Source organism: Crinia signifera, chromosome 1 (assembly GCF_055691185.1).
Source record: "Crinia signifera chromosome 1, ASM5569118v1, whole genome shotgun sequence".
NCBI lineage: Eukaryota > Metazoa > Chordata > Amphibia > Anura > Myobatrachidae > Crinia > Crinia signifera.
This window is the reverse complement of record NC_139217.1, coordinates 385,964,199-386,025,146: the sequence shown is the minus strand read 5'-3', so window position 1 is coordinate 386,025,146 and position 60,948 is coordinate 385,964,199. Positions and strand designations below refer to the sequence as shown.

At 42.5% G+C, this 60,948-nt stretch overlaps 1 protein-coding gene across 1 annotated transcript; it reads left to right on the top strand.

The window, feature by feature from the left end:
- The first annotated feature begins 6,308 nt into the window (after positions 1-6,308).
- On the top strand, positions 6,309-29,543 carry ISOC1 (isochorismatase domain containing 1). The gene is made up of 5 exons (XM_083151550.1): positions 6,309-6,838; positions 19,244-19,363; positions 20,714-20,917; positions 22,846-22,962; positions 24,863-29,543. The coding sequence occupies exons 1-5, from the start codon at positions 6,497-6,499 to the stop codon at positions 25,007-25,009; spliced, it is 930 nt and encodes a 309-aa protein (XP_083007676.1). The 5' UTR covers positions 6,309-6,496; the 3' UTR covers positions 25,010-29,543.
- The last annotated feature ends 31,405 nt before the right edge of the window (positions 29,544-60,948 follow it).

The window sequence follows — 60,948 nt, the reverse complement described above, 5'->3', positions numbered from 1 at the left end:
AAAGCTAGCAGCTGCCAAAGGATCCAGTCCAGGGACTAGAGACAGACACCAGAACCAGGGACCGGGTGAAGCCTGCAGAAAGCTATAACCGGCGCCATATTGCCTGCAGCCATCCCTTAACAGCTGAGCGGCTGCAGGGGAATGCCGAGGGTTCCTGTCAGCGTCTCCTCGTCGATCGGAAGCAGCATCACTCCGCCGTGCGGAAGTGACGTGCAAACGCTCGGAGGTGCCGGGCAGAAGTGCTGTGTGCAGCCCTCCGGCACCAGCCCCCCGGCGCCGAGCATCCGCGGCCCTGACAGTAAAGGAATATTTTGTCCTGGTCCAATATTTCTCTTTATGTAACTGGTGACACAACCTTTTCACCACTCACCGAAGTGTCCAGATTGAACGTGATATGCAGTCAGCATGAAATTAGCATGTTCTAACAATCAATCCTTGTTTGATAGAAATTTGTTCTTTATGCCTTAATACTCTCACATGCTGAGGATCAGCTTCTTCCATCTGAGCTTTATTTAATCGGATATCATTTTTATAAAGGTGCATCAATTCCTGCAATACGGATCTTTCTTTTTGTTATTTGTACCAATTGATTCCCAAAATTTCTTGGTCGAAATTGTTGACCGTAGACCTTGAGGTAGGAGCTGTAGTTTCAAACGTAATAACATGCGGTTTGATAGTAGAATGACTAAAAGGTGGAGTTTCTATATCTTCTGACTCATCTTCTTTTCAGTTATATCTTCTGTAGGTAAACAAGGCAGCACATTGGCAGCACCATTTGTCTTGCCACTCCTATATTGAATGGTTTAGTTGAAGTTAGACAGTCGTGACATCCATCTTTGATCTAGAGCATTCAGGCGAGCCATTAGAAGATGTGCCAAATGATTATTATCGGTGGTGATGATAAATTTCTCGGTAATGGACCAAACTAATGCCAGGAATTCCAGTTTAAATATACTATAATTTTCACTGTTTTTTGGGGGGTTTTCCGCAAACCTCTACTAGCATAAGAGATTATTTCCATTTTGTTTTTGATTCAGTACAGGTCCCAACCCAGTTATTGATTCTTCAATCCTAGATAATGGGTAAGCATCCTTATATGTTACCGCATTGAGCTTTCTATGGTCCATGCAAAACCTGAGGCTTCCATCTTTCTTTTTCACTATTACTAAGGGTGCCCATGGACTATAGCTGTCTCATATTACTCTTGGGGTGACATTTAATAGAAGCTGCCAAAGGATCCAGTCCAGGGACTAGAGACAGACACCAGAACCAGGGACCGGGTGAAGCTTGCAGAAAGCTATAACTGGTGCCATATTGCCTGCAGCCATCCCTTAACAGCTGAGCGGCTGCAGGGGAACGCCAAGGGTTCCTGTCAGCGTCTCCTCATCGGTCGGAAGCAGCGTCACTCCGCCGTGCGGAAGTGACGTGCAAACGCTCTGAGGTGCCGGGCAGAAGTGCTGTGTGCAGCACTCCGGCACCAGCCCCCCGGCGCCGAGCGTCCGCGGCCCTGACAGTAAAGGAATATTTTGTCCCGGTCCAATATTTCTCTTTATGTAACTGGTGACACAACCTTTTCACCACTCACCGAAGTGTCCAGATTGATCGTGATATGCAGTCAGCATGAATTTAGCATGTTCTAACAATCAATCCTTGTTTGATAGAAATTTGTTCTTTATGCCTTAATACTCTCACATGCTGAGGATCAGCTTCTTCCATCTGAGCTTTATTTAATCGGATATCATTTTTATAAAGGTGCATCAATTCCTGCAATACAGATCTTTCTTTTTGTTATTTGTACCATATTGATTCCCAAAATTTCTTGGTCGAAATTGTTGACCGTAGACCTTGAGGTAGGAGCTGTAGTCTCAAACGTAATAACATGCGGTTTGATAGTAGAATGACTAAAAGGTGGAGTTTCTATATCTTCTGACTCATCTTCTTTTCAGTTATATCTTCTGTAGGTAAACAAGGCAGCACATTGGCAGCACCATTTGTCTTGCCACTCCTATATTGAATGGTTTAGTTGAAGTTAGACAGTCGTGACATCCCTCTTTGATCTAGAGCATTCAGGCGAGCCATTGGAAGATGTGACAAATGATTATTATCGGTGGTGATGATAAATTTCTCGGTAATGGACCAAACTAATGCCAGGAATTCCAGTTTAAATATACTATAATTTTCACTGTTTTTTGGGGGGGTTTTCTGCAAACCTCTACTAGCATAAGAGATTATTTCCATTTTGTTTTTGATTCAGTACAGGTCCCAACCCAGTTATTTATTCTTCAATTCTAGATAATGGGTAAGCATCCTTATATGTTACCGCATTGAGCTTTCTATGGTCCATGCAAAACCTGAGGCTTTCCATCTTTCTTTTTCACTATTACTAAGGGTGCCCATGGACTATAGCTGTCTCATATTACTCATGGGGTGACATTTAATAGAATGCAAATTTTTCACACTTTCAAATTCGCCCATATCACAATTTTTAAAATCGCATTTTTTTGCAGCGAATTTGCATATTTAATGAGGTGCGTATTCTGGGAAAAAAGTGTAATAATGTGCGAATTTTAGGCATGAAAATGTGCGATTTTTTAGGCATGAAAATGTGCGAATTTTTAGGCATGAAAATGTGCGAATTTGAGGTAATGTGCGAATTTGTGTTTATTAAAAAAAAATGGCGTGAGGTCCCCCCTCCTGAGCATAACCAGCCCCGGGCTCATTGAGCCGGACCTGGTTCCAAAAATACAGGGGGACAAAAAGCATAGGGGTCCCCCGTATTTCATACACGTTCTCCAAGTTGTAATGGGACGGCTTGAGCATCCAAGTTATAATTTCATTCTTGCCATTGGTGTGTAATAACAATCCTTTGTTCTACTGCTTCTCCTGCAACTTTGATCCGTTGTTGATGTTCTTAATCCCAATCGGTTTTGGGTATTAAAGAGTCATCTAGTATGGGAAGTAATTCTAAGTCTCTAGGTAAATTCCCTTTTCTACCAATAATAAGAAAAGATGGAGTAAAGCCAGTTGAGCAATGCTCAGTGTTGTTATAAAGATAGGTAAGTGCTGGTAAAATATTAGGCCACTGAAACCTTTTCTGAAATAAAAAACTTCTGATCATTTTGATCAAGGTTTGATTGATACAATACATTATTTTGGGGATGGCAAGTGGTCGTCCATAGTTTCTTACAGTTGTACATGGCACAGAGTTCAGAAAATTGGGTGAGTGTGTTCCGGTCGCCTTTGTCCCATGTATGGCCCATTTTCCAACTTCAATGTTTTACCATTTTATTGTTCCGTTTTTTAAATAAATTGAGTTTGTGGAATATTTGGGAGCATCTCTCCATTTTTTGAGTGCAAAGGACCAGGAAAGAAACTGTGATATGAGGATTCGCAGAGATTGCAAGTAAGCTTAAACATAAGCATTTATCTTGACCTATGTGTTGAAAATATACAAAAGATACCATTATGTGTATGGTGGCGTTTTGTTTAATGTAAGCACAGTGTAAGCAGACCTGGCTCATATGACACAAGGGTGATCCTTAAAAATTATATTTTCACACCCCATAATAACGATAGTAAGGCCAGGTGTGGAGAACTACCTCCTTTTGAGATATTATACTCTGACACTATCCCTCCCCATTTGTATTTTACTATCCTTACTTGAGAGGAAAAGCAAAAAAGAGGAGACCATAAGAGAGAGAAGATAGTGAAAGATACCTTTATATGCATGGTGGCATCTTCCTTTATGTAAGCAAGTGTAAGCTGAAAATTAAATAACTTGACACTACGGTGACCCCATAAGGATTTATGACTTCACGCCCTGTAGTGGAACCTATGGGAACTTTGCCCTGAAATCAGTTGTCAAGACTTGCTATACTATTGTGTTCTCTTTTTTCTTATATGGTATCCATGTGGGAAGGAACCCCGAAAAGAACAGAGAACTAAGAACTTTGAACTTTAAACCCTCCCCATTTTTTTGGATAGAGGTGGTAAGAGCGCTGTTTTGAGAGAAATACCTATTTGTTTTTGTATATTTGTTCTAGTGGGTTTGGCGACCCTCTTTTTTGGTATTTCTATTTGATAGCTGTTTTATGCGCAGTCTAGATTGTCATCTATTGTATTATTGACTTCAGAAAATTGTTGAGACTCAACAATGCAGCCCCCTGATCTGTTAAGATTTGCTCTGGGTAAACATAGGGGCAGACAAAGTGATACTTGTGTAGTTTCACGGCGCCAGCATGGCGCCGTGCGTCTGAGTCCCCATGCGGGGCTCGCTTCGCTCGCCCACTCTGTTTTTTTGGGGGGTTTTCCGCAAACCTCTCCTAGCATAAGAGATTATTTCCATTTTGTTTTTGATTCAGTACAGGTCCCAACCCAGTTATTGATTCTTCAATCCTAGATAATGGGTAAGCATCCTTATATGTTACCGCATTGAGCTTTCTATGGTCCATGCAAAACCTGAGGCTTTCCATCTTTCTTTTTCACTATTACTAAGGGTGCCCATGGACTATAGCTGTCTCATATTACTCTTGGGGTGACATTTAATAGAATGCAAATTTTTCGCACTTTCAAATTCGCCCATTATCACAATTTTTAAAATCGCATTTTTTGCAGCGAATTTGCATATTTAATGAGGTGCGTATTCTGGGAAAAAAAGTGTAATAATGTGCGAATTTTAGGCATGAAAATGTGCGATTTTTTAGGCATAAAAATGTGCGAATTTGAGGTAATGTGCGAATTTGTGTTTATAAAAAAAAAATGGCGTGAGGTCCCCCCTCCTGAGCATAACCAGCCCCGGGCTCATTGAGCCGGACCTGGTTCCAAAAATACAGGGGGACAAAAAGCATAGGGGTCCCCCGTATTTCTGAAACCAGGAACCTAGGACCTCCGATCTGTGCACATGCTATTTGGCCAAATAAATCTCATGTAATTTATTGGACCAAGGGGGTTATTATGGTTGCTTTGCAATGCTGCGTGTCCACCAAACACCCGGTGGATGTCCGGCCATCCCCCCCCTCGCAGCATGGGTTCGCCCGCATAGGCTGCGAATGGATGTTTAGCATAAACATCCATTTGCATGCTGCGGGGAACACCCACATCTTTCGATGATCGCCGACCATCGAAAGATGTGGAAGGTACAGCATATAAAAGTGACTTTCAAGTCATTTCCATATGCGTGCACGCTGGGACGGATATGGGCGGGAAGCTGACATCCGGTGATGTCAGCTGCCTTCCCCTCGACCTGATGTCAGCTGCCCTCCCCTCGCACCTGCGTCACGGCCTTATTACCATGAGAATGCCTAGCGAGAACGCCCATGAAACACTAGGATTTCCCATATGGTAATGGGGCTGCCCGGCGCCCCCAGCCCTTCTCCGCCCCCCACGTGCCGTGTAGGGTGCGTGCCGTGCACCCAACCGAAAGTTCGCTGTGGGTGAATGCACCCTACGTCTGCACATGCGCAGACCACAACATCGGTGGCACGGAGGACCAAAGGAATATGAATAAGCAGGGCCGGCGCCACCACTAGGCAGCTCTAGGCATTTGCCTAGGGCGCCGGCACCTGGAGGGCGGCAGTTCGCCCCTCACCCCCTGCACTGTGGTACCTGCGTAAAAAAAACTTCTGTCCCCGGCGTCCCTGCTGAGTGCTGGTGTAGGGGTGTCCGTGCCGCCGGGGGAGCCTGCGGCGCTGTTATCGTGTATACGCTTGTCGCGCCCGGCGGGGTCCCTACAGAGCATAGAAAATAACGCCGCGCGCATAGCGCTAGTTATTTTCTATGCACTGTAGGGACCCCGCCGGGCGCGACAAGCGTATACACGATAACAGCGCCGCAGGCTCCCCCGGCGGCACGGACACCCCTACACCAGCACTCAGCACTCAGCAGGGACGCCGGGGACAGAAGTTTTTTTTACGCAGGTACCAACCAAGACCCCCCCAGACCCCCGACCCCCCCCCCCCCCGCCCGGCACCGGGGCGCCCCCACCCCGACTCGCCTGGGGCGCTCCGGTGCCTTGCACCGGCCCTGTGAATAAGGTCCCAATTTGCACGTAAAATATGGCACATCAAGTAACAAATCTCATGTAGCACTCCAGGGAAGCTGCTGGTGAAGTTCAGTCAATCAGGTCCAAATTGTCCCTCAGACAAGATGAACTAGTGTACGGGAGTCACAACAAGTAGTTACTTTCTGCGAAGGAGGAGGAGGGACAGTGACACAATCATTGCGGGCAGCAACGAGGAGGCGGACGTACACTTTACACACTCCTAACCAGCCACATGCATGGCCGGGCGCGCCGCCTCCACCAGTGTGAGCCGCAGCAGCAGCAGTGGAGGGGGCGGGACTCGGAGCTGCTGGCTGTGTGACAGTCACACACATCTCCTGCCGCCACCGGGTTATAATGTCACCCGAGCTCCTCCCCGCACTGGGAAGGGGTAGGGCATAGCGGGCGTAGGGAACACCCATCCCCCCTGTCTTCAGCCCAACAGCGGTGACGGGGAAGATGGCAGAGAAGCCAGTGTGCACCGCCCAGGTGAGCAGCTGCCCCGGCAGTCAGAGCAGTAGCAGCAGCGGGGTCCTGAGCAACAGTACCGGCTGTAACAGCAGCGCCGTGCCCGTCCTTTTCTGCTTTTCGGTGTTTGCCCGGCCCTCCTCCGTGCCCGGCGGCTCCGGCTATGAAGTCCTGATCCAGAAGTTCCTCAGCCTGTACGGGGACCAGATAGACATGCATCGGAAGTTCGTGGTGCAGCTCTTCGCCGAGGAATGGGGACAGTACATAGATCTCCCGAAAGGCTTCGTGGTCAGCGACAGGTGTAAGGTGCGCCTGGTGCCCCTGCAGATCCAGGTCAGTGCCAACATGCGTGCCCCAGGTGCCACTCACACAGTGTCCACCACATACTGTAGTCTCTGCAAATCAGATGCTCAGTGACTATCAATATAGTGCACCACTATTCCAGGCTATTGACTATCAAGGAGCATACAGAGGTACAATATTGAAATGTAATCAATTCAGAGAAGCCTGTTCATACCTAAGAATAGCTATAATATATATATATATATATATATATATATATATATATATATATATATATATATATATATATATATATATATATATATATAATTGAGAGGTGTTGTGACAGTATCTAAATGGAGGTTTCACTATACAACAGTGTTATGTGGAGGTAGCCTGTTTCCTTGGTAGCTAAGGCACAGCTGATTAATGCTCTTTCAGCTGTTGACTGCTTAAAAAAAGGTCTTGATGCTGCTGCCCTGAATAATCCTCAGTGGGTGTCTGCAGATGATGATGAGACAGAACAGGAGCAGTAGAAGCAATTGTCAGGAGAGAAGAGGCTCAAATCATCTTACACTGCCTCCAAATTGTGTTCTTTGTATTGCACTAAATGAACTTCTATCCGGACACCATAATCTACACAATGCTAATGTGATTACATATTTAAAGATTGAAGTATACGCTAAACTCTGTAGCACAATTAATTATAGAACGAATCCTGCTGGAGAACAAATTGGTTAATTCCTATCCTACTGTCATTTTGTGGTGTTCCACGGTATTGACGGTTTTCAAGGACTGATCAAGTTTCATTGATTAGATGTTGTAGTTCAGGGTAAATATCTACCTATGCAAGACCGCACTTAAAAGTAGCTAAATGTTGATCACTAGGGGTTATTTATCAAAGCTCAGAGAGAGATAAATTACCAAACATTAACCCCCCCCCATCATTTTTTAAACCCATCCTGTAAAATATAAGGCAAACGCATAATTGTATCTCCTTCTGCGCATTGATGACTACCCCGCTAAAAGTTACACATTGATAGACCTATTCTCATTTCAGTAGTTTGTTATATCAGTTTAATATACACAATCATTCCAAGTATAAGTGATATTTTGGTTATAACGATGTGAAGATACTACATGGGCACTACCTTATGTTCATTAGGCTTGTTTATTTTGTTCCATACTGTATAGTGATAGACTAACTAATGGCTATAATATTATATGCAAAAATAGTCTTTACAAATACAATTACTATACAATATATTCCCCCATCTGTAAAAGGTTACTGCATTATTCTCCAAATCCTATTATTTGTAGTACAGGCACCTTATCTTCTTTTAATCACCTCCTTGGCTTCTCTATTACTAAACAAAAACAGCACATTAAAGGATTTTTGTATTTTATAGAAATAATTGCCCATAAATTGGCAAATTATCTGTACCCAGGATAATAAAATAACCATTTATTAGGAGAATCAAATTCTTTATTTCAGTGCAAAAGTCTACCTTTATAACAACATAAAGTACCATAATAAATAAAGTGTTTACTAACTGTGAATATATATCTTGACGACAAATAAACCACATCATCATTGAAAACTCGAATTTAACTAATTTAGCATCAGAAAAAATATAAAGAGTAGTTATTAGAACCTATAAAAGTTCTAGAATCTAGATCATTTAAACACGGTATTAGTCAGAACTCCATGAACAATTAAGAGGCATCAGCCACCAATGTTAATAATAAATGTCCCAAGAGCACACAATGTTAATGAACACTAAGTATTTATATTCTATACACACTTACCGTAGTTGGTCTCTTTGTTTATCTGAATATGCAATGGAACACCTATGCACCGAATGGCATGAAACCAACGCAAGGTGGTCCAGGTTTTAGCGGGGGGGGGGGGGGGGGGGATGGGTAGTGTCCCGGTTGAACTTCTAGTCCATGTATATTGGGCAGAATTTTGACCGTCGAGCCTGCCTCTGGATGGATTTGGATGAAAACTTCACAGAGTGGTAACATTGGATCCAAGAAGACATACTAGGGGGTTGAAGTCCTGCTTGGACTTCCCGTTGGTGTACATTGGGCAGAACTTTGACACAGAGATCGTGTTCAGCCTTTCACTGGATAAATTGGATGAAAACGTTGATGAACTGTAATAACTGACAAAAAATAGGCGTTGGAAGAGCTGCACAGCCGTTTTTAAAATGTTGGCAGTTGCATCCAACTCACTAATAACTAGAATATTTAGGGGGGTTATGCAATCTGGGATTCAGACTTTCGGAACTTCCCGATCGGAATTACAGGCCATTTTCATTCCACACGTGAACTTGACAACCAGAATTCAATATTCCAAGTGTCGGAAAATCTGAGATTTGGCAAGAATGGCTGCAGATTGTCTACAAAGTGCAGATAATTTGATAATCTGTGGTCATTTGTGACAAAACAGATCAGACTAGTTCTAAAGTCGTACAGGGGTGGGGTCCTGGGGTGCACACCAATTGAGAGGTGCGACCCTGCGGAGACCTTTCAGTAGAACTGCATACAAAGTCGAAGGTGCAGGTACACAAATTAAACTCCCAATTTAAAAATTTTGCAATACAATTTTGCATTTTTAGCGAGGTTCTTCGCTTATTTATGGCCATAAGTAACGGCTTGCCCACCGCGTCCAGGTGACCCCATTAGTCGGGCAAGTCCCTAACATTTTGGGGGGTACAAATCTAGGGCACAGGGCACCCCAAAATGGTGCAGCCGAGTGACCCCAGGGCAACACAAGACTGAAAGAAATATATAGTGAAACAAAGTGAGGATAGGTTAGTGAGAGAGGCTGCTAAAGATAGCAGGGCTAAGTAAGTGAGAGGTAAAAAAAACGAGAGATAAAGTAGTGAGAGGTGAAGTAGTGAGAGGTAAAGGTGAGAAATGAATTACATTGAAATAAAACACACAATAGGGATGAAAGTGAAAATAAAAATAAGTGTTAATTTGTGTTGCTCCTGAGGCCAAACAGCCACACCAGTCCAGGGGGGCCCACAACCCAGAAATGCACCCCCCCATCTGATAATCCATTAAACATTTGTGCAGGTCTCACCTTGCTCTGCATGCAGTCTAAGAAATGTCGTATCTGATCTGTCAAAAACTGCCTTCATTGCTGTCAGAAACGGCAGCATTGAATAGGCAGGGGCCGCTATTTCCCCAGTCATAAATTGCGGCTGGATTTGAATACCCTCCATAAACCCTTTCAATGCCGGGCACTTCATATAGTTATATATGTCAGAAAACCTGCATTGAAATGCACAGCTCCAGCATGAGGTCAACTTTTTCATTGCTCCAAAACTTGATTAGCAATGTTTTTATGTAATTATCCCAGCACATACGGTGTTTGTTGCTCTCTGTGGTTCCTGCTGCGTGTCACACATGCTAACCCTTTTTTGATGCTTCAGCTGAGAAGGAAGGAGTGGGAGAGTGTTAGAGTATTCTGATAGCAATGAGCAGTTGTTCAGCCTGCGCTTCCAACAATTATTTCTGTAATCTATTTTCCTCAGCGGCTGGATGAAAGTGTCCTTGTTTTTTCTCTTTTTTTTTTTTGTCAGCTCCTCTCCTCAGACATGCAGCAAATTCTGCACTGTGCCAAATCAAATATGTAAAATAATTGTAAACTACCTGCATATTGTGGTCAGCATAATATTTTAACATAATTAACAAAATTGTGAGTATAAAAAAATGCTATATGATTTCCACTGCAATCTTTTTAGGTTCCATTAAATCTAAATATGGGTTAAACTTGACAATTGCTCATGTGGGAACCCTCTTACAGAAAATTTGTGTTCCCCCATTTTTCCTCTTACATTCTTAATGGAAAATACTCAGGGATCACTAGTCCCTATAGCACAGGGCTCGACAAATTTCTTTAAAATCTAGGAGCCAGGATAAAAATGTAGGAACGAGAAAAAATAGGGACAGTGCGTGCCGAAGCGCTCCCCCCCCCAAAAAAAAATGTACACAAGCCATAATGCCCATTACATATACCACATGCCATAATGCCCATTACATATACCACATGCCATAATGTCCATTACACATTATACCAAACATTGTAATGCTCATTACTTATAAAGCCACATGCCGTAATTACATATTATGCCACATAAGTTCCGCTTACCTACATGCTTGATGCCAGGGGTTAATATGCTCTGCCAGGGGTAAATGCTTGTCGCTATGGGGTTACCATGGTGTGCCAGGGATGAAGATGCTCTGCCAGGGGTTAACGTGCTTTGCCTCTATGGGGTTACATGCTCTGCCTCTATGGGGCTACCATGGTCTGCCAGGGGTTAACATGCTCTTCCAGGGGTAAATGCTTGTTTCTATGGTGTTATCATGGTCTGCCAGGGGTTAATCTGCTCGTTGCCAAGGAATTATCCTGCTCTGCCAGGAGCTAACTTGCTTGTTGCCAGGGGTTACATTCTTTGCCAGGGGCTAACTTGCTCGTTGCCAGGGGTTGCATTCTCTGCCAGGGGCCAGTTGCCAAGGGGTAAATGGTAGCCTTCGGCTCCATAGTGCCAAGCTACCACTGCTGCTCCTGATTGGCTCCCGAACCGCAAACTCCTTTTGGCTTGCGATGCCAGCTAGAATTTAGTTATAGCCGTGCTGCTCACAATGGACCGGCTGCTTGTGCCTCGCTCTAGCTACTAGACAACTGGGGGGAGGTTGAGGACAGCACCGTAAACCACCTAACCCCCACCCGGCAAAGACCAGATTCTGCTTCCTTCCCCCCCAAAATCTAGTCGCCCAGGGTTTGTCGAGCCCTGCTATAGCAACACACCTTTTCTGTTGATATGTAAAGCTGGGTACTTACTGGTATTTTGAATGATTTGGGCAATTCACTGGTCATATTGTCTGTCGACATAACAAGCAAGTGCCATGCTGCAGATTGCAGCAGGGTCACCGCTCCATCGCTGCCGGCATTGGCAAGTGTGTATGCACTTTTCAATGCTGTGTCCCGAAGGATTCAATGTCTCTTGTACACACATTATGTAGTGTACCCAGCTTAAGTCAGTAGATGGGCTTACACAGAAACTTCAAAGTAAAAATTGTCAACAGTGAACTAAAGCTATATAGGTACGAAGAAAAATATATCACTATAAAAATGGGCGCTTGTTAATAAGAGACTATGGTAGTTATGTAATATCTGGGCGCCCGATTCTTTTTCATCGCAACACATCACATGCAATACAGTGGCATACAACTCATGCGATGCGATTTTTCATTGTAAAGACCCGATTTTTAATTGTATAGTCACCCATGGGTGATTTCACACCCCCACTATCCAACTACACATGGAGTCGATTTTATATAGCGCAGTGAGCCACCGAGCCCGAAGCGTGGCGAGCGCACGCAGAATACATGTAAAGTAATCCGCATCCCCTCGCGGGGCTCGCTGCGCTCGCGACGCTTCTGGCTCGCTGCGCTCGCCACACTATATAAAATCAACTCCATGCGTAGTTGGATAGTGGGGGTATGAAATCACCCATGGTTGACTATACAATTAAAAATTGGGTCTTTACAATGAAAAATCGCATCGCATCACATGCCTTAAGTAGTGGCATGCAATGAAAAAAGTACCGAGACTATTACTCCCTTGGTTATCTGGTTGATGTCTCCTTCAGAAGTCACTTGTCCCGTCTCGATATATAAAACAATCAGAGGGAGAGATGGAGGGTAGATCCCCCAGTGTAATACTGTTTCAGTATATAATGTTCTACAATATGTGGCTTTTCAAATTTTATATCAAAACTTGAATGGAATATGGGGTACCATCCCCCTTCTGAAAACACTCACAAGATTTGAGTAACTATCACACCTTTCCAGGTGTGTCTCGAACATCCAAATATATTCAGGAAAGTATGATGGGGTTAACATCCCTAAACAAATTACTCACGTAGAGAAGTAGTATCAGGTGGGTCTTTCTCCTCCTGTCCCTTCTTCCCTTTCAATGGATTATGCTGCCCATCAGGGAAAACAACAAATGATACAAAAGGATACTGTGATATTCTAAAAATATCATTTATTATGATGCCATTTAAAATTAAAGTGGAGTCGCTTAACTGGAGGCGATCAAGGCTAGACTGGCTGATGTTCTTAGCAAGGTGCAAAGAAATGGGCCCCCCGTTTCATCGCACTTATCCAGCCCCTTCTCAGTCCTCCTGATGGTGAATCCCCACTGGTAGACAAGTTCTGTAGATAGAGTCCCCACTATACAGGTGTTTTGGCATTCCCCAAAGTAAAGGGGTTTAGGCAGTGGGGGTAGGGAGGGGATGAGGGGCAGGAGGAAGGTAAATACACTTCCCTGGGTTGGGATTCCATCCTTCGTGATGCCGGTGTCGATATTTTCACCGCTGGTCATCCGTATGTATCCCACTCACATAGCTGTTGTAACCTATACAACAAAATCAGCTTTATACTCCAATATGTATCAGCCCATTGGAGTATGGGTATGACCTCTGACCCCACCTGCCAATATCAGAGATGTGCAGGAGAGAAGAATGGAAGATTTATTGAATCTGGGAAACAGATACGGTGGAGAATTAGCCCATAGCCACCAATCAGTATCTGTCATTCTGCTGGCTGCTGTGTAGAAAATGACACAAGCAACTTCTCTACTTTATCTCTGTTGAGGCGAGAAGTAATAAGCTTTGTTTAGAGATAAAGGGGTAGATGTATTAAGCCTGGTAAAAGGATAAAGAAGAAAGTGATAACGCACCAGCCAATCAGCTATGTTTGATGACAGGTGTTTATTAGCTTGTGCATTATCACCTTCCACTTTATCACAGCTTTACCACTGTACCAGGCTTAATACATCTGCCCCAAAGCACCAACCAATCAGCTCATAATTGATATGTTCCCGGCTGTGTTGGAAAATGACAGGAGCTGATTGGTTGGTTGTTTATCTTTTCCACTTTATTAATTTGCAAGGCTTAAGCCCCATACACACTAGGTGATATCGCTCAGAAAGTGCAAGTGTGTACAATCCGTGTCATTAATAATGCATGCTCCCATGCGTCGTTAACGACTCCCCCTCCCTCACCGAGGGAGTCCTCGTTAACAACGGTGTTGCTGCAGCTGCATAATGACTGACACTCATTCTGCTGTCGCCCCCCTCGAGTCCAGCATAGGCAAGTTTGTATGTCTACTAAATGAAGAGAGGTGTAATCCAGAATAGCAGTATGTGACATTAGTACATGTACAGATGACTGAGGGGGTCGTTAACGACCTACTGTAGCAAGCATTTGCCATCGGTCAGAGCATACACACTGGGCGATATCGATCAGGGTCAAAATGAGCTATAATGCTCATTATGTCACCCAGTGTGTACAGGGCTTAATACGCAGCTGTGGTAGGCCAATAAACTGATTAAGCAATTTCCTTTCTGTAGCTGGAGGATATGCTGATCCTTGTAGTGCCATATTAAATTATTCTAGGGTGTTTTATAGCGAGTCAACACCTAGGAAACGATCCGGGGGTGGGTGGGGGGAGTTTAATTGTCTTTTTTATCAACAGTGAGAGAGATCAGGTTAGTAGCTACTTATGGAAATATAATAAATTCTGTTTTGGAAATATTTGAGTTTGAGGGGCGAGATAACCACATGATGACTAGCCACCAGCTGCCCACACGGTAAGCCATATATAATAAGTATTAAAACTGTATTTCAAGTTACATCAAACAAATCACCAATTTTTATACTTTTACAAATTTAGGGATATAGGGGGACATTTACCAATATGAAAAACCTAGTTTTTCGTATTGGTTTTTCCCCTACGGCTGCATACGACTGTTTTAGTCGTATGCAAAGTCGTGTTCCGGAGAGGAAATTACAAAGCAGTCATATACGACTGCTTTGTAACCCTCCGATGGTGTAACAATTCGTATTACCAGCACATATATATGGCTGCTAATACGAATGTTTCTGGCAGTCTGCACGGATCAGTCAGATCCGTGCAGGCTGCAAGGTGTAAAAAAAAAAATAGAAAAATAAATAAATTTAAAAAAAAAATCGTCGCGGGGTCCCCCCCACAGACGAAACCAGCACCAGGCTGACGGAGCCTGGAGCCGGTAATTAAAAATCAGGGAACCCGACAAATAGGGGATTCCCCGATTTTTAACAACCAGCCCCAGGCTCCTGCTCTGGGGCTGGTTCCCAAAATACGGGGGACAAAATGACTAGGGGTCCCCCGTATTTTAAGAACCAGCCCCAGGCAAAACCAGCCAGCAGGGTAATGCCACAGCCGGGGGGGAGACTTTTTATACAAGTCCCCCCGGCCAAAGCATTCATCCCTACCGACCAGTCAGCCTGGCCAGGGGCCCTGGGGGAGTGGGGACCCCCCCAATGAAGGGGTCCCCCCCCCTCCAGGACTTACCTGACCAGGCTGAAGCCTGGTACTGTCCCCGATGCCCCTGGGCGGTGGGCATCGGGCTGATTCAAGTGTAAAAAAAAAAGATGAAACTAGTCCCAGCAAGCCTCCCCAGCAAGCTGGGACTTGGAGAACCACAAGTCCCAGCCTGCTGGGCATTAAAGGGCCCGCTGGCACTTGTAGTTCCACAGTTAAAAAAATAGTACAGTAAACACACACTGACACAATGAAAATAAAAGTTTAATACATACATTACATACATACTGATACTTACCTTTCTTGATCCCGTAGGTAGCCCTGGTCCTGATGTCCTGTGTCGTCCTCCAGGTCCATGTCAGCGGTCCGTGTCGTCCTCCAGGTCCATGTCGGCGGCCCGTGTCGTCCTCCAGGTCCATGGCGGTGTCCGGGTCCGAAGAAATCCATGTTGGAGCTGTGGAAGGAAATCCTACTCACCTGGTCCTGTGCTGAAGATGTCTTGTCTTGGTCCGCCGTAATCCAGGTAATCTTCATGCTGTCGCCAGTCTCCGCATCGCACTGAGGAGAGATGCTGAGATATTTCATACTCGGCGCCTCTCCTCAGAATGAATTCTATTGGCCGACTAGCGGCCAATCAGGAGCCAAGAAAGTCGGCTCCTGATTGGCCGCTAGTCGGCCAATAGAATTCATTCTGAGGAGAGGCGCCGAGTATGAAATATCTCAGCATCTCTCCTCAGTGCGATGCAGAGACAGCGGGGAGCGCCGGCAGCTTGAACATTACCTGGATTACGGCGGACCAAGAGAAGACTTCTTCAGCACAGGACCAGGTGAGTAGGATTTCCTTCCACAACTCCAACATGGATTTCTTCGGACCCGGACACCGCCATGGACCTGGAGGACGACACGGACCGCCGACATGGACCTGGAGGACGACACGGACCGCCGACATGGACCTGGAGGACGACACAGGACATCAGGACCAGGGCTACCTACGGGATCAAGAAAGGTAAGTATCAGTATGTATGTAATGTATGTATTAAACTTTTATTTTCATTGTGTCAGTGTGTGTTTATTGTACTATTTTTTTAACTGTGGAACTACAAGTGCCAGCGGGCCCTTTAATGCCCAGCAGGCTGGGACTTGTGGTTCTCCAAGTCCCAGCTTGCTGGCACTTGTAGTGCCACAGTAAAAAACAATAGTTTCATCTTTTTTTTTTTACACTTAAATCAGCCCGATGCCCACCGCCCAGGGGCATCGGGGACAGTACCAGGCTTCAGCCTGGTCAGGTAAGTCCTGGAGGGGGGGGGGGGCCTTCATTGGGGGGGTCCCCACTCCCCCAGGGCCCCTGGCCAGGCTGACTGGTCGGTAGGGATGAATGCTTTGGCCGGGGGGACTTGTATAAAAAGTCTCCCCCGGCTGTGGCATTACCCTGCTGGCTGGTTTTGCCTGGGGCTGGTTCTTAAAATACGGGGGACCCCTAGTCATTTTGTCCCCCCGTATTTTGGGAACCAGCCCCAGAGCAGGAGCCTGGGGCTGGTTGTTAAAAATCGGGGAACCCCTATTTGTCGGGTTCCCTGATTTTTAATTAACGGCTCCAGGCTCCGTCAGCCTGGTGCTGGTTTCGGCTGTGGGGGGGACCCCACGCCGATTTTTTTTTTTTTATTTTTTTATTTTTTTTTTTTATTTAATTTTTCTATTTTTTTTACACTGAAGCCTGCACGGATCTGACTGATCCGTGCAGACTTAAAGCAAATACGACAGGTAAAGCAAGGTGTATTTTCCTGTCGTATTTGCGTGGGTGTTTTACACCACTTAGCAGCCGTATTATCAGTACGGCTGCTTAGTACATCAGGAACCACCATTCTTTTGAATGGTGATTTCTGTCGTATTCTATCGATGGTGTAGACATTCGTATTTGTAAATACAAATACGAATGTTCCATCTTTAGGAATACGAATTGTATTTTCGGGATTGTAAATCCCGAAAATACAAACTCGTAAAAAAAAAAGGTGTATTTCTGCCTACGAATACACCTTTTTTCTACGAATCCATTTTGGTAAATTTCCCCCATATTGGAGTGTATATGTCCGAATGGTAGGGCCGGCAACAGGGGCCCTGTACACTGATATGCCCCCCGCTGAGCGCCCAATATTTTTTTTTTACAGTTTTTTCCTAGCTATGAGTCAGTGCTAGTCCTCAGTGCTCACCTTCCTACAGGCTCCATACCCAGCACAGCAGCTCCAGATCCAGGACTTCTGCTGCGGCTGCCTGTTGCACAAAAGACCGCCGAGCTGCCAGGACCTGAAAAAGCCGGGGCACCACACAGTGGTACCGGCAACTGAGTGCCGCAGCTGTCGGCGGTACAGACACTACATTAGATGGCCGAGCGTACAGCTGTGGCAGGCACAGAGATGGGACAGGTGGACAGTGGCAGCACATACAGTACAGTTGTCTGACTCCGCTGCGGCGCAATAGTATCTGCTTCTGGGGCCCCTCAAACCGTCAAGGCAGTCGCAGTTGTCCCTTTGACCCCCCCCCCCCAGTCACCATGCCTGCTTAATGGCACTGGCTATACACACACACACACACACACACACACACTGCACTGGGCACAGCTCCTCTTCTTCCCACAACAGCCCCAGGCCAACGAGGCCCTGAATCCAGTCGCAGCAAAAGGAGGCACGTAAATAGATAATTATATGATATGTGAGACAATAAAGAATATATTGTATGATGACTTCTATATGATCCAGTCTTGAAATTGGCAAATCTATTATATAAAAATATCTTTCCTAAAACTGATAAAATGATATATGCTGTAACCAGTGTGTAGTTCATCACATCCGTAGTGAGCATGATATCTGAGTCTGTAACATGCTGCTTACGGATTGATAGCAGTGCGGTTCTAGTGACATCTAATTAATAATAAGCTAATGATCTCCTTGCTATAAAAATGACCCGTGTCCCTTTTACTGCTGGATCAGAAATAATATATATAATCGTACAATTTTTTTTTATTTTTTTTTACATTCTGCCAGGAGTGGTTACATTTCTAGTTCTTCCCTACGTGATCTATCTTGTCAATGGCCTTTGGTGTCCGCATCCACGTGAACTAGTTGTAGATGACAGATACATCAGCCATTCCTCATCTGTAATGTTAGCTCTTTATTGAGCAGGTTCTCTCCTTCTGTAGCCTCTATGTAGTTCTATAATACACTCAGGGCAGCAGATATCAGCTTGCACCTCATTAAGCGGAAAATGGAAAAACAGCAATATGTGTGCTGGATATGCTCTAGGGCAACAGATCAGCCATCGTGCCAACCTGTTTAACAATTGGTAATTGCATACTGTATCTAATTATAATCATTGGCCCAATGTGTTGTGCCTGGTGTCACAACGGGGTGGGTATTTATATATGCCTACCCAGTTGCGATGTCAGTCAGTGGTGCTCTTACACACAGCACAATGCGTAGATATATCAGCAGATGTATTGGCCAACGGCTGTGCTGCACAGCTGACACAATGTGTCTGGTCGACATCGGTCACACATTTCACTAGTACACACCTGCCAATGTGTCAATGATATATTGGCCATTCGATGGAATAGCAATATTTTGGATAGTGTTAAATCTGTCTATGTCTCTAAATCACAGTGTTTACTGTCTATAATCCTATAAATATGTACTTAAAATGAACTATAGGAGATGTCTAGATAACTGATATCCTTTGAATGAGAATATTGTGGTGTCGATCAGTCCACAACGTAATCTAAATGGCTTATAATTATATTGTCTCCCACTGATTGAATCTGTCATTGAAATCCTGTAAGGAAACAGTGTGTCAGCAAATGTTTAATTATTCCCAGAATGATAGATGGATGTAGATTTTCCATGTAAAAGATGTTTTTATGGGCAGGTTGGCACAGATGTACACAGATGTTTTCGCTTTTTCCTCACAATTAAGACATTTGTAATTTATGTGTTCTACAAGCACTGTATAAAAATGGATCATTTTCTAGTCCTTTACAAGCATTTCACTGATAAAATGTTCTTGTTTGTTTTGTTGCAGCTGACCACACTTGGAAACCTTACCCCTGCCAGTACTGTGTTTTTCTGTTGTGACATGCAAGAGCGGTTTAGACCTGCAATCAAGTATTTTGGCGATATTATTAGTGTAGGCCAGAGATTGGTAAGTGTGGTTCATGGTCAATCCCATTCACATACCTCCCAACTTTGGGGAAGGGGGCTGTGGCATAGTACAGGTTGATTATCCCTTATCCAAAATGCTCGGGACCAGAAGGATTTTGGATAATGGATTATTACGTATTTCAGAATATTTTTATATTTCAATGATGTATCCTTTAGGTATCTTGCATTTATGTTGTACAAACACATGAAATACACACAAATATATTTCATGCATAAAGCAAGGTTTGAAAACATGAAACAACGTTTGTGTACTATCACAGGCACTGAATTTGAATGCCAAGCAATCATTGTCTTGCACATATATAGTGCCAGTTACATATCTTGTCCCCAGTAGTGCCAGTTACATATCTTGTCCTCAGTAGTGCCAGTTACATATCATGTCCTCAGTAGTGCTGTTACATATCATGTCCTCAGTAGTGCTGTTACATATCATGTCCTCAGTAGTGCTGTTACATATCATGTCCTCAGTAGTGCCAGTTACATATCATGTCCTCAGTAGTGCCAGTTACATATCATGTCCTCAGTAGTGCCAGTTACATATCATGTCCTCAGTAGTGCTGTTACATATCTTGTCCTCAGTAGTGCTGTTACATATCATGTCCTCAGTAGTGCTGTTACATATCATGTCCTCAGTAGTGCTGTTACATATCATGTCCTCAGTAGTGCTGTTACATATCATGTCCTCAGTAGTGCTTTTAGAGAACATTTTTTTTCCTTCACTTTCTGCAATGTATAGTTTTTGGAATAATTTGGATAAGGGATACTCAACCTGTACACATATTTGGACATATCTCTTTCCTAGTAGGGACTACCTCCACTATGAGATGGCAAGGGGTATTGTAACCACTGGAACAGGTTTACTGTCTGAGTGGACGTGATATGGAAACCTCTTTGGATCCAATTGTAAATGTCCACATAATTGTTGAAAGTAGTGAAAGAAATGTATTTAATTTAAAATATATCTATGTAAATACATATGCATATCTTACCAGTACTAATCCAAAATGCCAGTTCCCTCACCTAAATCTCTCATACCTTTATACTAGATATGACAGGAACATCTCACACTATCCGATACATAATGCCAGATATTGAAGGAATAGAACAGTGAAATCATGTCCTTGGGTCAGCTACATTCCCGGGACATTCTGTATGCATGCTAAATCTTGCAAGCAGTACAACTTGGGGGGCCATAATGATGTGCAGGAGTGTACACAGGAGTACCTAAACCTGAAGTGTACTTGGTAGTCTTTATTTGGCTCGTTTTGTACTATTTACAAAGCTGTATACAAAAATTTTAACCAGATGTTCCATTTTCTTCTTGTTTCAGCTACAAGGTGCACGTATATTGGGAATACCAATTATTGTGACCGAGCAGTATCCTAAAGGGCTTGGAAGCACAGTGCATGAACTAGACCTATCTGGTGTGAAACTTGTGGTACCGAAAACAAAGTTCTCCATGGTTTTACCAGAGGTTGAAGCTGCATTATCTGAAATTGCTGGAGTTCGTAGTGTTGTGCTATTCGGAGTTGAGGTAACTGTGGCTCTTTATGTTGCGGGTATTCTTTTTCCTTTCTTGCAGTGTAAAATGTGCCCAGCGTATGTATTGACGTGAAGGTATATAGTGGTCAAACCTCACAATTTGTACTTGGTGTCAGAATTATATTTGACAGATAGGTAAATTCTAAAATAATCTTTAAGGCCTAAATGACCCTGTTTTTAGATTGTGTTCCCAAAAAATACAAGTGAATAATTGACTCCTACAAAGGGAATACTACCTTCACGGCAAGGGGACTGCCGCTCTGAGCATTAAGCGTTGGGCTGTCCCTAGTGCACATTGTGTGCATAGTTCATACATGTAAAAAAAACTTAACCTCCCCCAGTTAACAAGTGTTAAGTGAAGCATATGCACTTAACACTGGTTAATACCCCCCCCCCCCCCCCATTGTCTCTTATACTGTCTACACAATAGGCCATCTATTGGTCGGTTGAGCTAACGGCATATATATCGCTAGCAAGTCAGCTGTTATAGGCAATTGATCTGTGAATAATGTCATTCAGAGACATTGGGCCAAATGTAATAGGGTGAGAGTTTCAGAAAGTGAGATTTTGGGAGAGTTTTCCCATGTTTTTTAAAGCAGCAATCAATCAACCTGGTTTTGCAGTGTAAATGATTGCTCCTTTAAAAAAAAAGGGGAAAACTCTGGTACTTGTGACTTATCTGGCCGCCCGATTTTCTTCATCGCACCTAAAAATCGCGTCAAATCGCATCGCATACAATCAGATTTTAATATGTGAAGGCACCCAGATGCCTGTTTCATATGTGAAATGGCCCCCCAGACCCCATTTTTAATTGTATTCCCACCCTGATGGCTAAATGCCCCCCATTGTTAACGCCACCCCACTATCAACGCCAATTCGAAGCGTGGCGAGCGCAGCGGTACGCGTCCTCCGACCTTTTCATACCCCCACTATCCACGTCGGCGTGGAGTTGATTTAATATAGTGATTTTATATAGTGTGGCGAGCGCAGCGAGCCACCGAGCCCGAAGCGTGGCGAGCGCACGCGGATACCTGTGAAGCCCGCGAGGGGACGCGTATAGCTGTGAAGGTATCCACGTCCCCTCGCGGGGCTCGCCACGCTTCGGGCTCGGTGGCTCGCTGCGCTCGCCACACTATATAAAATCCACTCCACGCCGACGTGGATTGTGGGGGTATGAAAAGGTCGGAGGACGCGTACCGCAGCCCCTCGCGGGCTCGCTGCGCTCGTCACGCTTCGGGTTGGCGTTGATAGTGGGGTGGCTTTAACAATGGGGGTCATTTAGCCATCAGGGTGGGTATACAATTAAAAATGGGGTCTGGGGGGCCATTTCACATATGAAAAAGGCATCTGGGTGCCTGTACATATTAAAATCGCATCAAATTGCATCGCATGCAATACAATAGCATACAATGCAACAGCGATTTTCTCTTCAAGAGAATTTCAAGGGAAATCGCATCAAATCGCATGCTTAGGGTACTGGCATACAATTTCAACATCGGGCGCCCAGATAAGTCACAAGTACAAAAACTCTCCCAAAATCTCTCACTTTCTGAAACTCTCACCCTCTTACATTTGGCCCATAGCATTGGTTTGCCAGCGCTGACCATGGCTGATTTATCTTCAGATATAATAGCAAATCTGGTTGACTGTGTACGTATGCTTGCTGTGGTGATGTCACAGCTGGGTGGGCATAATCCCTGATAAGTGCTGGTTATCTGAGCTAATTGGACCGCTCCTGGTAAACCTATTAGCAGTGGTAAATTATCACTGCTAATAGGATACTCCCAAAAGTGATTTTTGTTTATTTCCAAGAGACAACGGTAGAAATTTTTGTTTGAGGCCCCATTATTTCTTGTACTTCTACTAATTTGTGTTCTATCGTCAGTCACAATAAGCTTACTTTAGTGTGTCTTCCTTCAGACTCATGTGTGTATTCAACAAACTGCCTTGGATCTGATTGGGCGAGGGGTGGAAGTTCACATTGTGGCAGATGCATCCTCTTCCAGAAGCATGATGGATAGAATGTTTGCCTTAGAGGTAAGATAAACTATGTCTTTAGAAAAGATCATCAGGGATTTGTAATAGGTCGCAAGTTAGGGATTTCAGCCAAGATCATTTACAAGTTACACTTTTCTGTGTAGCCTGAAAAAAATATATATTTAAAAAAAAAAAAAAATCAGCAAAAATACATAGGCTTTTCTGAATCCTATATATTTATATTTAATTTATTAACTTAAGAATCTTTCATTGATACCCCTTTTCACCAAAATGCTGGGTCCAACCTGGGTTTTCAAACACTGTTCCAAATTGTGTAGCAGCCTGATCAGACCCCACTCACACGGCAGGCTAAATCTAACATATTGATGGGTGGACTTCCTTCAGACTGCACCCCCATGCAGTCTGCCTATCCCATATCTCCAAATGCCGATGATCCAGCTTTCTGTATACTTTTAGCTTAACCAAGATGACATGGGTCGCATCATTCACACAGCATTGTTACTCAGGTTGGTGCCAGGTTTGACCCTCGTAGCTACCAGGCTCAGGTTCCCACCAATCATCTACCCAGGACTGCCCTCTGGCAATAATCCTGGTCAAATGTTGGGTGAAAAAGGGCATTATCTGCCACACAATACCTCTTGCTTCCCCAGAAAAAGTGAAGAAATGTATGCAGATTTTTGGCTTTATATGATGGTAAAAACATGTTTACATACTGTTGGTGGACTCTATTTTCCAAATCCAATATAAAGATAACAGAAGGGAATGTAGGGGTGAATGTGTAGTTAGGGGAAGAAGACATTTCAACAGTCAAAATATGAGTGTATGAGTTAAGGTTCTTTAGGAGTCTGGTCTGAGACGTGCATGGTCTATAAATGCTTCTTCAAATCAGGATTTGATAAGAGAGTACTGTATAGCACTGAATCAATGATGTCATTTAGACGGTGAGCTAGAGTGGGTGTACAATCAGTGATATCAGCTAGGTAAGTTCTGTTGACTAGTTGGAATATTCTAAGATCAGTTTTTGAAAATGGAGTGAGCTGGCGAGAGGACATCCAAGGTGAAATGGCAGGAACACATTCAGTAACTGGGGCCAGCACAGATGGCAAGAGATCCGGAGAGGATATCTGTGCGCTTTACACCTGGCTGATTTTGTTTGTTTCATAATGAAGATGAAGTGTTTCCTTGGCTTTTCATGGTTACTTTCGGATCCTATTCTCCTGTAAACTGAAATTCTATTTCTAAGACATTCTATGTCTTTCAGATGTTTGACCCGGTGATGAATGGTTGGCTGAATCTGATTGTTTAGTGAATGTAAGGCAGCTCAGAAAGGTCAGAACTGGGTAGAGACCTCTGCGCATTGAATAACCCAGCTAAATTGCAGTTTGTGCCCCCAGCGACTATCTGCACTGAGCCACTATATAATTGTGTCATGAAGGCAAATTGGATTCTCCAAATAAATACACTGTGCTGACATGTTACTGCAGGCAAAATCCACGCATCATCTGTTGTGCACTGAAATCATTGTACTAGACTTCATCAGCCTGACATATTAAACAGCAGTGATTTGCAGATGATCATGGTGGAATTTTCTGCTTTGCCAAAAAGGTTTTATTCTGCTTAAATGCTCTTGTTGCATTGGGCAGTATATGCGGGCTGAAAATGAACTCTCATTGTCATGTTGGTTTATAACTAGATTTACCCACTGAGCTAGCACTGTGCAGGCGATCATACGCCTAGCAACTCCCATCGCCTTATGCTGAATTTAGTATCTGCACATGCCACTGTTGTGACATGTAATTCCAGGCATAGTGCATCAAATCTGCTGATTTTTAGAACAACATTTTTGCCACTCGTATGGAAAGAAATAAAAGTTTTTATTGTAAGTGTTTTCTGATTTGATTTTTTTCTTTAATGGTTTCTTACTCTCTTTATTTGGCAGCGCCTAGCAAGAAATGGGATTATAATTACCACAAGTGAGGCTGTACTCCTACAGTTGGTTGCAGATAAGGACCATCCAAAATTCAAAGAAATTCAAAACCTTATCAAAGCAAGTGCCCCGGAGTCAGGACTCCTTTCCAAAGTGTAACTGCAAAAGCCGACGTCCTAGATTGGATTCCATTTACTTGGTGGTCTCTTCAGTGCATAATATTTGCAATTCTGCATGAGTGTATTTTGCAGTAAGCCAGTTCTTACTCCACTATCTTCATGGACACAAGTGTAAACGAAATGATTGTCTGCCTGTTTGTAAAATCAAGTGAATAATTTGTACATGTTCATTTCTATGGAAAATGTTTTAGTTTTTTCATTAAAAAAAAAAAAGGGATTGGGTGTACTAGTGTAGGACTTTGCAATGTTTTTTCGCTTTATTTTTGGATGAACTATTAAACAACAGAATCTACGGTACTGAAGGTTTGTACTGTCTCTAGGACAGTTGTACAGGCGCTACCTCTGCGCTCTTTTCTCAAACAAAGCAGCAGCTTAGTGATGGGGGTTGTCAGTCCCCTATAAAAACATATGTAGAAAAGAAAAAGAAGCTGCGCTTGGAGGAAATTAACAATTTATCAGGCAGCGTGCTGGAATTAATATGCTTATATAGAAATATTAGAAATTTTAATACAACACTGTATACAATAAAATAAAAAAACTTAAAATCAATTAATATGATCGGATACTGGGACAGACACCACTAAATGTTCCTCTTATTAGGATCCTGTTCCAAAAGTATGGGCTACTTGCACCGTTGTATTGGACAGTTCATAGAACCACTCACGATTGTGGGGAGAAGTCCTGCGCTGAATTGCAGATGGAGAGATTTCCCCTTGGAGTGGTGCCTGCGGTTCTGTGTCCTGTTTGTAAGCAGTATCCGATCATCCCAGTATCCGATCATATTAATTGATTTTAAGTTTTTTATTTTATTGTATACAGTGTTGTATTAAAATTTCTAATATTTCTATATAAACATATTAATTCCAGCACGCTGTGTGATTGTTTATTTCCTCCAAGCACAGCTTCTTTTTTATTTTCTACATAAGAATCTACTGTACTGTACTTTCTTCAAGCATCCTTAACAATAGAGGCAGTTTCAATTAGCCACAGATTGATCTATACTGTCTCTTCCCCTGGGTAAAGTCTCCATAGCTATTCCGTTCACAGAACCACAATCGGAAACAAGCTGCAGTTATCACTTCCTTACCTCCGGATTGTGCAAGCAGAAATGTGCTGTAATTAAATGGCTCCTGCACTTTACTTCATGAAAAAAACATACCTGCGGATAATTGACTCTCTCCCTGCAGTGCTAAAATCTGTGGTTTCCTGCAAAAGTCTATTTTGCATATGAGGATGAAGCACAATTCTATAATCCTTACAACACTTATTGGGCAATTCGATGGGCAATTTATTATAATCTAATAAAGTCCTGTTTCATCTGACAGATATGAAATTTAGGGGTAAAATTTAGTAGTTTGACTGTCGGATCATCCCGATAGTCTGAAACCCAGGCCATTTTCAGTCAGCCTGACTGTAACTCAGCAGTCGGAATTCAACGTTCCGGCTATTGAGTTTCGGGAAATGGGCGTTTGGCGAAAACGACCGCGGATTGTCGAAAAACGGCTGTGAATTCAACAATCCTTGTTTTAAAATCAGATTTGTTTTGTCGAAATCTGCTTTTACTGCTGGCTGAAATGGCAGCATTTAATAGGCCTCTGACACTTTTTTTCCCCTGTCTGAAATAGCCGGGATTGAATACCACTCATAGTCTTGTGCTCTAAAAATACTGTATCCTAAATGAGACCACCTATTTCCCATCCTGCCTGGAAGTAAGCGTGGTAGATATTCCCACACTATATGCATATGCCGAGGTGACTGGAGACTCTTTTCCCATTTCTGGGGAACCTTCCTTTTTCTTAGGTCCTCTTAATTAAAAAGATATTTTACATAGAGACAAATGTTCGGCATGCTATTTGTAACACATAAACACACATGAAAGCTTCCAGTGATATCCTAACAAGTATATTATATATAATGTTGTGTTTATTAAATGACTTGTTCAGTATGAGATTCTATGTTGTTCTGTACTAAGGAGGACACTTATCAAAGCTTGGAGAGAGATATAAATTGCTGACTAAGCAGTTTCTGACATTTTTCAAATATAGCCCTTAACATTACAGTTGGCGCTGATTGGTTGGTACTTTATCTCTCTGCAAAGTTTTCTAAACCCAGCCCTAAGTGCTGTAAGTTATAGAGTTCGCTCCAATGGAGGAAGAAGTAAATATTCAGCTTACAGTATCTTCTACTTCTCAATTAAGCTATAGTTGTAATTTTGCATACTTCACATACATTGTGTTGGAAAATGGTTAGAGATGGTTTTGAAACCTGTTGGCTGGTTAGAGGCATTGGCATTACATATTGTTATTATTATTATTACTACTACTAAATTCCCATATGTATTTCCACATGGTGCCAGATCAGAGAGAGTGGGCTTTGTGTGTTTTGTATAAATTTATGTGCAAAAATAAATAGTTTTTTTTTTTTCAATTTAACAATATGCAAAGTGATTGGACAGGAGAGGAATCTAAATCAAATCAATATTTGCTGTGACCACCCTTTGCCTTCAAGACAGCATAAATTCTTCTAGGTAGCCTTGCACACAATTTTTGAAGGAACTTGGCAGGGAAACTAACCACAGATCCTCTGTGGATGTAGGCTTGCTCATATCCTATGATCTCCTCATGTAATCCCAGACAGACTCGATGGTGTTGATATTAGGGCTATGTGGGGGCCATAGCATCACTTCCAGGACTCAATGTTGTCCTTTACGCTGAACATAGTTCTTACAAACATTGGCGGTATGTTTGGGGTTGTAGACCTGCTGCAGAATATATTTGAAGACAATCAGACCAACTATTTATTTGATTTAGGTTTCTTTTCTGTTCATTCACTTTATTTTTTAAAGCATTTTTAGAATACAACCTTTTTTTCATAATATATATGTATACTCGCTCTCCAGTATGACACTCACCGGACTAATTAAAGACTTTAAAAGGTTTTGGGTTTAATTCCAACCTGTTATTAGGATCAATGTATTTATCCTTATAATGGTTTGTAATTAATTTTTGAATCAGTTCTTGCCATACTGGGGAGTGAGTATTTGTATTATTGGCAGGCATCAGGGCAATAATTTTACTCAAGGTAGTGCCGACTGATGGAGATATAGAACATTTATTTTTATTTTTTTCAAAACATTATTACCACTTGCTAGTCAAGTTACTTTTTGTGAAATTCAACTGCTCCTAAAGTGTGGGGATTATGCAGTCAAAATAAAGACAGCAGGAGTCTGACAGATGCTGCCAGGAAGTACAGTGTGTGTGTGTGTGTGTGTGTGTGTGTGTGTGTGTGTGTGTGTGTGTGTAATCACGGCACCCAGGAGTATCAGAATTTTTCCACGGCACCCCTAGGCCCCAAAAAATATATATCAAATTAAGTAGATTGTGTTTCTTAGGTTCAGTAATGTGGTAAAGGGCATGATTTGCTTCTGACTGCACACATATTTTGATTGGCAGCCACCAGAACTGGTTTTGTCCAGAAATAATTGATCATAAATAATTTGAATTGATCCTGGACGACCAACCCGAGGCACCCCTGCAAGTGTCCTGAGGTACCCAAAGGAGCCTAGGCGCACAGTTTGGGAACCACTGGGTTAGGCTGCAGGAGTGATGGGTTAGGTGGTGTTGGCAATCCATCTGGATTTTGACTGTCTGGGTGCCACTCTCTGCATTTTGACCATCTGGATCATGAGCGTCATGATTTTGTACCCAACCTATGGGGGTTGCAGCAAAGACTACTACCAAGTAGACTAGTGTACATACCCGATACAAGTATACTGTCTGTGTAACAGCAGTTATGTCTATGCATCAAGAAATATTTTCTCATCACCTTTTTAAAAATCTGTTATGTTAAATTATTGTTTAATACTTTAGCCCCGAACTCATAAATTGTATTCACATAAAGTGTAAAGGCCGGTTTATGATATTTAGTGTACTGGAAGACAGTGTATAACTCATGACCCATATTCAGGATAAAGTTGATTACTGTGTAAGGAAGGAGGGTGGTGAGGGGAAACCCAATAATCTCTTAGCTAATAGTCTAACATTTGGAACTTTTTAATTTGTTACATGTATATTGCAAAAGTACAGATATATACAGGTATAATGTTAAAACATAAAAACTATGCTTAATGCCTTTCTGGATTTTTGATTCCACAAATACAATTTTACACAAGACTACTTTGTGATTTACCTGTTGTAGAGGCAAGGGTGTGTCACCAGACGGTATTCAATGTCTTCCCCAATAGCAAAGACTTTGTAGTCACTGGCACTGCTACACGTGGGTTTGAGGTGGTTACATTTGAACTATCAATGCTAAAATATTTTCTATGGTTCATGTTTTATCACTTCAACACAGTGACTTCAAAGAAAATGCCTGTGTGATCTATACAGTACCTCCATTGGCATAAATCTTCTAAAAAGTGCAGTTTTTCTTGTGTGGAAAAGTTCTAGATTGTACTCCTTGTATTTCTGTTTCCATTTTGGTCAATCCTTGGTAAATAAAATGTGACTATTTTCCATTTGTATATTATCATTGTTCTAGGGGGGGGGGGTTGGTGTGAATTGAGCTTGCTTGTATCTTAATGCTCAGAAGCCTTGTGCAGCTTAGATTAATTTGGGATTTTGTGCTGCAGAAAATCGGTTACATCCTGGTCTAATCTCATTCTTTTCTATAACGGTCCATCTGTAAGACATCAATCTGGGGCGGGGTCTGTTTTGTTAATGAAATGTTAGATTAACGCCAGAAATTCTCCTTTACTGCTTACAAATGTCAAACTGTGTATGCTGAAGAGGAATTGTATTGAAGCAGATGCGAAAACTAAAGAATTCTTGATGATGATTATTACTTTCTTTCATTCTTCAATTATTTGAGTAATTCTGTAGATCTACTGTATATAGCAAAATCTGTGACCTTCATACCACTATATTCTCAAGCACCACCTCCTCCCAGTCACCTTCAGATAGACCACGCTGGGATCACCCACCATCGGTACCCATGATCACCAGGTGTTCCTCCTCTGTGCCTGTGGTATTGGTACTCCAAGTCCTGTATAGAGTATAGACTTTACCTGCCGGTGTCTTCCAGGATACTTACCTCTTCTTCCTCAATCGATGGTCATCATTCTAGATAGACCGCAATAAATCAGCTGATACAAACAATAGCAGATATCGATAAAATTGATGCTAGTGCACAAGGTTAGGCTGCGACGCTAGGGAGTGAAGTCTGTGAAGCTGGTGGTCGCTGGTATGGACTGATGTTTGCAATCGATTATTAGAGCAATGAGGTGATGACAATCGATGAAGACAGTCGATGATAATCGATAATGACAACTATCGCTGGTGGTTTAATGATGATAGTCAATGTTGACTGTCAATGGTGAAGAAATGGACAGACAACTTGGAAGCAAATGCAGACCTCAGCTGGAATTGAGAGAAGCCTCCAGGAACACTGGAGGAAGCTAGACTGTGCAACAGTGCAATGGTGAATGCACACAGAGACAGCACAATCTTACTGGAGCTGTAGAGACATGCAGCTTACTCTGGAAACATTATAGTACTGGCGATTTCCCAGGCTTTGTGTGCTAAAAGATGTCATAAGTGAAAGCAATTTTTTACAGGGACACTGATCTGTTGCAAAGTTAAATACGTCTGTATAATGACCGTCAGTAAATTGACTGCATCCCATTTATTTGCTAAGATGGGAGTTCTATTTCACATGGAATGTTGTTATGGGCAGCTAATCAGATCCTGTCTATTACTGTATCTTCTAGAAGGTGCTAAATAAATAAGTAGGTTCTGATTCGTTGCCCATAGGAAAATCCCATGTGAAATAGAACTCCCATGTTACTCATACCCCTTTTATACCAAAAACGCTTGATTGCACCCTGGTTTTTGGACCCAGCTTCGGGCCGGGTGCGACCCAGCGTTTGCTACCATTTACACCGGAGACCCCCAATCCGGCACAGGCGGTTCCTGAGCTGCCACTTGGAGATCTCCGAGCGCCGATCATTGCTGCTGGGACCCGGACCGCTGCGCTTGGGGCAAGGCCAGCACTAAGGCAATCTGCAGGGCAGCCCCTGTGCACCCCCAGCCCCTGTCCGGAAGGTGAATGGATGCCGCATGCAGGCATCCATTCACCTCCTCCATTGCCACCGCTGCTGTCTGCAGAGTATAGCAGATAGCAGCGGAGACTCTGTGTGTCTCCCCGTCCAACCTGTGGACGCTGCGATCAGAAGAGTAATTTTCTCTTCTGTTAGTGGTGTCTAGGTGTTTAGAAATCTTCTCTCCTCTAGTCTGAGCGCATACCCAAGTGTACTAGCCTCAAACCTCCAAGTAAAAAAGAAATATATTTGCACGTTAGGCATGTCTCCCCTTAAACATCTTTTTTCCAGTGTAAACTTTCTTAATTGAGCTAATCTGTCCCCATAGCTTAAAGATTCCATCACTTTTACTAACTTGCCCTTCTCTGGGCTTTTTTCAGTTTTTTTATGTCATTTTTGTAGTGTGGAGCCCAGAATTGCACTCCAAATTCTAGATGAGGTCTAACTAGTGCCTTGAATAGTGGCATAATTACACTGACGTCCTTAGCGTTAATGCCCCTTTTTATACATGCTAGTATCTTGTTGGCCTTAGTGGCTGCACCATGACACTGAGCACTGTACCCCAGTTTGTTATCAATTTGGGCTTCAATTTTGATTTTCCCAATTATATCCTGATTAGATTATAACTAGCACAATGGTTATGTCTCCCAAGATGCAGAACCTTAAATTTGTCTACATTGAACCTTTTCCATTTATCCAACCACTCGTCCTTGTCCGTTCCAATAACCCTGCACAGTTACAGATGGAGCCGGGCTCATCTGTTGCCGGCGCCCACCAGATCCCTTTCACTGGCGAGCGCCGGCGATAGGGACTGGGATGCACGTGCGTCTCATGCGCACGCGCGTCCCAGTAGCAGCGTCTCCCTACCTGTCTCCGCTTCAGGGAGACGCTGGCCAGTTCGGGGGGGGGGGGGGTCAGGCAGCAAGAGAGACCGGCGGGGGAGTCAGCGGGGACCGGCGTCAGGCTCCGTTGCCACGCCTCGTGCGCCAGCCCCTGCAAAGATTAGCCCGGCTACATCTTTATGTGTCATCTGCAAAGATGGATTCTTTGACTAGTATTCCCTCCTCTCTTTCAATAGTTAATATGTTAAATAGAAGAGGCCTGGCTAAAGCTGGAGAGTGCTCCCTTTTTTTAACCCTTTGAGTGCCAACATCTCTGAGATGTGAGAGATGGTCAAAAAAATTAGATTCAATGTAAAAAATGCCAGTGTCGCTCACTTTTGATATATAAATTCAATTTAAAATGTTGTATAAAAAAGATTAGATTTCCTTTTACATTACAGGTCATTAATACATTACTACAGGTCATTATGATGAATAAAAATGTTTGCTTGGCAATTTTAAGACCAATTTTTACAAATTTACTTGGCACTCAAAGGGTTAAAGCAACAATCATTTTAGACTGCAAAAAAAACAGGTTGATTTTGCAATTGATTGCCACTTTTAATTCTCCCCAAATATCTCACTTTCTGACGCTCGCATCCTATTACATTTGTCCCATTGTATCCAGGGTACACATACTGGCTGAAATTTTGTATCCTGGGTACACTTTAGAAATATGTAATAAAGGACGGAAAGATTAGAGTTCCATCCTGCATTAGCATACACCAAGTTCCATGCAATATCAACCTGGTTGGCCGTGCAGAACAGCCGACTGGGCATTGTCACATGCGATCACTGGAACCTACATATCAGGATAGTTATTGAGTGATATACCCGATATGTTATGATATTGCCGGAAACAACCTACAGGCATATAACCATTAATAATAATAATTAAGTCCCCTGTGCTCATGCATGGATTTCATTCCTTGCACTGTGAGCGAGCCAGGAGAACTGGATCTGGGAAATGCTGTTCCGGTGTAAGATATCATCTCTTAGCAACTCACTTTCACATTCATTTAATACATGGACATCGCTCCCTTGGTGAAAAGAAAAAAATATAAAAATAAACGCTGTCACCTGCAGTCATTGATACTCATTTGAGAGATCACCATCATTTTATCCTCAAATATATTTATAACATTCTATAATTGGGTCACCTATAAAGCATTTTTATCCAGTGTAAACAAGTCATACAGCCTGTATTTATAATGTAGCACACCTAACTATGTCTAGTCTATATTTATAATGTAGCCCACATTGCTAGCTATCTCTTATGGCATACAGCAGCGTAATGTACATACATTATGTGCTGAGGACGAATAAAAACAATACACTGTTATCTAGTGGTCCAGGTCAGTAATAAACTACAAGTAAGTGTGCAATAAGGACCTTCTTCAGGTCCGTTTGCACAGGGCCACTGTCTGCGATTTGCGTATTTCTGTACATGTGCACCCATCTTTGCAGGGGGGGGGGGGGCGTTCTCATGCTAATGCGCCCGTGACGGACATGCAGGGGGTGGGAAGCTGACATCACCGGATGTCAGCTGCCCGCCCACTTCCCCCCGAGCATACATGCATATGTAAGGTTGCTCAGAGCCACCTTACATATGCGTGCATGTTACATCAGCCCCAACTGTAGTGCACATGGTTTTGTCCATTAGAGAGTGAATTTACCTTTGTGTGTGAACCAGAATAACCCCCACAGTACTATGGATTGATGGCGGGTATCCGGTATCCTACCTATAGCCCTATAAGGCTAAATCCGCCTCTCAGCCAGACTGAGTGGCACACCAGTAAGGAACTTCATGACCTGATCATTTTACTATTAGCTATAGTGTGCAGACTAAGCTTATTTCACACTGTATTCCTGTAGATCTGTCATTTAATTTTTATGTATTTATAACTTTTATTTTAGTTTTTCTCTGTATCAAGAAGGAACATTTTCCTATGGACTTTTACCAATATTGGTCTCTTGATCATGTATCTGGTCATTACACGTGAGAAATGAGCTCTACTGCAGTAAACTATATTTTTAAAATAATAGTAAGTTTACGGCACTTTCTCATCTTTGCGGCCACAGCTTATGCTACAGAACTTGCGTAGCATAACCCACACCACCCTGGGACCACGCCACCCTCCTGTTTCCACGCCACCATCTTTCACCTTTAGTAAAGTTGTGGCGAGCCACCGAGCTCGAAGAGTGGCGAGCAAAGCGTGCCAGGGAGGGAACGATGATGCTATTCTCAAAGCGACTAACGTAACTTGTGTAAGCTGTGGCCGCAAAGTTGAGGAAGTGCCAAGTTTAGTTATCATACAAAGGCTCGGTGCTTTTTATATTCCCATAAAACAGAATTATGGAAATGGAACTATAATTCTGATGAGCTCGTACTGTGCACCACCAATCTTACTGTATTGATACAAATGTATTACAGCAAAGCCATTCAAAAATAAATGTGTCAGAAAAAAATGTAACTTAGACTAAAAGACTTCAATGTTCATGCATTTTATCATGTTCCAAAGTGCAAGTTCTAAAGGGGACATTTATACATGATGATTTTAAGTCTATTAAATTGGCTTTAGATTAGATCAGAGCGCTTGTATCATTTTATGATTCTAGGTTTTATGATTTGTACAATATTTTAATCCATTAAAAGGATGGACCAGTCCATTCAATCAAATAAATGAAAACCTGACATAGTTATTAAGTAAAAAGCATAATCTGATATTGCCAAGTGATCATATGTAATTATGTGCTATGTCTGCACAGGAAATCATTGCTGCTTTATCTCATGACTTTATATACACACAAATGTCCTTGTGCACACATCGCTTTAAGCTTTTTTTTTTACTCATTTAAAATAACATCAAATCTAAAAAGTAAACAAAAAAAACTTTTAAAAATACAGGTTGATTAACCCTTTGAGTGCCAACAACCAGCATCGCTCACATTTGTTATATAAATTCAAATAAAAAAAGTTTTGTAAAAAAAAGATTATTTCCTATATAAGATAAACATTACAGGTCATTACGATGAATAAAAATATTTGCTTGGCAATTTTCACACCTATTTTGACAAATTCCCTTGGCACTCAAAGGTTTAATATAGAAGATCCAGGAACATTTTCTCTTTATTTATTTAATATTTTCAGCAGCATATCATAAAAATCTGAGGGAAAGATTTTAGACCTCGCACAGTCATTCACATTGTAATGCCTATGTGTAGTTAGCAGAAAAAGAATTCAGCCAAATCTACAGGGCTGCGTGTTTTTTTTTTATCATATGATCTGACGGTTTTAGTTTTTGTAAGTTGGACCCCAGGCTGTTCATTCACCCAGTGTTAGTGGCAATTACCTGCGATCACTGATCGTGGGTAATTGTCTCGCCAAGGACTATTTACTGTAATTAAATATCAGAGATTTTGGGTGACATTTAATATGATGCAAATTTTTTTGGGAGATATTTTAGCAAAAAATGGACGTTTTTGTACTTTTTCCGAAATCGCATAGTTAATGAAAGGCAAAATGCAGCGAAAAAAATGTGCATTTTTGCCATGAAATCGCACATTCTGAAGTGGTGATTTTAGCAATGCTGGAACTCACATCCAGATGTTTTCCCATTATAAAGTATACAAATCGCATATTTAGCCAGTACACGGAGGCAGCAACTGCAGGGGACAGGACAGAGTCAGCACTGGAGCCTGGTGTTGTAAGTATAGGTGTAAAATGAATGTGTGTTTAATAAACTTTAACTTTTCTCTGTGTGTGTTTTTTTAACATACACAGGGGGGACGACGACCCATTTATTGGAACCAGGTCCGGCTCAATGAGACCAGGACTGGTTATGCTCAGGAGGGGGGACCCCACATAATTTTTTTAAATAATTTTTAACACAAATTTTATGATCACATTTTGATGACTAAAAATTGCACTTTATCACACTTTTTTTGCCCGGAATTTGCATCTCATTAAATTTGCGAATTCCGGGCAAAAATTGCTATTTAAAAAGTGCGATAATGTGTGATTTCTGAAAATGCAATAAAATTGCATCCTATCAAATGTCATCCTTTGAATCCAAGTTTCCAGGAAAGCTCCCTGAAATTCAGGAGTCTCTGATTGGCAGAGTAAGTAATTACTACCCCAACTGTGTCAATCCTGTCTGCCTGCCCCTCCCCTCTAGAGTGTAAGGTCTCACGAGCAGAACCCTCTTCACTCATGTGTGTTTCCTTCTCTTAATTAAACCGTCTTTGATGGCACCAAATCCTGCGGTATCAGTCACACTGATACTTATGTCAGTGTCCTCTGCTATGTTTATGTACCCTGTACTTGTCCTCTAATGTATTAAACTTTGTCACTGTTATGTAGCCTGTAATTGGGCGCTGTGATACACTCGTGGCACCATATAAATAAAGTATAATAATAATAATGCTGGCCCTAGGTTAATGTAACATCTGGCAAGCAGTGATGTGCTATTGTGGTGTACATACCTTCTCAGTAAGCTGGCACTAGTATTTTATAGCGGGTGTGGATCGTATTGTCGACCCGACTTAGGTCAACAGTCATTAGGTCGACACCGATGGGTGGATAGGCAGCAAGGTTGACAGGGTTCTAGGTTGACATGGGTGAAGGTCGACAGGTGTCTAGGTCGGCATGGGACAATGTCGACATGGGTTTAGGTCGACAAATGCGTTAGTTCGACACGGGTTAGGTCAACAGGTCGTGAGGTCAACATGGGTTTTTTCACTGTTTTTGACAGTCTACAGCAGCCCCTCGCATCGCTCGCTTGGCTCGCCATGCTTCGGGCACGGTGCCTCGCTGCGCTCGGCACACTACTTTATTCTACCACCACGCCCTAGTGGATGGTAGAGCATGAAATACCGCCTGTCGGCACATGACAGCTCAAAAAACTGTGAAAAAACCCATGTCGACCTAACCCATGTCGACGTCACGCATTTGTCGAACTAAAACCATGTCGACCTAGACACCTGTCCATCTTCATCCATGTCGACCTAGAACCCTGTTGACCTTGTTGCCTTTCGACCCGATGGTGTCGACCTAATGACTGTCGACCTAAGTCTGGTCGACAATACGACCGTAGCCCTTTATAGCTGCACAGATACTTTCTCACCCTTTCCTCTATAGAACTAATAATAACTGGTACCTGTGCTGTCCATCATGATAATTGATGCCTAGCTGCTCTGTTTTAGGTTTTATATGATGTATTTTTTTATCTGCATTCGAAGTAATTAAAATTATTCATGCCACTCTTCTTCATTAATCATGTATGGCAGAATGAATTTCTGCTAATTTCCATTCACTGTAGATATGATTCACTAGTCATAACCAAACACAGTGTTCTTTTTTTTTTTTCATTTACAATAATTAATTCTGCATCTCTGGTCATTTACGAATGGATGGTTTGCTCTGCAGCAATAATAATTGTCCTGGACTCATGGTAGCAGTTCAGGCGGGTGTTAGAGAGTGTGGAGCATATTCACATATGCTTGTAGTGTTGCTACATAGGCTTGCACTAGTGCCCCCCCCCCCCCCCCCCCCCCCACACACACACACACACACACACACACACACACACACACACAACTCCCAGCTCACCCTGAGGCATAGGCCTGTGAACAGTCCTGGTGTTCTTATAGATATGGGTGAATGGCCTGGTCCAGGTGTTCTGATGGTAAAGGTGAGGAGAGGCAACAGGTGAGGAGAGGTTTATTGTTTTCCTTCTGTTTTCTTTCAGTTAAATGCTGTTATAATGCTGTAATTGATTTTAATCTGACACTTTATAACTAGACACTTCATATACTAGCGTCCTAAAGGCCTGGCGTCCAAACCTATACATTATGACTGGTAGAGTTGTTAAAACACATTATACTATTTAGACCCGCTTGAATGCATTAAACCAGATAGAGCCGCTTACACACATTATGCCAGGTATAGCCCCTTATACACATTATAAAGAAAAGGAAAAAACTGCTGCTTTTTAAGCGAAGCCCTAAGTAGCACCTGTAAATTGTCCTAGTGACAATTACACACATTACACACATTATGTGTGGTAGAGCGCCTCTTCCTCTTTCCTCTGCACCCTACCCATTTACCCCGGCCAGCAGTTATACTGCTGCATACCTCTGTAACCTCTCACTGGCCCTTATTCTGATCGGATCGGTACGGCCCGCGTGCGGCCGTACCGCCAATGTTTTTGTTCTGCACATGCGCAGAGGTCATTCTGCGCATGTGCAGCCCCCTTCGCCGCAGACGTCTTTCGTCCGCCGCAAAGGGGGCGTATAGGGGCGTGAGAGGCATCATGCCCTCATTTCCCTATGTGTACGCCCCGCGTTTCATGGGCGTTCCCATGCAAACGCGGGGCGTACGCATGGTAATGAGGCCATGACGCAACTCATGGGGGCGGAAAGCTGACGTCGCCGGATGTCAGCTTTCAGCCCCCATACAAGCTACCACACGGACGATTGTCCGTGTGGTCTCAGCTTGCGGGAGCTGTCGCGGCGTGCGGACCTGCCTTCGATGGTCGACGACCATCGAATGCAGGGGGCAGCTCCCACCATGGTGGAGGCGTAGCCTCCACCATTTTTATGCGGATCGCCAGCCGTCCGTGTACGGACGGCCGTGGCGATCCGTAGGGTGGGCGGGGATTCGTCTGGTGCGGTCGCAGCCGCATATGCGGCTCGACCGCACCAACCAGAATAAGGGCCACTGTCTGCACGTCTCTGCAGAGCTCAGACTCTGCAGGAGATGAGGTGGGGGAAGGACATATGGGGCAGACAGCTTTAACGCTGCCCACTCGAATGTAATGACACCGCCACCATACATTACACAGCGGCAGCCCTGCAGCTTGTGGCGGGGTGATAACAGGCACAAGCAGGCGATTCGGGTCCAAACCACCCACCACTCCTCTGAGTCCTTCCTTCAGTTTGGCCCCCCCCCCATATTCAGACACCTCTGCAAGGCTAAACAATGAGGGAGGCAATAACATTGCATTCACCTAATAGTTTCTACCGGAGGAAATGTGCAGATGCACCTATCAGCGTCACAGGCAGTGTGGATCAGGATGTATTGCCAGTCCGCCATTAGCTCTGGTAGTTTTCAGTTAAAGGCAATTTCATAAAAGATTCCCATATACTGTACTAGGTTACCTGGCGTACTCAATAAAAAAGAATGCATTTTTAGGAATAATGAGGTGCATCTCCTAATGGTTTTACCCCCTCTTGCAACATAAACACACACACATCTAGATTGTGGCAATTTCCCCATTGTGGTGCCCCTTGTAAATCAAGGTGTTCTATATTATATGTCAAGTTGCCCTCGTGAATAGTCTCCCATTGGTAATATTTTCTGATATTTGGGTGGGCAGTTCAATTATTTTTGTTCTGTTATGGGCAAGAATAGCCACAGGGGACACATTTCAGCTGGCCGCCTCCTGTGGTGGAAAGCTGAAATGTTCCAAAAGTAGTATGTTTGGGTATCCAAACAGCACTTTGTGAATTGTACTCTTTTAGATGGGTTTAGCCACCTCACGCAGCTAGACCTGGTCTGTTTGGGCACAATAAACATTTGAATATTGCTCTGCAAATCCGTCACTTTAGACAAGAGATCGGCACAAAGGCAAACAAACAACTTAGTCTCTCCCTACGTGTGTAGGTCCTCTGTAGCATTCTCAGTTTTCTCTGTTGAGATGTTTAACGTATGAGATCGGCTGCTCTATGACATTTCAAATAGACTGCGAAACATATTAATAGATCGATGTCAGGTCAAAACCAGGACAAATGTCAGTACCAATATAATGATCAATGTATATGTGATGAACTGAACCACTGACCTTGTACTTTGTCATGGTGCATTACATTCTGCTTTGAACAAATCCAATGCGTCCTTGTTACATAACTAGTCTGAAATAGAACTGGAATTGATCTCTACTTACGGCTTGTAAAATTCATAAACACAATACAGACTCTTACAGCTGAATATAATGTTTATCTACATCGAAATATAGTATAGGATATAAATACTCTGCTGTTTTATTAAAGTAAAAACTGAAGTTTAAAGGCCGCACTATCACCACACTCTCAGGAACTGGAGAAGGCCCACTCAATGGCCAATTGAACATCACATTCATACTGCATGTATTTATGGAATAGCTCATCCCAAAGGCTGTATTAAAAGCATTATATGTACTAAGCTTGAAAAGTTATAAAATGCAGAGTAATAAACCACCAACCAATCAGCTCCTATCTGCCATGTTACAGGCTGTGGTCCGTGATATAGGAGTAATTATTAGTAATATAATGTGTCATAGGATGTTTTTATGAATTTATTGTTAGCTAATTGTGTAATAAACAGATATCTATTTGAAAGAAACTGTTTTTGGATAATTATATTTTTTGTTAAATATATTGGTACAGCCAGCGCTGATTCAGTATCTTCTCTATTCTTTAGGGGGGTTGTGGCCATCTGCCAGAGTATTATTGTTATTATTATAATAATAATAATAATAACAACAGTTTCTTTACCCTTTTCAGTCCAATTTTTTTTTTCATTTCAAATTCAGTTTGTTTTAAATTCAATTTCATTTTTTTTTTAAAACCAACAATGGTGTACACTGAATGTTGAACGTTGTTAATGTTCTTATTTTAAAGTGACTCACCACTGGATGTGCTACTAGCGCTTGGGCTGTTGAGCCTGACTAGACGTTGGACTTGAAAGGGTCAAATAGAACAGCAAATTCTATTGTGCTTACTCTTCCTAGGGCACTTAATAAAAATGTATAGTAAATACTGTTAATGCTAAGATTCCAAAAACAGCAATGCAATGTAGAAAGTACTTTAAATTATAAGGTACCTGATCCTTAGAGGAGGGATTAGTAGATTATAATTAGTATTATTACTTTTAACATATATCTATGACAATATTTTAATAATAATATAACAGTACAAAAGATCATATATAAGTAAAGATGACAGGGCATAACACTGTTCGTACATCAAGCTGGCATTACAAGAAATTTGGTGTGTATGAGAATTTACCAACCAATGTGCCGCACATTGGGAAAATATCCAGTAATCCACCCATGTGTGAGTGAGGCCCCTATGCAGCAGTGTGTTAACCCTCAGTAGATCTTTAGACTGTGAGACCAGTTATCTAAATTGTTGTTTGAGAACACATTGTTGTATTTGGCTTAAGTGGGATCTGAGCACAGCTACCTGTGTTTCAACTCTTGTAGAAAAAATACAGTGTTTCAAATAGACACAAACAAATGGTTACATTTGTCTACTTGTATTCAAAACTTCACTGGCTTTTAGTCTGAGAATGCAATGCTGTAGCCCAATCTGCATGCAATATCATTTTTGATTCAAGGGCACTGAGATTGATGTGACAACCACTGTAGAATTGTACATATGTAAATTATGTGTATATACTTTTTTTGTCTTGGCACGATTTTTTGAATTTATTTTGACCTATGATTAGAGCCTTACCATCACTCAATTGAGTGAAACACCCACAAAATCTATGATGCATTGTGGATAGGGTGATATGATGGTCATCTTTGCATTTTTGCAATTTTTCAATTGATATTGCCAGTGACTTTTGACTCCTCCCCTTTTTGGAATTTTGAAAGTGGATATACACTAATTACAACACCGGTGTCTGAATTAAATTCTTATATTATCGCTGGGAATTTATTGACAATCTTTCACACAACAATATTAGTGTGACAATATTATTATTAGATAATAATTTTTAAAAATAATTTAAACAATATAAAAATAATAAAATAATAAAAATGACAAAAAATTAAATGCACAGCAGAGAAAAAACATATTTAAAAAATGGTAAATTTTATTTAACAGAACAATTTCAGCTAGGGGATTTAGAGTGCACCCCACCCGAGTTTCTTTCTTCTTTTTTTGTTAAATATTACAAGAAACAACAAAGGCATTCAATCTGTGCCGATATTTCCGATGTGCTAATATTTCCGACGGCGAAAATGGCGGCACTTGCAAATTCAATGCTGCCGTTACCGACAGCATTGAAGGCAGTCCGATCTGATTTTTTTTTCAAATCAGATCTGTTTTGGCAGAAACAGCTGCGGGTTGTCGAATTCACCTCCATTTTTCAACAATCCTTGGCCATTTTCACTGATCCACAGTAACTGTCGGATTGGACAAAAGATTCCAACTGTTGGGATGTCAGATTGAAAACCCGCCATAGAATTAAATAGTATATACTGTAGGAATCTTTAACATGCGTGTGTACAATTAGAAATCTATTTCAAATAAAAGTATGCATAAAACACTATGTAGCCTGTAGGCTTACAACACTGAGAAGATCCTATTAATAATATGTTAGCATAGCGTATACAAAAAATAAAGCAACTGCTTCAGGATAAATGTCAATTGGCCAGAACCATCTGCTAAAAATAAGGGAGAAAAGAGGTCATTAAAGGATTTAAAATTGAATGCCACTAGTAAGCTCTTCCATATAATACCAGGAGGAAGTTAATTGGGAAAATTTCCTATGTGAATTTTTGACCAAAACCAATCAGAGTTCTACGTACCCGCTACAGGTCATATTTGTGCCCTATGACAGCTTGGATTAGAGGGATGTTCTCACATGCAATATGTTAAATAATCACATACTGTACCTCCCGTGGGTCTTAAATTAAGACATTTTAGACTAAGTCTTCCAATCGCCAGTCTGCCCTGACACATATTAAATAACTAGACTGTGCTCCTTGTGCTAAAAAATATGGGTCTGATATGGGGGCTATGTAGAAGATGCCATATATATAGGGACTAATTAATCTATCAGTGATAAAACTCATTATGAGTGATAAATGGCGCTCAAGCCAATCAGTTTCAAATTGTCATTTTTCCAACACATGACAGGATCTGATTGGCTGAAGAACAATTTATCATATGCAATGAGTTTTAGCATTCACAGAAAGTTTTATTACTTGTTGATTAATGACCCAATAGTATCATTTCGTCGATTACTGGCTTAATGGTTTTGGTGCTTAAAATACATTATCAGCCTGAACTTATTGGAATAAGGAAGAGAGAGAAATACATGGGGTAAGAGAGACACACACAGACATGGGGAAGAGAGAGAGTGAAAGACAGACTTGGGTGTAAGAGAGAGATAGACACACACACACACACACACACACACACACACACACATACATGGTAAAAGAGAGAGAGAGGGACTGAGGGACATGGGGCTAGAGAGAGAAAATCATTAAAGGAAACTCTATGCTAATTATATATAAATATAAATATCATTCAGTAGATACAATTACATATAAACCACAAAATGAATAATTAGAATTCATATATATTTTCAGATAGTACCTGATAACTGGGTTGTGTGGTTAAGAAAGAGAAAGCGAAACATACAGATAGACAAGGGGAAAGAGAGAGAGGGCGGGATGTACTAACGGGAAAATGCGGTAAAACCCCAGAGGGTGGCGATACCCTATAGAAGCCTATGGGCTTCTTTCGCCGCCCGACGTACGCCGTCCGCGCGCCCACCCCCTCCCGTCCTCCTGTGATCATCTCCTCCCCCTGGTGTGACAGCCGGCAGGACATCCGGCTTCAGGGGGGAGGAGGAGACACAGGGGGACGCTGGCAGCCGCCGGGAGGTGACGGAGACCCCCGCAGCCAACATCACAGGTATCGCGGGGGTCTCCGTTACCGCAGCCCGATGCTGGCCGCATATGTTAGTACATATGCGGTAGCATCGCGGCGGCTGCCGTGCGAAGGGCGGGGATGTATGTTGATACATCCCGCCCAGAGAGAGAGAGAGAGAGAGAGACAAAGATATGGGGTAAGAGGGAAAGGGACACAGAGACGTGGGGAAGAGATACATGGGGAAAAGAGGGAGAGGGAGAGACAGAGGGGTACATTTACTAAGATGGGAGTTCTATTAAAGATATGATGTTGCCATAACAACCAATCAGATTCTACTTCTTATTTATTTAGCGCCTTCTAGAAGATAATAGATAGAATCTGATTGGTTGCTCATAGCAACATCTCATCTTCAATAGAATTTCCATTTTAGTAAATTTACCCCATTACCGCATTTCTGTATTCTCTAACCTCCCTCCTCAGTGTTACTGCTGCGGAGGGAATCGCCAGCAAAAGCTGGCGGTTCCCTGCAGAAGCCTATGGGCTTCTTACCGCAGCGGTGTGTGAGGGATCCGTCACGGATCCCTCCCAGCATGCCCTGCGGCCGGCGCGTCAGTCTGCGCATGCGCAGATGGACTCCCGGGTCATAGACCCGGAAGTCCAGCAACGGCGCCGCATCGCAAGGGACAGCTCTTATCGCAAGAGCTGTCCCTTGCGTTAATGACCGCATATTTTAGAGAATATGCGGTCATTAGAAATGACGAATAGGGCTGCGGATTTTAGAGAATCCCGCCCATAGAGAGAGAAACACATGGGCAGAAAGAGATAGAGGCATGGTGAATGACAAAAAGAGACATGGGGAAATGAGAGAGACATGGGGAAATGAGAGAGACATGGGGAAATGAGAGAGACATGGGGAAAAAGAGAGAAAGAGACATGGGGAAGGGAGGATCCAGGGGATGAGCATCCTCCTGGTTCCCAGGGACGGAAGTCTGTTCTGAGGAAAACTCAGCAGCAAGCAAATCGCAGTGAGCGAATCAGGTAACAGGACTGAGAGGACAAGCACACCAGGGGGCAAATGGCTGTTCAGGATTTGATACACACACCCAAGTAGGGAGGAGAGAGGACTCTGTGGCAGGTGGGAAGGGAAAGTTGCTGCTAGGAAGCAGAGGAGGAGGCAGGGGATCACTGGTGCTACCAGGGGCTAATGCTTGTTAATATGGATCATAGAAACATAGAATTTGAGGGCATATAAGAACTTCTTGGCCCATCTATTCTGCCCATATACATACACTCACAATCTAGGATACATTTTTGGCAGGGGCCAATTAACCTACCAGTATAGGAGCGGCTACCACTGGGCATGTGCAGCAGCTCTGCTCTGTTCCTTATACGTCATATGTTTGCTATTTTTTTTCCTAATTTTAGCCACTTGCCAAGAGGAGGGGGGTTTCTGGGCAATCGGAAACCCCCCTGTGTTTGCCTGTGACTTATCACCCTGCTGTTTGTATGCTATCCCACTCCAGTACATATTGACCAAAATATAAACAGGACTCTGCAAGTGAGAAATGCATACTTTTCAATAATCCAGATATTAGATATATTGCTGACCTACAGTACATAATTAGCCCTGAGAGGACACAGATTTGGGCTGTGATGGGGGTGGGACCTGAGCACTCACACCATTATGCCCCAATGACTCAAGGCAGAGTTCCGCTTATTACTGATATATGCCCCACATATTAGGCCCCGCCTCATCCACAGGGACCGCAATATCATGTCACGGTTCTCTGTTACTGTTCTATTTGTTATAAATCATTTTAATGTTCTGCAGAAGAACAGAGCTGCTGCATGTACAGCAGACTCTCAAGACAGTGTGGTTGACATGCTGACTCCTGCTCAGATATCTGGCTGCGTAATGGGGCACTGTAGCTGCTTCCCAATGATTATCTGACAATGAACACATGTCTGCATGCACTGGAGGTCTGTCATATACAGTAGCTGTGGTGAAACTGATAAACTCTCCCCCTTACATACTTGCAGGGAGTGTCACGGGGACTCAGGAGAGCAGAATACATGTCACCAGGAAAGTGATTGCCTTGTACCTCTGCTGGTATATGGGCCCCATAACTCATATTTGTCATAGACCAAGGTATGGCTGTCTCAAATTTCTCTAAATAACATCAATTGCGTTAAAAGATCAAATTAGTTATAAGGAAAACTTTGGGGTTATAGTGAGTGAAAAATGCTGTGGTATAAAAAAAAATATATTTTTTATTTAATGAAAAAAAATAGCCTAGTCCAGTGGTTCCCAAACTGTGTGCCGTGGCTCCCTGGGGTGCCTCAGGACACTTGCAGGGGTGCCGCGACTTGGTGGTCCAGGACCAACTCAAATTATTAATGGTTAATTATTTATGAGCAAAACCAGTGCAGGTGGCTGTCAATCATAAAATGTGTACAAACGGAAGCAAATCCTGCCCTTTACTACATACCTGACCCTAAGAATCGCATATAAACCCAATCTAATTATTTTTTTTTGGACCTAGGGGTGCCGTGAAAAAAATTCTGATTCTCCAGGGTGCCGTGAATCAAAAAAGATTGGGAACCCCTGGCCTAGTCTATATAACTTTGTTGAACTCCAGTAACAGAAGAACATTTTTACATTTTCCTCTACGAAAGGTGTCATTTTATGATAAGACACAAGCAATACTGCCACCTACTGGCCAGAATGTAAAGTTATATTTTGTTTCCAGTTTATTTCAGTTGTGACCTATTTACTGCTACAGTACTTATTATTATTATATTTTTATTGATAAGGCACACAAGTGGTACGCAGCGCCGTACCTTTAGAACACATTAGAACAGTACAAGGTACACAATAACTAGACATAACACAATAACTAGACATAACACAATTAAAGCACAATTCTTAGTACACAATATAGCTGAGATATAGGGAAGTGAATGAGAATAGATAGAGAGCTGTAATTGAAAAGCAAGAAGAGTGATGTGAGAACAAAAGGGAAGAGGGCCCTGCTCTAAGGAGTTTACAATCTAGAAGGAATGGGGGACAGACAGGTGACTTGAGGTGCAGGTAAGGAGACCTGAAGGCAAGAAGTGAGCATGGCAAGGATGGTCAGGACATAACGCAGCAGGTAGAGAGAATGGACAAAAATAGTATAACATACAGTGGGGAAGAAAATATGAGAGTAAAATACAGTGACATAAATGGCAGTATTAAAACAGTGGTAATCTCAATATAAAAGTAATGGAATTAGATTACACATGTTTCAGGGAGCAGTTGATGATATTTGCAGCAATAAGGGAGCAAAGTGGTCCAGTCGGGGGGTGGGTGGATGATATAGTTAGAAGGGTATACAGAGTAAGTAGGTAGATAGCAGAAGAGTTGGCTGACAGATTAGTCTTCATCAGGGCCGGCGCCACCACTAGGCAACTCTAGCTTCTAGCCACTTCCCCGCCAGTCTCCCCCCCGGATGGAGGTGAGTTGCGCCGGCGGCAACTCTCCCCCCCCCCACATAAAATCACTACAATTATACCACATAAAATCAATAAAAAAAAGTGGACACGAGAGGCGGGGCCACGGCTGAGCGGGAGTGAGGGTGTGAGGTAGATGCTCCCTCCGGCGAGATATGTGCAGGAGCTGATTACCTGTTGGTGGGCAATTGATCTCCGGAGACTCTGGGCGGTGTGGCAGCTCTCCCGGCGCAAGTGTGCGCAAGCTGTTGGACGCTGGGGATGAAGGCGGCGGCCGGCTCGGATTCCCCCCCTACGGCTGGATCAGAGCTCTTCTCCTCCCCCCCCCACCCCCAGCCGGATCAGAGCTCTCACCCAAGCCCCCCCCCCCCCCCCTGCCCGATTGGAGCTCTCCGCCGAGGCCCCCCCCCCCTACAATTTTGAGAGTTTTTTCTCTAGGTACTGTACCTTCAGAGCAAGTGAAATCTTTCCTAAAATCGGTATTGCTTCTGCTGCACCCTTAATACCCCCCTTCATTACTAATTAAGTAATTGGAAGTTTCCAATTGCTTAATTAGACTATAATTATTTGCCTTCTTCGGCACTGTCCACCTCAATCACAGCCATGTCATATTGAAATCTGTCTGCTGGTGTCTGAGTGAGTTTAATGTTGCTTGTGTGTGTACAGGGCCTGATGAAAGGTTCAAGGTGCCCTAGGCTAATACACATGTACTGTAGCTCCCCTGTTATGTTCATAAACACACATGTATGAGCGCTCAGGGACTTGCCAGTCATACTGCCCAAGTGCATGTAACAAAGGTTATACACATGGCATGTAGGATCCAGTGTCAGACTGGGGCATGAAGGGCCCACCAGGAAAAATCACTCACAGATGCCCACCGAGGGGCGTGGTCATGTTTTAGTTATGAGACTAGCCCCATAGCAGAGTAGTGGGACACCGTGCTCTGCACAGACACTGTGCTCTATGCACCACTATGCTACATTCTCTGGGAAAAGCAGACCTGAACTTCCGGAGCCGCTACTGATTAAGAAAGTCTTGAAGCCTGTAGCCAGCGCCGAGTCAGTCAGTAACAAAATCACCTTTCATTTGCTACTGACTGCCCGGTGGCATTTACTCTAAGGTTGCATCAGGCTCTGTCCCTGAACAAGTGAGCGGGGTCAGAAATCACCAGGGCCTACCGGGGAATACCCCTGTTCACCACCGGCCCAGTCCGAACCTGGTAGGATCTAATGTTTGTGGTGTGTGAAGGAGTCTTTGGCTTTAGTCTGCCCAGCTGGATCTGTAGCACAATGTACATAAAGTAATGGTTCCATCAGTAAGTTGCATTGGCACAGCCATCTGGCAGTCACCTTAAGAACTTTACCCCCCACAGTACATCTGGACGGGTGATAGCTAGAAAGCATGAAATAATTAGGCAGTCCTGGTGCCCTAGGCTGCAGCCTAACCAGCCTATTGGTTAATCAGGCCCTGTGTGTGTATGTGAGGGGTTATTGTGCAGTGAGGTGCTGCAGTGTCCCAGGTACTAGGACACTGCAATATGTACATTAATCCTAGGTCTCTTTCATTAGCATTGGCAGCCTGCGGGTGTGCTGCAGTCTGATTTTAAAAAATACTGCTCCAATAAATGCTCCAAACATATTTAATTAAATTAGCGGTGAACTAATTTAAATCAGTTTTAAGTCAATACAAACAATCAATTACGTACGTGCTAGAGCTGTCCTTACCTACTCACCCCCTTTCCATTTCTTCAAGGATGAGATTAAGTTAAGTGTAATGTCCTGTATACTGCTCACACAGTATTACCATGCAGAAAATGGGGGCGCTTTAGCGTCTAAATCCAGACTCCCCCTTCTTAGCGGCTTGCAGGCAGTGTGGAATCAGACGGTTTTGCGCCTAAAATTTAGCATCTACATGGGGGACACCCCCTTTGATAGCAGTGTGCCGGGCTGTGTAGTTTAGAAGCCCCGACACGACAGCGGTGTGCCGGGGTGTCCACTTCACATGCCCCCATTGTCAGCGGTGCGCAGGACTGCCTATTTCACTGTGGAACTACAAGTATCACAGTGACCTGTCATCTGCTGCCCGGCGCTACGCTGATAATGTAGCTTACAAGACGTAGCTTACAGCTAGAGCGGCACACGCACAGTTAAACAGAGGTAGAGCGGCACGCGCACAGTTAAACAGAGCTTCTGGCAGGCTGCCAAGTTTCTGAGACAGACTGTGCATGCGGCGGCGCCGTGAAACTACACAAGTACCCATGGCAATTAGCAGGTGATTGGCTGGACGTTTATCTCTCTTTATCACCCTTGAATTTATCTCTTGTTAAGGCTTAATACATCTGCCCCATATTCTATCTTTTTCACATTTTTTTCTTTCTTTTAGATTTCGCAGCTATTTTAAATTTACCATTAATAAAGGTTATTTTTATATGGTAATAAGTGCACCGCAACAGGACATTTTTTCCTTTCCCAGTTTTCCTCACTTTTGTAGAATACATCTTTTTGAATAGAAACAGTACTAAATGATCTATTTCTATGTCATAAAAATATTCACTCACTGTTTGTAAAAGAGCAAACAGAATAAAGGATTGCTTAAATATGGTGTCAAAGGCATAAATCTAGGACATCTCAGTAAGTAGGTAGAGCGGGCACACCACCTCTATACAGTACATCTGCTTGTGAGAGTAGCTATCATTTCTAACAGCATGCATTTGTACCAGTTCTACGTAGTGCAAGAGTTTCATCTAAAATAAGATGGATTTCTACATTTTCTGTACAGGCTGAGTATCCCTTATCCAAAATGCTCAGGACCAGAAGAATTTTGGAGAAAGGATTATTCCGTGTTTCGGAATATTTTTATATTTTAATGATGTATCTTGAGGTATCTTGCATTTATGTTATATAAACACATCAAACACATGAAATACTAACAAATATATTTTATTTGTGCATGAAACAAGGTTTCAAAACATGTAACAAAGTTTGTGTACAATCTCAGGCACTGATTTTAAATGCCAATCAATCCTTTTCTTGCATATATTTAGTGGCAAATACCTATCATATCCTCAGTAGTGCTGTTGCAGATGTCCCCAGTAGTGCCAGTTACATATCATATCCTCAGTAGTGCTGTTACAGATGTCCCCAGTAGTGCCAGTTACATATCATGTCCTCAGTAGTGCTGTTACAGATGTCCCCAGTAGTGCCAGTTACATATCATGTCCTCAGTAGTGCTGTTACAGATGTCCCCAGTAGTGCCAGTTACATATCATGTCCTCAGTAGTACTGTTACAGATGTCCCCAGTAGTGCCAGTTACATATCATGTCCTCAGTAGTGCTGTTACAGATGACCCCAGTAGTGCCAGTTACCTATAATATCCTCAGTAGTGTTAGAGGTGTTCCCCCATCCTGAACCTTCTGTGAGGGGATTCTAACGACGGCCTGTCCTTAGTCTCCGGGATTTGATCAATAACCTGTGTTCTTTTACTGCTAGCAGGAGAATAATCAAATCAACACACACACTCTGGAGTGTCAAAAAGATGTTCTGCCGTTTAATAGCCTAATGCTTACATATATTCATTTTCTTATCTATTACATAATGGGTTTCACACATATAATTGCATTCCATAACTATACACAAATCACAACTAATTGGCACACCCCAGCTTGTTCACATCACTACTGAGATTTGGTTCCCCCACATCTCCTGGGCGTACAGCCAGAAACACAGATAAACGTTGTGCCCCTTATAAAAGATTTACGAGTCTCCTTCAGGAAACGAAACTCTAGAAATAATGAGGAACACAATACATTACATATATGATGAATACAAAATGGCGTATTATGGAGCTACATAGAATAACCAGCAATCTGCCTTTCTCAGTCCCTTCTATTGATTCTATTTAGGGACAATATACGTTATTTGCCCTGAGCCTCTCTGCCAATCAGACCAGGCGATGCCCTGATTAAGTACGTTCTATTCCCATGGGCCCACCCTGAGCACATGGAAGGCAACATGCCGTCCCGCACGGACAGAGAGTTCAGGTCGCTGTCACATGGACCACTGAACAGGTTCTTGATCTCTTTCCAGGTAGATTGCTTTCACAGCTTTATCCATGGCTTCAGCATCATCATACTGACAATGGATCAAACGAATGTTGTGATGATCATTGTTTTTGTCAGCTTTCTTTTTCTGTGCTCTCTTATTGTGTTTTTTAATTTTCTTGGCAGTACATGCAAAACAATACAAACAAAGCTTGATTAATACATAGAAAAGCAGAAATACGCATATAATTTTTGCTAACCATGAAAGTATTCGCATAAACCATCCTCCTATACCCTTATACCAATTGGATGGGTTTAACCAACTGAACCAACTATCCTCAGCGAATAACCAATTACCCTTGTGCTGTTCTGCAAATTCCTCTTTAAGAGTTTTGACAATATCTAGATGCTGTTCAATGGCTTCCTCTATGGAGTCAGACTGATTGAGGTAATTACAGCAAGCTTCTGCCACTATCAGGCACAAACCCCCCTCCTTGGCGGTAAGGTAGTCTAGTACCATACGGTGAGCCCTAACTTCTCGTTTAACCATTTTTATGTCCTCCAGTACTAGGTCAAAAGTATCATCATCTATCCTGGTTATTTGTCCAGTAATTTGGCTAGGTCACTAACTTGTCTGTCATTGAAAGCGGTCCCTGCGGTCCCTATAGTAAATACGTTTCCTATAGTTACCCCTACCATTGTACCCAAACCAGTATTAAACAGGGAGTGGTAAGATTTATGATGACTGCCTCTTTCCCTGAATTCTCTCTTATTTAATATGTTCGGGAGCTTTGCTTCCATGGCGTCTTTTACCCCTAGTTTTTCTATTATTCTTATAGCTGGGATTTCTCTGGCTATGGTACGCTAACACAGTTGAGATACACATTAACTTCCACCAGGGCAGATGGTCTGGCCTGAGGTGCGTTATCATTTTGACAACTTAACTTTGCGTGGGTAGGTGATCTGGTTCGTGTTCAACTGTGGGAGGAGTGTATCCACGTCTCTCTTCCAAACACTTTCACTGAGGTTGGGGTCGTCAGCAACACTTGGAACGGACCATCATATCTTGGTTCCAGTGAAGATCTCATGTGTCTCTTAACATAGACCCAATCTCCAATCTTAGTGCATGAGGTTCTGGTTCTGGGCTTTGATTACTTAAAAAACAAAACTTGAAAATGCAAATCAGTTAAATATTTATTTAAAGACTTCACATATGCTGTCATGTTCCCATGCTTAAACTGTAATTCTTGGGAAAAATCACATCCTGTCTTTAGTTTAACTCTAAATTAGGATCTCATATCCTGGAGTTGTTCTTATTGCAAATAAGGCCATGGGTAAGCATTCTACCCATGTTTTGCCAGTCTCTTGCATGGCTTTTTGGACTTTTAGTTTCAGAGTGCCATTAAAGTCTCTCGAATTGGGCACTGACCTGTGGGCCTGTATAATATTCTGCATTATTTATCCTGTGTAATGACTACCTCTGTCTGATTCTATTACTTCTGGTACCCCATATCTGCAACTACTTCAGCTATTATCTTTTTGGCTGTAATCAGGGCATTTGCTTTAGATACTGGCCAAGCCTCAGGCCAACTGCTGAAGATATCTGTGCAAGTTAGGGCGTACTCATACGTGCCACATTTAGGCATGTGAATGTAGTCTATTTGGAGTCTTTGGAAAGGGAAATATGCTTTTGGCATGTGTCCCATGCTTGTCCTGGTTCGTCTTCCTGGGTTGTTTTCTGAGCATATCCAACATTGGTCGGTGTAGTTCTTAGCTGCCACATAGAAGCCTGGAACCAGCCAATATTCTTGAACTGTCTTAGTCATCTGTTCCTTGCCTTTATGGTCTGGTCCATGGGCTACTTGAATCATAGGTGCATATAGTGTTCTTGGCAGGCACCATTTTCCTTCCTTTTTCCAAAGACCCACACAGGATTGCTGGGCTCCCATCTTCTCCCATACTTTGTGTTCTGTCTTTGCTTGTTCTTGTAGTCTGATAAGTATCTTCATATTAATTTCTGCCTTTGTCTCTTGGACATATATTCCAGCTGTTTTCTTCTCCTTTACAGCTGCTTTCTTTGCTTGTTCATCTGCAAATGCATTCCCTTTTACTTCTTCTGTGTCTTCTTTAGTGTGTGCCTTTGTCTTTATGACTGCCTTTTGCTTTGGTAATCGTAAGGCTCTGGTCAATCTCTGGATCAGTTCTCCATTCTTGATGGATTTTCCTGTTGCAGTAAGGAAATTTCTTCTTTTCCATATAGATGCATAGTCGTGTGCCACACCCCAGGCATAACGTGAATCCGTGTAGATATTCAATGACTGTCCTTCAGCCATCTCCAAGGCTCTTGTCAGAGCTGTTAGTTCTGCTGCTTGGGCTGAGGTACCGGCTGGGAGTGGTTTTGCCTCCATGACATCATTTGTGGATACCACTGCATATCCTTCATATCGGTGTTCATCCACATAATAACTGGATCCATTGGTGTAAAAAATAAATAAAAAAAAATCTGTATTATTTAACTGGTTTTTCTTCAATTTTCCAATCAGGTTGCACTTCTTGTTTCATCATGGATACACAGTCATGTATTATAGGTCTCGAGGTATCTTCTTCCTCTTCTACTTTTGAGGTATGTGTATCTTCTTCTACTCTCCCTTCTATTGGACCGTCAGGTTCATAATCAATAGGTAGTAGAGTGGCAATACTGTGCATCGCTTGATAGTCACATTGCTTGCAGATAGCAAGGCTACTTCATACTTGGTGAGTCTGGCAGAACTCAAATGCTGTGTAGAAGCTTGTTGCAGTATTTCTGTCACTGCATGTAGAACTTGAATGATGAGGGTGTGATCTAGAACGACATCAGCACATTTTTCCTTTAGTATTGCAGCTGGCTTGTTTGATCTGTTCAACTGCTTCCACTTGGGCTTGTCTTTCCTCATCAGATTGGGTTGCTGTTTTCTTGGTTGCATCATAGAGGGGTTGCATGAGGGCTGAAGCTCCCAGTATCCAGTCTCTTACATACGAGGTTAAACCTAGAAATGCCCTTTTCTTTCTTAAGGTGTCTGGGAATGGGGCGTCTCTGTGGTGAGATGCCTGGTAATCTGTGAGATGCAGTGTCCAAGGAATATGACTTTTTCTTGTGCATATTGTTACTTGTGCTGAGTTACCCTGCAATCTTCTTCCGATAGGAATATGAGTAGTGCTACTGTTTCTTCCTTGCACTTTTTCTTGGTTGTTGTGGCTATGAGTCGATCATCCACATACTGTAACAATTGGTTTCATGGGGGTATAGAGGTCCCCCAATCTTCAGTATCGTAGACGACCTCTGTAAATTCTTCCATCTTCTTCACTTGCGTACCCAGAGCTTGATTTTGTGCCTTGCTTAGAGGATACTGGCATATTGCTACTGGTACGGTATTCGGCTTGATGATCAGCTGTACATTCATCTTCGCTACATTGTTCTTCCCTTTTGCCCATACCTTGTCTGGAACTCCTAGATGTGACAAAGTTTCAAACGCTGTCTTCTCTGCTGATTCTTGCAAGAGGAATATCTGGACAGCTGCTTGTATCTTGTTGTATTCTTGGGGTTTCAATGCAGTTTGAATTACAATCTTGTCCCCGCGATACAGTATGCTTGCTTGTAGTTTTTGCATTAGATCTGCTCCCAACAGGTTCACTGGGCATATAGGTGAAACTAGGAATTCTGCTGGTACTTCTTATGGGTGACCTTGCACCTGAATATTCATCTTCTTTGTCTTGTTCAGGTAAACTTCTTCTTGAGCTGTTACTGGTCTGTTTGTAATGAGGGAAGGTGGAATATCCTTTTTTCTGATCACTGTTTTGCTCGCCCCAGTATCGAGTAAACAAAAGATCTCTTCTCCCCCTGGTAGAGTGATGTTCACAAAACCTTCTATTGCTTTGCTTTTGTGAGGGGAGTGCATAAATGTTCTTGACTGGGGCGCCCAAACTTCAGTCTGAGCTTGTTGGTCCTGTATTTTTGGGGCCATTTCTTCTCTTCTCCATGTAGGACTTGTATTGCTTACAGTGACGTTTCATGTGACCGGATTTCTGACACCAGAAGCACTTTCCAGAGGATGAACTCACAATATTTCTTCTTTCCCTCTGTGCTACATACTTTTGGTACTTCGGTCACAATGACTACTTGTTTTGGACTTGCTCCTTTCCTCTCCTTTTCCTTTTTTTTGGGCTTCCAGAGCTTCCATTGTGTCCATTAGTTGGTCTGTAGGCTGGTGTGCTGGCGATGCATCTTTGGTTACGATTGTAACACCATCTCTTGAGTCTTTGGATGAACTGGGTCCCACTGTCTTCAGTTTCTCTAACTTCTGCTGCTACTTCCACAATTTGACCATGGTAATCTGTTGCTGCAGCTGCTTCTGTATTTTCTATGTCCCGTAGATCTGACATTAAGAGCTTACTTTTACATATTTGGGCCACATCCGCCCAGGCTGCTGTGTGTGGGTCAGACATTGTTTCCATATACACACTAAATTGAAAAGGGCTTTTGTATGGGTCAGGACAATCTTTTATGATTGCTGTGGCTTCCATGACAAAAAAGGGTGTGTACTGTTCTCTTCTTAGAAAGGGTGGTTGATTATCTTGTCTTGCTCTTGGGTTTACATAAGCATACATGCAAACTGGGTATAATTGCAAAGTTCCTTCTTTGGTTTCAGTATAAAAAACCTTCCTTGCCCCTGGGGTATTATGTGGCTGCAATCTGGTCAACATGCGAGGGACAGGAGAACCACATGATGGGCAAATATTTTCTTCACTGTCCATTATGCTTGTGCGGTCGGGGCTAGTCATAATAACTGGGTATCTTAGTGGGGGTCCTTCTGCCACTAAAATCTCTGGGTGTCCAATCTCTTCAATTTCTGGTTCATATGGAGGTGGATTTCTGTGGTTCTGTGGTGGGGCAGGATTATTCTGTATATGGGGGGTTGTGGTCGCTAGACACACTGTCATATGTGAATCATCTTTATTCTGCTTTTTCTTATTTTCTTCTTCTAATTTCTCACTGGCCAATACCCATGTGTGCCATGTCTGTTTTTCCTTTCTGTCTTATTACAATATTACATTGCCGGAAGTTTTTCCATTTCTTTGAATCAAATTGTCCTTCTGGAGGAAATTTTCCATTTTTGAAAATGTTCCTTATTCCTGTACTTCATATGGACCTACCTCTTCTCTCATTATTTCTACAAGGGTGCGTCCACCCTTGGTATTAGAAGTTCCCATTTTGCCTTTTCTCAACTTATTAATACGATTTTATTTGTATTTAATTTTAAAAAAATTATTTAAAATAAACAAATAATAATCCTAGTACCACTTTTCAGTACTGTATTAATTATTGAAAAATGGGTTGCTGTCACTACAGTTTACTTCTTTCCTGCTGATAATATGATACCTATAATCATTTTATGCCTTCCGCTTCACAGTCTTCCTACTAACTGATCAGCTATACATAATGAGTAGAGTATGAACAAAGGATTCTGCCTGGTTCGTCTCTTTTTATTATCTCCTTTCTTCTCTTAATGACACATGCTCTTATGCCGTATATGGGGTATTGGTGACAATTTCCTTTCTTAAAACCAGTTACATCTTTTTCTGTTCTGGTTATAAATATACAATTTTCTTCTCCCCTGCCTGTCACAAACCACTTCAAACTACCATCACATCAATTACAACTATATGAACTTTGTGATCTCAAAAAAGCTATCAAGATCTATTACATCACACATTTATCATTTTGAATTTGCCTCTATCTTTGTAAACATAAAACACAAATACAATCTACTGTATGGCAACAATTATCACTATAACAAACGGTACAATCAGACAATATTCAACATTTTTCCTTATAACATTTTCCCTGAGACAAGGAGGCAGGACAATATGAGAAGCGCTTGAATCAGAGAGAGAATTAAGTATTCTGGCAGAGATATCAAGACACGTCAAGTAACAATTGGCGAAAATCGCTTATCAATTTGTTACTTACCGCGGTTTGACGTTTGTTGGGATCTCTGGTCAGATACTGGTCATTCCTCCGTCCAATTTCTTGGCTTTCCCGGGGGTTTCGGCACCATGTAATGTTAGAGGTGTTCCCCCATCCTGAACCTTCTGTGAGGGGATTCTAACGACGGCCTGTCCTTAGTCTCCGGGATTTGATCAATAACCTGTGTTCTTTTACTGCTAGCAGGAGAATAATCAAATCAACACACACACTCTGGAGTGTCAAAAAGATGTTCTGCCGTTTAATAGCCTAATGCTTACATATATTCATTTTCTTATCTATTACATAATGGGTTTCACACATATAATTGCATTCCATAACTATACACAAATCACAACTAATTGGCACACCCCAGCTTGTTCACATCACTACTGAGATTTGGTTCCCCCACATCTCCTGGGCGTACAGCCAGAAACACAGATAAACGTTGTGCCCCTTATAAAAGATTTACAAGTCTCCTTCAGGAAACGAAACTCTAGAAATAATGAGGAACACAATACATTACATATATGATGCATACAAAATGGCGTATTATGGAGCTACATAGAATAACCAGCAATCTGCCTCTCTCAGTAGTGCTGTTACAGATGTCCCCAGTAGTGCCAGTTACATATCATGTCCTCAGTAGTGCTGTTACAGATGTCCCTAGTAGTGCCAGTTACATATCATGTCCTCAGTAGTGCTGTTACAGAATACCCCAGTAGTGCCAGTTACCTATAATATCCTCAGAAGTGCTGTTACAGATGTCCCCAGTAGTGCCAGTTACATATCATATCCTCAGTAGTGCTGTTACAGATGTCCCCAGTAGTGCCAGTTACATATCATATCCACAGTAGTACTGTTACAGATGTCCTCAGTAGTGCCAGTTACATATCATGTCCTCAGTAGTGCTGTTACAGATGACCCCAGTAGTGCCAGTTACCTATAATATCCTCAGTAGTGCTGTTACAGATGTCCCCAGTAGTGCCAGTTACATATCATGTCCTCAGTAGTGCTGTTACATATGTCCCCAGTAGTGCCAGTTACATATCATATCCTCAGTAGTGCTGTTACAGATGTCCCCAGTAGTGCCAGTTACATATCATGTCCCCAGTAGTGCTGTTACAGATGTCCGCAGAAGTGCCATTTACATATCATGTCCACAGTAGTGCTGTTACAGATGTCCCCAGTAGTGCCAGTTACCTATCATGTCCTCAGTAGTGCTGTTACAGATGTCCCCAGTAGTGCCAGTTACATATCATGTCCTCAGAAGTGCTGTTACAGATGTCCCCAGTAGTGCCAGTTACATATCATGTCCTCAGTAGTGCTGTTACAGATGTCCCCAGTAGTGCCAGTTACATATTATATCCTCAGTAGTGCTGTTACAGATGTCCCCAGTAGTGCCAGTTACATATCATGTCCACAGTAGTACTGTTACAGATGTCCCCAGTAGTGCCAGTTACATATCATGTCCCCAGTAGTGCTGTTACAGATGTCCCCAGTAGTGCCAGTTACATATCATGTCCTCAGTAGTGCTGTTACAGATGTCCCTAGTAGTGCCAGTTACATATCATGTCCACAGTAGTACTGTTACAGATGTCCCCAGTAGTGCCAGTTACATATCATGTCCTCAGTAGTGCTGTTACAGAATACCCCAGTAGTGCCAGTTACCTATAATATCCTCAGAAGTGCTGTTACAGATGTCCCCAGTAGTGCCAGTTACATATCATATCCTCAGTAGTGCTGTTACAGATGTCCCAGTAGTGCTTTTAGCAAACAAAAGAAAAGTGATGGCAGCGACAGGAAAGGAGGAATGACACCTTTTGGGAAATATAAAGAATGAACAGTAAACTTACCTGATGGATGTAACTTGAATAACGTGAAATCAAGTCTATGACTTAAATAGCATTAAATCAAATGAAATGAGCGTAAAAAATGATGTGCAAGTCACCACATAGACAGTACTGATGGTGTCAGGATGCTGGGTTCAAGTACTCAATGATCTTTCAAGCCATGACACTTGAAGCTTTATTCCAGTAAACTCAAACTGGAAGGATTGCCTGTATCCAGGCTGCATTTTGATATTACAGAGAAATGTCAAGTTTGCCAGTATTCTAACATGTACCTGACGTTGAAAAAGGCCATTTGAACTTTGAAATAAGAGCTGCACAAGTTTGGCAATTTGAATTCATTGTTTGCACAAAGAAAATGGAAGATTAGTGCAGTTTTAAACACATACAGAACACAGTCTTTCAAGAGCGACGTTGTCTCACTCAGGTCCAGATGTATTGAGCTTCAAAAATTGATAAAGGGAAGAGTGATTAACAGCCAGTCAATCATTTTCCAATCCCAGCCTGTAACATGGCAGTTAGGAGCTGATTGGCTGGTTGTTTATCACTCTACATTTTATCACTTTTTGAAGCTTGATACATCGGGCCCTCAGAGTGATACAGGATAAGTGACTATCCTGAAGTTGACAAAAACTTAAGCTGGGTTCACATTAGACGAAGTGTACCCAGTGCAGTATCCTGGTGGGTAGCTGGCATCAACAAGTTCATACACAGTTGCCGATGCTGGGTGCAACGAACGATGGCGCGAGGGGGCAGGGGCAATGCTACACTCCACAGCATGCTTTCTCGCTAGCGATATCCTCGAAGGGCTTTCGTGTACAGACAACAGAGGACATTGCTAATAACCCACGAGACCATGCATCATTAATGATATAGTGCATACACACGAGACAATATAGGATAATGTTACTACAAAATGTCATTATCCTGCATATCGTGTAAAAAAAATCTAGAGTGTAGGCATCTAAAGAACTGTTATTATGCAATGTCCAAGAGGTTTCAACCAGACAAAGACACCCATTTTACAGAAATAAATTGATTTATACCATTCATAAAGTAAACATCAGGATGATTGATTGGAGGAATGGATATGTTGTTTGCATACATATACAATTTTTTTTTTTTTTTTTTTTAAGGGAAAGGCGAACGCAGTCCCCCAGACTCACCCTGGGAGAACCACCTTTTGTGATCATAGTATCTCCACTGCCAGGTTAATTGGGGTTTTAAGTGAGACTGTGTTTATGTTTTGTTGAATATATGGCGGTAAAAGGTTAAACGTGTTGGATATCTGGCACACAAACAGATACATTTATGATAAGATTGTTTTGAAGAAATGTTTAGAAATAGAAACAGATGATATTAGCAGTAGGGTAAAGAAATGTTACTATGGTTTTAATGTAACATTTTATTTCACACTGTCTTTTTCCCTTAAGGCAACAGGCTGATTTATTTTACCATGGTTGGAAGAGGAGATGAGAGGACGCTACTGGAGATGTGCCAGAGATGGCAATGGCTAGAGAGCGAATTATTGTGCAAGAGAGAGAATTCAGGAAGACAAGAGAGCTGCATAAGGCTGAAGGCACAGTACTTACATTTATGTTTATCAACCAAAACTGAACTTGAGCCATAATGTGTACTAGGTGGCCCATACCATAATGTGTACTAGGTGGCCCGTACCATAATGTGTACTAGGTGGCCCGTACCATAATGTGTACTAGGTGGCCCGTACCATAATGTGTACTAGGTGGCCCGTACCATAATGTGTACTAGGTGGCCCGTACCATAATGTGTACTAGGTGGCCCGTACCATAATGTGTACTAGGTGGCCCGTACCATAATGTGTACTAGGTGGCCTGTACCATAATGTGTACTAGGTGGCCCGTACCATAATGTGTTCTAGGTG

What these genes read in the sequence shown, in the direction of transcription:
- ISOC1 (XM_083151550.1), top strand. Translation starts at nt 6,497, where the DNA reads ATGGCAGAGAAGCCAGTGTGCACCGCCCAGGTGAGCAGCTGCCCCGGC. An exon ending in TGGTGCCCCTGCAGATCCAG is followed by an intron (nt 6,839 to 19,243) that starts GTCAGTGCCAAC and finishes GTTTTGTTGCAG; the next exon opens with CTGACCACACTTGGAAACCT. An exon ending in TTAGTGTAGGCCAGAGATTG is followed by an intron (nt 19,364 to 20,713) that starts GTAAGTGTGGTT and finishes TTCTTGTTTCAG; the next exon opens with CTACAAGGTGCACGTATATT.